This window comes from Eretmochelys imbricata, chromosome 3, assembly GCF_965152235.1.
Source record: "Eretmochelys imbricata isolate rEreImb1 chromosome 3, rEreImb1.hap1, whole genome shotgun sequence".
Lineage (NCBI taxonomy): Eukaryota > Metazoa > Chordata > Testudines > Cheloniidae > Eretmochelys > Eretmochelys imbricata.
The window spans coordinates 162,486,619-162,558,707 of record NC_135574.1 but is presented as its reverse complement, the minus strand read 5'-3'; the positions used below and the strand labels follow the sequence as shown (position 1 = coordinate 162,558,707).

Genomic DNA, 72,089 nt, shown 5'->3' with positions numbered 1-72,089 from the left:
CTTGTGAGAGCAGAAGACAGGACGTTCTTAGGAGCTGGATCTGGAGTATGGAGCTGTACCTGGTCTATACTTAAAACTTATACCCGGATAGCTATGTTGGTCAGGTGTGAAAAAACACCGCACTACCACCAGCAACACAGCTCTGCTTACCAAACCACCAGTTTCAGAGTAACAGCCATGTTAGTCTGTATTCGCAAAAAGAAAAGGAGTACTTGTGGCACCTTAGAGACTAACCAATTTATTTGAGCATAAGCTTTCATGAGCTACAGCTCACTTCATCGGATGCATACTGTGGAAACTGCAGAAGACATTATATACACAGAGACCATGAAACAATACCTCCTCCCACCCCACTCTCCTGCTGGTAATAGCTTATCTAAAGTGATCACTCTCCTTACAATGTGTATGATAATCAAGTTGGGCCATTTCCAGCACAAATCCAGGTTTTCTCTTTCAGAGTAACAGCAATAGCTATGCTGACAAGAGAGTGCATTGGGAAGGTGTCTTTTCCTACACTGGCAGTAGAATTCCTTCTGTTGGCGTATGCTGAGATAGCTCTGCTGACATACAATCTGTAGTGTAGATGTAGGCTCACTCCTACAAAAAAATTAAGAGTAACCATGGAACGAACCACCTTCAGAAGGTAAAATTAAAGGCTGGTCTACACGAGAAAATTAAGTGACCCAGCTACGTTGCTCAGGGGTGTGAAAAATCCATGCCCCAAGTGACCTAGTTAAGCTGCCCTAACTCCATATATAGACAGCACTAGGTCAATGGAAGAATTCTTCTGTTGCTCTGGCTACCGCCTCTCAGGGAGATGGATTTACTACAGACAGGAGACCCCCTCCCGTCACTGTAATAAGTGTCTACAGTGCCACTGTAGCATTTTAAGTGTAGACATAGCCTAATTTCTTTGCTTTAGCTTTCACTCAGTAAGTTCTTCCCACTCTAGTCAAAACATCCAGTCACTCAAAACATAAACAGGCAAACAAACAAAAATATAAACTGGTAACTATTATTCTACAGGCTGGGGTGAAGAGATATACTGCTATTGGTATTTGTTTTTAAATACTTTGTAGGCACACTGATACTATAGCCAGGGACTCAGATAAGAACTTGGATAAATGGACAGAGTTCCAGGAATTGAACCTCTATGGTTTCCTGGCCTCTCTGTGAGTTTTTACTATACAGAGAATGATATATCCTGAAAAGCTCTATTTTATTAGGGCTGGTTGAAATTGCCATAGAAACTGTTTTTGATGGGAAATTGGGGTTCAACTAAATACATTTTCTTGTGAAAAGTGTCCGCTATCCACAGAAAATTTTTACTTTTAGTTGAAAACCCAAACACCAAAAAATGATAGGTTGTTTTTTTTTTTTCTTCCAAAAATTGGGAAAAAATTGATTTGGAAATGCTGCCATGGTGCCTCAAAGGAATTGTAGTACAGGTGTCTCATGCCCCATTCTCCTCTTGGACCAGGTTCCCCTGCTGAACTAAATCTTCCATGATGCATTGCAAGAGGGAAACCATAGGCATCATGGGAGGTTTTACATAGCCACCTTTCTGACACAAACCACACTCTAGAGAGTTATAGGTAATTAAGTTGATCAGTCTCCAATCACAATTGCAGTCTGTCCAGGACTTCTCTTTGGGCAGCACAATTCTTGATTAAATGGTCAGTCAGATTCAAAATGGGTTGTAGAAAATAATGGTGATGGCCACATAGGTATGACTAAGCCATGGTTCCAGTCGGTAACTCAATACCTTTTCAAGAAAACTGCACCTTGCTTTCTCAGTGAATTATTCTGAAAGTTCTTGTGGGTGATGATCATTTCTGTAGGGATCTGAGGAAGAAGAGGGGAAGAATTACCTGAAGATTTAGAAAGTAAAAGTGATTCAGGGTTGGTTAAGTTTTTAGATGAAGGTTTGAATTGGTAATTTTATTGGTTTTTAATAATAATATTTATTGGATTTTAATAATAATAATAATAATATTGTATTTTATTATTTGTCCATTCATCACTCCATCATCATGGTAAATGCATACCTTTAGTGCTCAAAGTTTTTAAGCAAGGAAATGAAAATGAAGACTCTTACTAATGATACTTCTTGGGTAAGCAATAAAAACTTTGGGTGAAATCCTGGCTCCATTGAAGTCAGTGGGAGATTTGTTACTGACTTCAATGGAGCCAGGATTTCACCCATTGCTGTTGGTCTTTGACTTAAAAAAAGAGTCCCCTCAAACTATATGAAAAATACCCATATGGCTTCCTTTGAGGATGCATGTTGCCTGAGTGCAGGACAAAGAAGACTTAATCACCACTGATAACCTTTATTTCTGTTTGCTGTATGGGTAAGCATTAATGTGAGATACAATTCAAATATCTAGCACACTGCATGCTGCTGCGTAGATTTAGTAGTATAATAAAATGAAGACACCTTTGCAGGGAGATAGACTGGATGATTTGATGGGTCATACCTATACCTACCTTAAATGATCCTATGATGCATAAATGTCATTTTCCATCCACATATGTCCAATGATAGAATGTGGCTCTTGAGTCACGTCCTCGTGCTTAAACAAGGTTTTACTACTATTAGTCTCATAGATCCCATTCAGCTAAGGGAGAGTGAGCTGGATTCCATTCTATTTACACATATTCACTATTATGATGATGGTGAAAGAGGCAGCAATGATATAATTTGATTTTCAGAAATAAGGGAAGTTGCTCCAGTATTGCTAAGCACAGAATTAAACGTCATATCTTGAATCGTAGTGGCACTTCTGACATTACTGTTGGCAAACTACATCTTCCTAAAAAAAGTGACACAATTTGGAAGACTGATAGTAGGATGCCAATAGTAACCAGTTCCCATCATGCTTTAGTCATTGGAAGAAAAACTTTATAACTAATTTTTTCTACAAAACACCTTATAATATGGTAGGTATCAGTAATTAAATGCAGGTGCAAAATACCAGGCATAACTAATTATTCACCTATTCAGGCCCCAATTCAGCAAGATACTTGAGCCTGTGCTTAACTTTAATCACACAAGTAGTCCCATAGGCCTCAATAGAACTACTCGTGCTTAAAGTTAATAAGCACTTATTCTACTTTGATGTTTCAGGCTTCAGAAGCCTGACTATGAACCAGTCTGACAGTGAGCTGAAAGAGACCACTCATGCAGTCAGGTTCGACTCAAAGTAAGAATGTCAGAATCTGGCCTTACGTGGGATGTATACATAAGTACAATTGCTAGTATAATTCGCTTTTGTCTCCGGAAGCAAAGTTCAGGTTCAAATCAGAGCTGTCGTATCTCATAGTTGAACAGAATGTGTTATTTTTTAAAAAACATTTTAAGTTATTTTAATGGTTATTTCCGACTTCAAGCAAAATATAAAGTTACCAGCAACCTCTTATCTACTGCCACAAAGGGATATTTTTTTCACCTTCCAATACCAATTCTTGCCCTGTAGCTACGGTAGCATTTTGGCTAAACCTTCTGCATCTGTATTTAATAATGATGTTAATGGTCTGTGCAGAGCAACTGGAGTGAGGCTTTTCCAGGTTTTATGAGGATGGCAGTAATTGCTAACAATGTTGATTCAGGAAGATTTTATAATTTAAGATAATAATTGGGCACATCTAGGAAGGGTTCCCATAACAAATAAATGTGTTAATACAAATGAATATGAATCCTGTTAGACCTGGGACTTTAATTCCCCTGCAGCTGTTCTGAAACACTAAATAACGCATCCTTCATAAAATCATTTTCTGGTGATGATCTTTTTCCTGGACTTTGTTAAGGTTGCTGCGTAACCCCTGAGATGTGCTTATTGTTGGAATGACACAAAGCTGTGCAGACTTTACAGGAATTGTCCTTGCAGCATCTTCCTTGCATACAAACCACACCACTATCCTGCGACTCTTAGTTCCTTGATTGTACACTTCGTTCTGATCTGGGCATTAAGTATTCTGCTGGCCTGGTGCTAAGGAGGTATTTGAGCTGTATTAGTCATATAGTCTCTTTCCAATTTCCGGAGAGCATGACAGGACTTTCTAAATCTATCTAAGCCTCAAAACCTTTCTGTGAGGTCTTATTTGCAACCAGAAGTACATGAAGCTGACAGCGTAGGTTGATATAACTTATGTCACTCAGAGGTGTGAATAAGCCCCCCTCCCAAGCGACGTAAGTTACACCAACCTAAGCGCTGGTGTGGACAGTGCCATGTTGATGGGAGAGCTTCTGCTGCCAACATCGCTACCACTTCTCATTGGGGGTGGGGTAATTGAGACGACAGGAGAGCTTTCTCCGGTCAGCTTAGAGCGTCTCCCATCTGCACTTGCAGTGCTACAGTGCAGCTGTGCCTCTGTAAGCTCTCTCATGTAGCCATAGCCATGGCCGTCTCTTGGGAACACTGATGTAAATCGGACATACTCCACTGACAGTGGTAAACTCGATGTAGTTACTCTAGTTTTACATCAGGGTAAATGAGAACAGAATGTGGCCTGTGCCAACCTTCTATACAGTACTCTTAAGTCACCCTTTGTGATGTCAAATTAGGTCTTAACTTTTTCCCCAAAATTGTCCTAAGAATGTTTGGCTGATTTCAGGTATACAGGTGTAAATCAGAAGTAATTCCAGCCACTGACTATAATTATGCCAGTGGAAGTGAGAGCAGAATCTGACCAGCTGTCTCCTAAAGCAAGTCAGAAATTGGATTATCAGCAGAAGCAGCAGGATTTTCAGAGTCAGGCTATGATGTGGCTTTTTTTAAAGTGGGCCATATGTTCACCGTGTGTTCTGGTATCTTTCTCACATCTGCATACATGTTGCACAATAAGAATGAGTGAATATTACACAAATGAAGTTATACGGATACCTGACAACTGACTTAAGATCATGGGAGTGATTAAACCACTAGACCTGAGCAAGGAATTGGTTGATGTGATGATACAATTTTTTGGTTCAGTTGTTGAACCAAAAAACCAGGAAAAGCATTTGTTTGTTTGAACCAAAATTGAATTTTTTTTCTTTTTCTCACTGAAATGAAAAAGAAAAAAAAACAAAAGACAAAGGTTGAACTAAACATTTTGTTCAACCCAAAACAACTTTTGTTGTTTTTTTTATTTTGTTTGGGGGGAGGAGGTTGTTTTGTTATTGTTTTTTAAAATTAAAAGTCGCTAAATTTCAAAATGAAACGTTTTGAAATGAAAAGTCAAAACATTTAATTTGAAAATGTGGAACTGAAATGCTGCAACTTTTTGAATATTTATTTTCACCAAAACTATTGGCCAAAGACGACCCAAATTTGCAAATAGTTTTAGTTGACCCAAAACTGCATTTGTTGGCAAATAAATTATTAATCAGAAAAATTTCACCCAGCTCTATTCACCACTTTTTGGCATGAGAGTGTGAAATGCCCCCCTCTGCAAGAGTGAGAATTCTTCCATACAGGAGGGCAGTTTTGGTGTTTGGACTGCTAGTTGGTGCTAGACATTGCTCACTGAGGCTGGGACGGTCTTACATCATGTATCCCCTCTCTTGGAGTGAGGTACCTAAACCACTTCTTGTGAGAAACAATTACATGCCTGCCTCAGTCCATGCTAAATGGCCAAAGAAGGAGATGCTGCCACCTCCCTCATAACTTCTACCTGGTTGATGGAGCACTCACTAGGGATGTGGGAATCCCTGGTTCAGTTCTACGCTCTGCCTTGTGGGGGGAGGGGATTTAAATAGGAATCTCCCACCTCTCCAATGAGTGCATTAACCAGTGGGCTATGAGATAGTCTGATATGGGTTTCTCTCAATCTCTCCTGTTGAAGCTGTTCCATCTTGGATAAATTGTTAGTCATCGGAGTGGGGCACTGGACCCTTTGTCTCCCATGGGGGTACCTAAATGACCAGGCTAGAGAGTCGTTTTCTTGCTCTGGCCTAATGACTCTAAGTATTTATACCAAGTGGAACAGCTTCAACAGGAGAGAGAGAGACTCACCCTGTGGAAAAAATAATATATGTTCATGTAATTAACAACTTTATCATAATGCATCCATTATGGATAATGTTCATCCATAATGCACAGGCAATCTGAATTCTGGCATTTCCTAACTTTTGAATGCTTGACTTTACAACCTTAATAATGTTCTTTTAATGTAGTACTTTGGGATGTGATTTCCCAATTTTTAAAAAACACCAAAAACAGACATTTCATTATGTGGGCCCACACTGACGCCCAATTTGGGTCACCAGCAGGTTTGGGATCCACAACGCAGACCTCTACCACTTGAGCTAATGGAGTAGCCAATAGCACTAGAAGGCTGTTGTTATCTATATGGACCAGCCACTAGTGAGCGATGAGAGACATACTTTGTCATTGGGTTTCACAGATATAGGCATGAAAGAGGAATGTGGGGACTCAGGACTCCTTTCCTCCCTCCATTCCAGGTTTGGGATGTGGGGGCGTGTGCTCTAGTGATTATAAACACTTCTGCTCACAACCTGTCTCTGTTCCTCTCTGCTCCCATCCACCCCCTGCCACTTACTTTTCAGTAGCTAAAATGTTTCTAAAGGAATATATAGGCTTTTATTGTTATTTATTAATAAAAGATTGGACAAGTATTGCTAGAACATTGGCTACTGGATGTAGGTGCTATATTGTTTACTGTCTTTCTCACTGCTAGTTCCTCTTTCTTCATTGGTAAATGATCTGAAATGCTTAGGGATAACTTGGGACCAGCTAACCTACAGAAATGAAAATGGAAACAAACATGTTGAAGTCTAGGGCCAAGGGAGAACTTTAGCACACTCATCTTCTATCTGCTGTTATTGATCTTTTGTAGTATGGGAATCAGGCCGTGAATATGACTTATGAAGGTGGCAAACATTTTGAACTTTCTTATATTGGCCTGAGATTCAGCCTTCATTGGAACTGAAAGGGCAATTGTTCTGGGGATATGTGTGATTCAAGGCAATTTGTTCACAAAGTGAAGGAGAGGCGAGTGGTAGAAGCAAAAGAGGAAACTGAGAAGAAGAAGAAACAAACAAACACCTAAGCCAAAACACCGCTGTTTATTTTGGATAACGTTCAAGTCTTCCACATACTTTAAGTGTATTATAATACCATAGAAGCCTATGGGGAATGTCCTCATGTTCATTTCTATCAGTAAGAATTCCTCTAATAGAACAAGAGACTATATATCCCAATATATGTCTTCTTAATTATTTGTAAATTGTGTTAAATCTCTCATCTTATGAAAATTCAGGATAAAGGGTCTGAGCCAACGCCCATAAAGGAGCTGATTTCAATGGGCTTTGGATCAGACACAAAAATATAGGGCTTCATATTTGTGGCCATATTATGCCGCGTAGGAGAGCCTTTGGGACACCATCATTAAACTTGTGTTCTGTTTTGCACTTAAAGAGGAAGTCCATCTTGTTTTTTGACAGGGACAAAAAAGAGTAGATCTGTCCCAATTTTTCAGGACATAATCTCTGAGTATAGCATGGATTTTTCTTGGGAGTTTAAAGAAAATTGTCTCATTCATTTGAGTTCTAAAGTTCACATTCGGAGTCTCATGATTTTTGGGGGGGCCTCTAATGTAAACTACAAACTGTAGAAAGTTTTTTAAAAATGTACATAGTGGGCATTTGATGGGCTTGCTGGGGCTGTGTAATTTTGTTATTTAACAGAAAGAATTTAAAACAATTCCTGTTATTGGCCATAAATGAACCCTTATGCACCACAGCTAGCCAGCAGAGAACAAGGCTTATGATGACTAGGGTCCTCTGAAGGAATGGCTGCTGGTTCAGCAAAGTCTGGGAGCTCTATGAAACTTCAGGAAAGCTCTTGCACTAGCTAAACGGTCTCACAGAACATTAGAAAAGCATCAAAATAGAACAAAAGCAACCAGAGGTGCCAACTTTCGTCGGTGACAGTGGGCGCTTGCGCCCCCCCGACCCCAGCCCTGACTCAACCCCCTCCCTGCCCCGATTGGACCCCTCCCCAAATCCATGCCCTGGCCCCGCCTCTTCCCCCAGTGCGCTGCATTCCTCCTCCTTCTCCCTCCCTCCCAGCGCTTGCGCCGCGAAACAGCTGTTTCGCGGCGCAAGCATTGGGAGGGAGCGGGGAGAAGCAGGACCCAGCGGCCGCTATGGAGAGGAGGTGGAGGTGAGCTGTGGTGGGGAGCTGCTGGTGGGTGCAGACCACCCACCAATATTTCCCCGCGGGTACTCCAGCCCTTGCACCCATGGAGTCGGCGCCTATGAAAGCAACTGTGTCAATGATCCTGTTCTTCATGAAACTGCACAGCAGCTCAGGAGCTCCTACTCTTAGTGAAGAAAATGACTACCAGTGTCAAAGATCCTGTTCTTCATCAAACTGTTAAGCCAGTTTAGGAGCAGAGTGAACTAACAGGGTCTGTGACAAGGCAACTGCTATCTTGATAAATAGTAGGATTTTTGTGAACACACCCAGCTGGTACAGAAGCAGCTCTCATCCTTTGTGAAGGGAACCACTGCTGTGTCCAAGGTCCCTTCTTAATGGGTTAGCATTATGTGTAATACTGCATTCCTCATGTGCAATGATGAGCTAATGAAGAACATGAAAAAGTTTCATTTTCACAAAGGAAAGCAAAAGTGTTGGTTTAGCAAAATGTTGATTACTTTAGGGGAGCAGTACAATATTGCCTCTTCTCATATGCCCTCAGTAAAATGCCCTCCATCCAAATCTGGGGCCTATCCCAGCAGAGGAGAAGTGGGTTTTTCAAGCCCAGCAGCATTAAAGTTGTGTTGTAGAGGAAAAACTTCGATAAAGGAGTGGCTGCTTCCAGAAAGAAAAGAATCTTGATGAAAGTGGACACTTTCAAAACAGGATTTTTCACAACTGGACACTTTCACAACAGGATTTTTGTGAAAAACGCCATTGCTGTGTTAGAGGCTTTCTTAAGCTAGAATAATTAGGGGAAATGAATACACACAAACACTGCTGAAGTTGTGTGCATAAGACACCTAACCCCAAACCACCAAAGGCAGTGAAAAGTTAATTTTGGATTGTGGATTTCGTTTTCATGTATATATTTTGTTCCTGACATAAATTGTGGATTAATCCATGTAAATTACAAGAAATATGGATTTCATACCAGCTGGCATCTGAGCACACAAGGAATCTTATCCTCTGTATTATCTGGAAAAACAATCACAGAAATGTAGGGCTAGAAGGAACCGTCAGAGGTCATCTTGTCCATCCCTCTGTGCTGTAGCAGGATTACACATCTGTGCTTGTGTTGCCAAAAAGTAAAGAAAAACAAAAGCAAAAAACCCAAGGGAATCGCCTCTTTTCTTCTTTAAATATTCTCCTGTCTTCTCTCTGTCTCCTTTCCTACTTCTCTTTACTTTGTTTTCTTTTCCCAGGTCTTCTCTAGCCTTGTGTGGCCTCCTCACTTTATTTTCTGTCATCTCTTCTGGATCTTACCTCTCTTTTCCAGGTCTCCTTCCCTCAACACAATAGCAGGTTGTAAACTCTATGGCAGCGGTTCTCAAACTGTGAGTCAGGACCCCAGTGTGGGTTGCGACCCCATTTTAATGGGGTTGCCAGGGCTGGCGTTAGACTTGCTGGGGCCCAGGGCTGAAGCCTGAGCCCCACTGCCCAGGGCCGAAGCTGAAGCTCAGGTTACTGCCAGCCCTCATCTCCCCGCCCCCCCTCCCCTGCTTGGGGCTCAGGGGTGGCGGGGATCAGGCAGACTCAGGCTTCTGGGGTCATGTAGTAATTTTTGTTGTCAGAAGGGGGTTGTGGTGCAACATAATTTGAGAACCCCTACTCTACAGTTAAGTGACATGACAGAGTCCATATCACACTGCAAAACAGTCCTGCGCAGGGCTGGATTGAGATAGAGGCTTGGGCCCCGGCTCCTGAAGTGATGTCATCACCTCAGACTCTCAGCTTTCATTTGGAAAAAAAAGCTTCTGGCCTCCATGGTTGTAAAGAAAAGCTTGGAAATGGGAATTGAGCGTCACTGATGCAGTAATGTCTGCGTGAGTCTACAGACAGCCTGAAATAATAGCTCTGGGAAGTACGAACTGCCCCTTGCATCTCAATGGGAATGTTTGTCATGCTGTCTGGAGTGCCTACCTCAGGGCAGACTGTCAATGTGAACTACTGGATCACTATGACAGTCTTAGCATGGAGTCACAGACAGTCCCCTTAGACTCTTCAGTCTATCTTGCCATTCAGGCAAACTGGACTTAGTAGGGATAAATGATCACTTACACTGAAAATCACACAATGTTCAGGTTACATCCAGTCCCAAGAGACCAGTCACTTACCCCAGATCATTTGGTACCCTAGATCTTACACCACAGACAACTCTTGTAGCCAATCCTGAAATTAACTATTTAACAGTTTAGTAACTAGGAAAGAGAAATAAGAGAATTATTTAAAGGTTAAAGTAAGTGAACATACGTACAAATTAGTTGCAATCTAAATCCTATGAGTGACAGAGTTGTAATGATCTGTCAATTCAAAGTGTCTTTCAGGGCGGACCCAGGAGATAACCTTTGGGGATCTCTGGCTTCAGTTTAGTGTCTCTTGCCCTGAGAGAGTTCAAACAACAAAGAGATGGAAAATGTTCCTGTGTCTTTGCTTTATTTCCTTCATTCAGCCTTCAAATCCATAGGATGAGCTTCCTTGCATATAGTATTTCCAAGGTGTGATAGGGCCCTTAACCAATCCTTTGTATTGCCATGTTCTTTGATGGTCCATCTGATTTTGATAGTTCTTCTGGACTGGTGGGGAGGGGGAAACACTCTTTCCATTTGGGTTCACAAGTTTGGAGCAAACATTTTAAAAGTTATACAGCAAAACGTACATATTTCCTTATAGCATGGAGTAAAGACATTACAAATAAGATCAATGCATGCAGCAACTTACAAACATTCTATAGAGTCTAAATAATGAATACATTCTAGGAAGACTAACACCTATTTTGAGCAACACTAACACAAAAGTGGAGTGGTTTGGTCCCCAGTCTGAGTTTGTCAGTTCTTAGCTAATGCCTGCAGCCTGCCAGCATCAGTGTTAACTCCAAGACCCACCGCTCTTGGGCAGATGGGGTGGGGTTTGTCAACACTCCACTCCACAGACTCTGTGTGTATGGCAGAAACAAAAGAGTGCAATGGGCCAGCCCATCCACCCAAGCAGATCCACCCCAGTTGCAGAGATAAGTATAGGTGGGGGACCCAGACTGCTTCCACCCCTGCCTCGCTGGGGATGGGAGAGAGGATCCTTTTTACTGGGAGTGCTCCTGAATTCCTCACTGGTGCTAAGATTTCATATAGCAGCATCTGCGAATAATGCTTTTATGACAGAGTGCAGGGCGTGAGTAGGTGAATCTGCACTCTGATCACTTGGGGGCTAATTAGTGCCCCAAGAGAAGCTGATTGGGGTAATGATCTAATCAGGCTACTGGGCTGGGTGGAATAAACATTCAATGGTCCCATCAGCCCAGGGCTGATAAAAGAGGCACAGGAAGGACATGAAAGAAGGAGGGTGGAAGAGGGAGAGAGGAACAGGGCTAGCTGAGCCTACAGAGGCTCAGAGTAGGGAGACCTCTGTTATCCTAAGGTCCTGCCGAGAGGGCTTAAACCTCGGCAAAGATTATAATTAGGAGGGTGGGAGCACGGGGGACTGTGGTGATACTGGTGAAGGGAAACAGAAATAAAATATCACTAAGAGCACACCAGTTGGAGTCTGTGTCGGTTCTGCAGGGAAGAGGATGGGGGAGGAGGGAGGCCCCTGTTACCGCTTTCTATCATGTCTTATTGATTAGGAGACTCCATCCCATCCTGATGTACCGTCACCTGCCTTAATTATTCATACCTTCGTCTCCTGTCACACGGCCTACTGCAATGCGATATACCTGGGCATGAAGCCTTTAGTATGTAGGAAATTCCGGCTTGTACAGAATGCTGCAGTGCATTTCCTCAGCACCTTTGGCTACACGAACACAGACCTGTCCTCAGATCCCTACACTTGCTTCCTACAGAACATTAAGTCACGCTCCTTAGCTTCCAGGCACTTAAAGCCCTGGGCCCAGGGTGTCTAAAATATTGATTAAAGCTCTGGGCTGATGACTGTAGTTGATAACTTTGCTCCTCCAGCACAGGGACCCTCTCTGCAATGACGGTAAAGCTCATCTGTACAGCTGACAGAGCAGTCACTCAATGCACTGCTGGAAGGTGCTCAGATACTACAATGACAAGTGTGGTACAAGAACCTATATAGAAGGGAGGAGGCCCTGTTGCCATTCCTTGAAAGAGAGAAAGGGACTCCATTTTGCTGCTGCTGCTATCCCTGCCTCTTTGGGAGAGAAGCAGGGGAGAGCCCTACCACCACCACTCCAAGTGGGGGCAAGGGCCATGCCATGGTGACAGAGCCATGGTGTGGTATGGCTAGGTCCCCAGGCTGATTTAATTCAGCCCTGGTACAGCTGTGTCATACTTACAGGTTTATAGAACTATTCCTTGGTGTTCTCTGTTCGAGCAAACAGGGCCAATAGTTTACTTTAAGACAAAAAATAACACACACTAAAAATAACAAAAACAGGCCCCCGTCATCCTAACATAAACTACAGTAAGAAAGGGTGAGTTAATGATGGAGATTCAGCTTGAAACGCTGAATTTTTCGGAATTTAAATCAAACCCTCACCATCACTTTTGTGTATTTTATTGTTCACGACCATTACCATGTACGGTACATTGGCCATGGCTGCCCATTTCTTGCAGCTGCCACCTATTCTATTGTCCGTTGCTTTGCAGACAGCATTTGAGAGTTTCCTGGAGATGTCAGGCCCACTGCACACACAGATCAAAGCTGCATTTCTCATCAGTCATGGCCTTGCCTCAGGCCTGTGGACACGGAATGTCCACTTGGGCCTAAGCAGTTGTGCGGCCACTGCTGACACAGTGATAAAAAAGAAAGGCGACCATTGCTCTGTCTGAGATTGCAAGGGTTATGTGGGGTGGCTCCAGCTTTCCTCACACCACAATCTGTACCCAGGAAAAATCATGGCCCGTGTGAGAAGTGACAACAACCGTCCCTTGCCATAAGGTGTGGGATCAGATTGGCTGGCAGTGCTGATACTTCTAGACATTGGGGTGCTCTCAAAGATGTGACATGTTAGTTCAATTGGCAGTGGGGAGGTTCAGCTCTATCAGTCTTTTATAACCCATCAGATGACACAGACTGAAGCTTTTGACGTATTTCCTATAAAAAGTGCACAGACCGCCAACCCAAAGGAAGGGGTAGTCGAGAGTGCATGAACATTGGGTGGCAGAATACATAATACTTGCCATACTAGAGCAGAGTATTTGTCCAGCCAGTGTCCCTCTTCTGGCAGTGGCCTCCTCCCTGATGTTTCAGAGGTGAAGGATGCTAAATAAATGCTAAGCATCTTTATTCTCCCATAACAGACTTCACCAACTGGTCAGTGCTTCTTACTGGCAGATTCATCCCTTTTGAGCCCTGCAGATGATCCCCTTAAGCCCTAACACAAGGGTTGATGTCTCCTGTGAAACTTGGGCCTAGCTTTCTACCTACTGTTGCTGTTTGGTTTATAAAATTCTACGAAAGTATTTGGGCCAAATCTTGTTCCTGCTGAAGCCAATTGCAATGCTCCAGCTTCAGTAGGGCAGGGTTTGTCTCTGCCTGTTAATTCTTGTCACAGTGAATGAGACTGCAAGTCTTCTCACGCAGCTCAGCCAATGGCCTTTTAGTTTCAAGTGCAGCACACTGTAGTGGTTCTGTCTCGGACCCCCGCTGAGCCGCAATGATATTGCCAGTGGTCCATGAGGGCCTAGGTGGGTAAGGACTAGTTGCAGAATTGACCCCCCACATCCCTTATACCACCCCACAATAAGGCTCCAGCTCTGTATAGGGATCAAACCCTGTGAACTCCTATGCCTGAATGGAGTCCCACAGCCACAGAATTCCACACAGGTCTAAGGGTATGGACAAGTTGATCCTTTTTGCAGGATCAGGACCTAATGCTTCATTATTGGTATTTACCTCCTTCCATTATTTATAGCGAATTATTGTAGGTATCATGCAAACAGTTCTGGGTGTAGCACTTACTGTCAGAAGTAGTCCCATTGAATTCATCAGCAGGACCATTGGCAATAGAAGTTGCAAGCCCAGTTAATGTTTGCACTTACTTGGCACTTAACCAAGGGGTACATATTTAGCTCTTTTAATCTTTCCTCATAAATCAATCTCTCCAACCCCATAATCTCATCTGTTGCTCTCTTCTGAACTCCCTCCAATTTATCAATTTCTTTCTGATATTGAGGTGCCCAAACTGAATTTGCTATCTCGGTTGCAACACACATGATGGCGGGGCAGGGGCGGGAGGAATGATAGAACACTGTTTATGCAGAGCAAAGCATAAAACAATAGAAGTAGAAAATTAGCAGAAACTAAAAAGTCTCATTTATAAAATACATAGTGTAATAACTAGTTAAAAACTCAAACTATTAACATCGTTCAAAAGGTAACGTTTGTAGGCCTATCTACTGCTATTTCTAAGGCAACCAACAGCATGATGGATTTTTAAGAACAGGTTAGACAAACACTTGACAGGATGGTCTAGTTGTTGTTTTGTCCTGCCTTGAGTGCAGGGGACTGGACTAGATGACCTACTGAGGTCCCTTCCAGTCCTGTACTTCTATGATTCTATGATATTTGAGCTTTACCATCTTAAAATCAACCTTCCAGTCTGCGATCAGTAACACCCACATGTTGCATCTTGTCTGAAACTAGATCCTGCTGAAAATCTGCTCTGGTGGATCCATAACCCACACTGAGTCCCATTTAGGTCAATGAGGAGCCGCACTGGGGCAGGGGTTCACCCCATGTTCAAGGTGTGGGATTAGGACCATAGCATGTAAGCTTTTCAAGTAGAGACCATATCTTCACAAGTGTTTGCATAGCACATATGGGACTCCAATACCTACAGAGCACTCTTGCTACCACTATCATAGTAACAATTATTAATAATAACAAGCCTTAGTGTGTTTTGTTTAGGGCACATTTTAGGAGAAAGTTACTCGAGAACCTTTTTTAATTTGACATGTTTTAATTGGTATTCTTTATGTCCCTCCTCTTGCAAAGCCAAGTCGCCATAGTTCCTGTATTCTATGGGCTGCATTATGCAGGAGGTCAGCCTAGAGTACATGATCATAACAGTTCCCTCTGGCCTTAACTCTGTGAATTGATATGCTGGTCTTGGAGTGACTAAAAGTACTAATAAACTAATGTGACCCTGTCAAAATGATGTAGGAATAGTGTCAGCTCAATCATGAACCACCAGAATAAAAGCAAATGCCTATTACTATTAAAAGGAAGGGATCCCAATCCTTGTGCCAAACAAAGGCCCCATTTCTAGTCTGCCAGATATTGTATATTAAAACCGTTACTGGTCCAGGACTAAAATTTATCCATCCTAAATCTGAGACCAGTGTAGTTTGGGGATGTGAGGAGGATAGTTCTCATTTGGGAAAAAATTTTTGTGACAGGTTCCTTTTATTAAATAGGGCAGATGTTTGAAAGCCTTTAAGATATTTGAAATGTCATAATATACCATTTAAATATTTAGGGCCAGATCCTCAGTGCATCAGAGCTGTGCTTGCTGCACTGAAAGTGTGTGTGAGAGCATATATGGCTTTCTGCCACTCTTCACACCACCTCCTCAACCCTGTTTCAGTCCCCAGCCCAAGCTGGAGAAGCCTCAGGACTGCTCTAGTTAGTGTCAGTAACACAGCTCCCCAAGGGGCTATTCTGCCAGCCCAGCATAGCCAGAGTACAGTGTGTTCTGGCCACGGTTCCTCCCTGTCCTCTGCAATGTGGGGGAGCAGGCAGGAGAAAGAGGGAAAGACTTGGCTACACCGGTTCTATGGTACCCCTTTATAAAGGGAATCCTCCGCTGGCTGTTTAGGCCAGCTTTCTAGTTCCTTTGCGATGCTGGAGTGGGACAAAGGAACTGGAGTGGAGCTAGAGATCTGCCCAATATCCCCGTATCTGTTCCTTTTCTGATTTACTTTTCTATAACACTGAGCTCTATTTTCTTTTTCCAGGATATTTCTGATGTAGGTTGGAAAAAAACCCTATTCAAAATAGTACATAGACACATCATGACTAAAATGGTACATCTTTATATTTTGAAGAGGATGCAATAAATGTTTTATTCATCTTTTTATAGTTGATTCTCTGAGTGAACAGCAAACAGAATAATAATGTCAATTTCTCATTCTTTCCCATGCAATGGATGTCTTTTAAACTGAAGTGAGCCTAACACAGGGCTAAATTCATCTCTAGTGTAACTCCACAGACTACCATGGATTTACACCAAAGAGGACTTTGGCCCATTATGTTTTTGCATAGTGAATATGGAAATTAGCATGCAGTGCACTATGGCATGTTAGTATTATATTTATTGCATTTGTGGCATAGCAGCCTCTTGAAAATGTAAGTACGCTGTGACCCTGAAGTCACATTTCCCAATAATCTGCTGTATAAGATAAACGGTTTCCTGGCTACATTGGCTTGTTTTGCAATTAAGAAATATAATATTAATTAAAAAAATACCCTACTATTTTAGTAGCTATCTGGAAGGTATAACATGCAGAGGTCATGACACAAAAATAGTCTGATGCAAAACTGCAAATCAGTTTAGAGGGCCAGATCCTCAGCCAGTGTAAATTGCCACAGCTTTATTGATGTCAGTGGAGCTGCACCAACATACATCAGCTCAGGATCTGGCCCAGAAACCTGACTCCTGACAGAAACCTTTACATTCTGTATGGTTTGAATAACTAGAACTATTAATATGCTTTGAAGTATCTCAGCTAACTTCTGTCTTGTTACTGGGGCCTGAAAGAATGTAGGAAACTGTGTTTAAGCCTTCTAGGGTGCATCTACAATGGAAAAATTGGGACCCAGGATTCTCCCTGGGTGCAGCTACACTCCTCATTGCAACAATGGAGGCCATAGTGTAGACAGGGGGCAGGCATTTTCACCAATATAACTTCCACTATAGCTAGCACTGATGGGGGTTGCATAGGTGGTGAATAATGATTTTGAATTTTTGCAGTGTAGATGCACCTATATTGCTTAGATTAAGACATGCTCCTTGTCTCAGTGGCTCTGTCTACATTAGGAAAACTGGGACCCAAAATTTACTACCAGGGCAGCTTCAGCAGTGGTAGCACCAGTGAAGATTGCAATGTACTCAGGGATCAAGTCTTTTTTACTACTGTGTCATAGGATCCTGATGCAGTGGGTAGTGGTTTCTGATATGTTCACAGCATACACACAGAGAAATCAGATTAAAAACAAATACTCTTGCTGGAAGGTTGCAATGTAACACTATATTTTCTTAGAATTCAGAATCACACACAAGAATCCCAAAATGGAGAGAGACAAAACAGGCTACTCCCTAAAACAGAGCCACTGTTCAACCCATCTTACTCTAGGCTGGATGTCTGACTGCTGGTAGGCCCAGATCACACAGTTTACTAAAGATCCCACTAGCCTGCATGCACGGTCACAGAACCCCTCCCACTCTTGAAGCTCTCCTAGCTGGAATTAAAATATAGTCCTTACACCATTGTTTTATTCAGAGAACATGCAGAACCCACAGAACCAGAAGAAGGCCCGGGAAAACCCACACAGAGTCCTTTGACTATGATAGCTTTGCTTAAGCTTCCCTTAGCTGCTGTCTTTGGGATACCCCTCAAGAGGGTTTTTCTAATGCAGAGGGTGTCGTGGCATAGTTATTACATTCTCAGGCTGCAATAACTTTCTGTTGTTGTCAGTACATCGCACTGGTCCTGACTGAGCTCCTTCTGAGAGCGGGGTGGCTCCTTTCCCTTCCTCCCCTCCACACTGGAAATAATGGGAGAATGACTGGGCTCTGTGTTTCTAGATGGAGATGCTAGGCTGCTAGTAAGGGGGCATTTTGATTTAATCAGAATGATGGTGAGTTTCGTGTTCTTAGCATCAACCCCTGCTGCTTAATCAGGAATGGTGCACAATTCAGCTTCCTGGATCAAATTGACATGGGACTTGTATAAAGACAGGGAAAGTCAGATAAATTGGTTGAATTAAGAAAGCAATATTAGATCACCAATGACCACAATATTTTTGACTTTAACCTTTCTAGTAAAAGGCAAACAGCAAATACCATGGTAAAGTCAAATACTATGGCACAGTAAATGTTGATTGTCTTATTCCTTGCAGCGTACAGGGAAACCTAAGGCTTTTGTGACAGTGAAATTTAAACACTGATCCCCAGCTGCCATGTATTTCAGGAATGGACTAGATTATTTCACCATGGACCAGATTGTCTGAACCTGCAAGATCTGAATCTTTCCCCACAGCTAGATGGGAGCTGTATGGGGCTGGAATGCCTGCCTTTAGATGAAGGTACCCCAAAACAAAGAATAAAAAATATTGTCTGATATGGGAACAAGAGAGCAGCAATTCTAAGCTGATCACTCTACTGATCACTATCACAGTGTTGGTATTTCTCAGGAGCCTAAAGTATTGATTTTTTTTTTTGAGCCACTGAACACAACACTTTAAATGTGTCTGTTTTTGTAGCTCAGAACGGATTCCTGAAGAAATTCACAAGGTCTGTGGGGATCGGAGTACTAAGTGGAAGCATATGCTTCCTGCACAGGAGATACTGACTAGGAAAAGTGCCTAAACTGAGAGATTCAGATCTGCAGGACTACGGAAGTTTTAAAACAATGCCTGATCCTAGTATCATCATCACGGCAAAGCCAAAAGGGTCATGACCTCCTTGCTGATGGAGCTCCAGCTGGACCTTTTGGGATACTGAAATGGTCCTTTTGCAAGGTTTCATTGGTCATTTTTGCCTCAGCGGCAGAAAAACTCCTGGCTGTTTTAGCTACCAGACTGTTGCAGCTGGTCAGCTTCAGTATAAACTCCCTCAGGACACAAATATACTGACTCCAGAGATCCTAGATCTTAAATGTCATCAATGTGGAAAAAGATGCCTGGGGATCGACAGTGTAGCTGCCACAAAGGGTGAAATTGCATGGGCTGGAAGAGCCGTTCTCGGTACCATAAAAAGGTATTCTGCTATGACAAGTAACTCCCCATTTTTTTCTCTCTCTTGCCTGGTCCTTCAAAACATCTTGGCAAATCTTGTCAACCTTGATGAATTCTGTGTGAGAGGCTGTAACTCCCATGGTAAGGTGAGGATGCTTAATGGAAAGGTTTTATGCAAGGTGGAATATATCTCCTTGATGCATGACAGTAGCCATCTCACTAATGTAGGCTTTGAGCCTGGGAGTCCAAGTATAATTTGTTCAAATCAAATAAAATGTATTAGTCTTGCCAACATTCACATTGCTCAATATCAACCAGATCATGTAATCTAGCCCTCTCTCGTTTACTAGAACGTTTCTTGTTTCAAGGCGGCCATGGAAATTAGATGCTACTTTTAACACAAAGAACACAGGACAGAAATAATATGATTACCAATATCGCACAGCTTATGGCAGAGTAGCCTGTGAGCAAGGTCTGCAGGTTTTTAGGAGGAAAAGGAAAGTTGCCGCCTGGAATGTAATTCAAAAGAATTTTATTAAGGAATCAAACTCTAGCTCCATACAAACCTGTATTAGTCCTATAAAGGATCTCAAATACTTGTAGGGTGGGAGTAGCTTTTGCTATGTCTTTTACGGAGGAATATTTCCTTTAGAGAAAGACATACTGTAGTGAATCTGACCTGGAGGCCTTATTAAAACGAGGGCTGTCCAGCGATTACAAAAATTAATTGTGATTAATTGTGCGATTAAGCGTGCTGTTACACAACAACAGAATAGCATTTATTTTAATATTTTTGGATGTTTTGTACATTTTCAAATATATTGATTTCAATTACAACGCAGAATACAATATGTACAGTGCTAACTATATTTATTTTTGATTACAAATATTTGCACTGTAAAAAACAAAAGAAATAATATTTTGCAATTCCCCCATTACAAGTACTGTAGTGCAATCTCTTTATCATGAAAGTTGAACTTACAAATGTAGAATTATGTACAAAAAAACTGCATTAAAAAATAAAACAATGTAAAAGTTTAGTACCTACAAGTCCACTCAGTTCTACTTCTTGTTCAGCCAATCGCTCAGACAAACAAGTTTGTTTACATTTGCAGGAGATAATGCTGCCCGCTTCTTGTTTACAGTGTCACCTGAAAGTGTGAATAAGTGTTCGCATGGCATTATCGTATCCAGTGTTGCAAGATATTTATGTGCCAGATGTGCTAAAGATTCATGTGTCCATGCTTCAACCACCATTCCAGAGGACATGGGTCCATGCTGATGATGGGTTCTGCTCGATAACGATCCAAAACAGTGCAGACCAAGGCATGTTCATTTTTATCATATAAATCAGATGCCACCAGCAGAAGATTGATTTTCTTTTTTGGTGATTCAGGTTCTGTATTTTCCGCATCGGAGTGATGCTCTTTTAAGACATCTGAAAGCATGCTCCCCACCTCGTCCCTCTCAGATTTTGGGAGGCACTTCAGATTCTTAAACCTTGGGTCCAGTGCTGTAGCTATCTTTAGAAATCTCTTTTCATTTTGTCAGATCTGCTGTGAAAGTGTTCGTAAAATGAACAACATGTGCTGGGTCATCATCTGAGACTGCTAGAACATTAAATATATAGCAGAATGCGGGTAAAACACAGCAGGAGGCATACAATTCTCCCCCAAGGAGTTCAGTCACAAATTTAATTAACGCATTATTTTTTTAATGAGCATCATCAGCATGGAAGCATGTCCTCTGAAATGGTGGCCAAAGCATGAAGGGGCATATGAATGTTTAGCATATTTGGCATGTAAATACCTTGCAGTGCCAGCTACAGAAGTGCCATCCGAGCATCTGTGCTCACTTTCAGGTGACATTGTAAATAAGAAGAGGACAGCATTATCTCCTGTAAATGTAAACAAACTTGTTTGTCTTAGCAGTGGCTGAACAAAAAGTAGGACTGAGTGGACTTGTAGGCTCTGAAGTTTTACACTGTTTTGTTTTTGAATGCAGTTATGTAACAAAAATTATCTACATTTGTAAGTTGTGCTTTCACAATAAAGAGATTGCACTACAGTATTTGTAAGAGAGCAATTGAAAAATACTATTTCTTTTTATCATTTTTACAGTACAAATATTTGTAATAAAAATAATAATATAAAATGAGCACTTGTACACTTTGTATTCTGTGTTGTAATTGAAGTCAATATATTTGAAAATGTAGGACACCTAAAAATATTTAATAAATTTCAATTGGGATTCTATTGTTTAACAGTGCAATTAAAACTGCGATATTTTTTAATTGTGATTAATTTTTTTGAGTTAATCGTGTGAGTTAACTGTGATTAATCAACAGCCCTAATTAAAACATATTTTAGATATTTAAAGCTGGATGAGCTATTTGAATGCACCAGTTTATTCAACAAATCTATCACTTTTCTTTGTTTCTGGATTGTTCAGTAACAGCTCACTGTTTTGGCAGATTTGTTCCCTCTTTGTAATTTTTCAAAAAACATTCAATTAAATGGGTGTGCTTGGTAACATTTTGAGACTGTACAACGTGTTTATATTATATATATATATTTATTGTGTATACGTATATACCACCTTTTCTCCTAAAGGATCCAAGATCCCTTTATATCTCAGACCCATAAAGCAGCACAGAACACATTAAGCTCTAAGGCGGAGGGCAGCAGCCAGTATGATGACAAGTGCGCCATAGAAGACTGCAGATGAAGGTCAGCTTTGGACAAGATACCAGAGAAAAGCTCCGACTCTTACAAAATGGACCTAGAGCACTTTCATATTCAAACAAGAGGACTTACAGAGCTACTTTGTTTCAGTCTGTAGTCTGTAGCCCCCAAAAGAACAAGAGGACTTGTAGCACCTTAGAGACTAACAAATTTATTTGAGCATAAGCTTTCGTGAGCGACAGCTCACTTCGTGGGATGCATTCAGTGGAAAATGCATTCAGTGGGGAGATTTATATGCACAGAGGACATGAGACAATGGGTGTTACCAGACACACTGTAAGGAGAGAGATCAGATAAAGTGAGCTCTTACCAGCAAGAGAGCGGGGGAACCTTTTGTAGCGATAATCAATGGCCCACCTTGATTATCACCACAAAAGGTCCCCCCCCCACGTGTCCCTGCCTCCCCCCCAGCTCCCCTCCTGTCCCTAGTCCCGTCCCACTCCTGCCCCACCCCCTTTGAAACGCTGACGCTGCGCCCCACCCGAAAAGGGCCCAGCTCCGCCGTGGGGGAAGCGGGTGTGCCCCTGTTTACGGTCCCAGGGGAAGGCGGCGGCTCTCACGCCGTGCGTCTGAAGCCCGGCTTCTCCCCGCGAAGGCAGCTTCCGGAAGTGGGGCCGCGGAACCCGTGTTCACAGCGCCAGCGGGGCCGCCCGGGCGGGATTAGTGGGACACGCTGCGGTCAAGATGGCGGCCGCCATGGAGGGTCCACGTGGGGTCGGTACAGCCGCCGTTGCCGACTCGGCGGAGGAGAGCGGTAAAGGGCTGATGGCACCGGATGGAGCCCTGGGCTTGGGGCGGGGGATGTAGTTAAAATAAACTGCGGCTTCGCTCCGGCCGGGGGCTCTGTGCGGTGGGGGCAGGGCATCTGCAGCCCAGGGGCTCCGCGGGGGCATGTGCAAATCCGCCGGTGTCTTCTCCCCAAAACAGCTTTCGTTCCCGTCCATCCCCCCCAATACCTTTCGCTTCTCGCCGCTGCAGGCTCCTAATGTTCCCACTTCCATTCTCCAGGCTCTGCTCCCCCCACAGGTTTTTCATAACCGCTCTTTGTTTCTCCCCACCCCCTGACGCTCTTCTGTTTGTGCTCCTCAACCCTCCTGTGCTCTGACCCTCCCAGAGCCTCCGCACCAGCCTGCCGTGTTCCCGTTCTCCTCGCCGCTCCGCCCTGTCCCCAGTCCCTGCTGCTGCCCTTAGAGCGATCTCCGTTTTCGGCTCTCTGCTGCCCAGCAGAGCCGCACGAAAAGACAACGATAGGATGCCCGGGGAGGCAGGCAGGCAGTAACTGATCTACTGGGGTAGGCGAGTTGTGCATCTCCCTGTGGAATAACAGTCACTTATCTTTCCTACATGACCCCCACAAGGGGTGTGAATAAGCTTTGCCTGAGGTGGAGAAGGCCTGTGATAGCCTGTATGTACTCAAGGCTCAGAGAAGGCCACATATGGGAGCTTAGTTACTTCTTTTCATGTGAGAAATATCCCTTGGTGCCTTGGTGTTTGATATGGAATATGGTGTGGGATGGGGAGTACAACATTTTTTATTTTTATTTTTTGGCGGAGTCCACACTAGGTGTAGTGCTGTAGTGTAGACACTATCTACGTTGACAGGAGCGGTTCTCCACTACCTTGAGAAGCGGTAGGTAGGAAGAATTCTTCTGTTGACCTAATGCTGTCTACACTAGAAAGTTAAGTTGGCTTAACTACATTGCTTAGGGGTGTGATATAGTGATAGCCGACTTAATTTGAGCTGTAGCTCACGAAAGCTTGTGCTCAAATAAATTTGTTAGTCTCTAAGGTGCCACAAGTACTCCTTTTCTTTTTGCAAATACAGACTAACAAGGCTGCTACTCTGAAACCTTAATTGTCTAGTGTAGATCAGGCTTAGATAGAGCGCAAATAACATTTGAGACCTTGTCTACACTAGAACTTAACTTCAGTGTAACGTCATACCGAGAGTGATGTAAGTTATACTGACCTAAGCACTGGAGTAGATGGTGCTACGTTGGCAGGAGAACTTCTTGCATCGACATAGCTTCCGCACCTATGGGAGGCGGAGTAATAAAGCCGATAGGCGCGCTCTCTCTGGTAGGCTTGGAGCGTCTTCACCAGAAACACTACAGTTGCGCTGCTTGTAGCGCTTCTAGTGTAGATGCAGCCTGAGATCCTCCATTTAGGCTTTGTGGTTGCCTTCTGCTGCTCTTGTATGGGCTTTTGTGTGGTCCCTTCCTCATCACTCCCCACCCCATTTTCCTGGCACTACAGTAGCTCTAGTCTTTGCAGATTCCTGGATGTGTAAACCCCTTTGAGAGAACACTTTCATGCTCTGAGAACTGCAGTACTTGATAGCGTATGTATCCTGTGTACTGCTGTTTCTTTCCAGGAAGAAAAGAAAGTTTTATTTTTATTTATTATTGTCAATAAAAATACATGAAACATCTCCATCTGCTGCAGGATCTACAGAAATCCACTTGAGGCAGCACAGAATACAAATACGCACAGAAGCAACCAATATAGATTAACTCAACACCAATTTACTAATATGCCTTAGTGATGTACGTTTCTTCCTCTAGTGATTATCTTCATCCTCTAACATGTTGTTGGCAGCATTCAAATACTAATTTACCTGATTAATCATCTCTTAAAAATAAGGGCAAGGAAAAAAAGTTTTCTTCCGAAGAAAAATTGTCCTCTTTTCAGCCTGGGAAGAGGTATTATGTCACAAGATAAAGTGTCCTGAAAATGTCAAAGTAGCCCATGTCAGAGCCCTGCTTTAGGGTGGTCTTGTTTGTTTCAGAAAGAGAGAGGTATTTTAAGAGAGGCAAAACTAGATCCTGAGAGTTTGATTCCTGTTTAAAGTCTGTGCATATGTGGTTACGGTATTACTACCATGGTTTGGAAATTATGCGTGGATAGAATTCTTGTAGTTCAAGATAGAGCCCCAAATACCTCTCTCGATAGAATTGAATTGCTAAAACTAAACACTCCACTTTAATTTAGTCTGACCTACCTATGCTTTATCCTGCGTTTTTAAGAGATACTTCAAGATGCACAAAAATAATAATCATATGTTTGGTTGAAAAAATTTGTTTAGTATACAAAACTTGTCTGGTAAGTAGGGCTAGCCTCTCTAGTTACTACTGTGGGCTATGGGAATGTCTCTAAATTATCTAAAGAAGAAACATCACTTGGACTTTCATGATACCACATGTGATTTTTAGCTATAACATTCCCTTTGGCAATTTTCAATTTCTGTAGTAAAGTCTTTGATTATGCCTATACTGTGGAGCCTGTGTTGGCATAGCCTGCTCCTGTAGATGCTGAAGGAGTTGTTCTGTCAGTGTAGGAACACCACCTCCCTGAAAGACATTAGCTATGTTGACAGAAGCACTCATCCACTGGCATTGCTACATCTACGCTGGGGGTTTTGTTGGAATAGCTGTGTTGGTGGTGGTGTTTTTTCACATCCCTGAATGATATAGCTATGCCTGTAAAACTGTTAAGTATAGACCAAGGGCTTGTCTACACTACCGGCCGGATTGACGGGCAGCGATCGATCCAGCGGGGGTCAATTTATCGTGTCTAGTATAGACTGCCAATCAATAAATCGACTGCCAATCTCTCTAGCATTGACTCCGGTACTCCACCTCAACGAAAAGCGCAAGGGGAATTGATGGCTCCCGTCAACACACCACAGTAAGTAGATCTAAGTACGTCTACTTCAGCTACGTTATTCATGTAGCTGCAGTTGCGTAACTGAGATCAATTCCCCCTCGTATTGTAGACCAGCCCCAAGACTGTAACTTCAAGATTTGGAGCATAACTATAACAGGGTTTAAAAGAGAACTGGATAAATTCATGGAGGTTAAGTCCATTAATGGCTATTAGCCGGGATGGGTAAGGAATGGTGTCCCTAGCCTCTGTTTGTCAGAGGGTGGAGATGGATGGCAGGAGCAAAGGGAAATGTCACTAAATCAGCAGTTTCCAAACTTTATTGGTTTGTGTACAACCACCTTCAAAAATTGTTTTGAAGTGAATGATGGAACATTAAGCTCATCTACACAGAGCACAGTTTGGGAAATGCACTAGGTCATAGCTCTTTGCCCATTTCAAATGCTGAGTCAGACCTTAGTTCAGCGGTGCTTTGTATGTGTCTCTTGAAGTGGAACTGGTGTTTGTCTGAGGATAAAACTTTGTTCTCACACTAATCTAAGCAATGTGTAGTGTGTTTGGAGTTGACTCCAGTTCGCTGTAAATTAAATTACAGAATTGGAAGCTGCAAGGGTAGATCCATTGTTGGTTTTAATTTTTCCTGACTTCACAATCAGCTTGGTTCTGCTTTGATTTGGCTCTTCTAAATCTAGTGCTTTTTAAAGTCTGAGCCGTGAGGGTACACTTGTGTGATGTTTTCAAGCTTTTCTTCATAACTAGGAGGGCTAGAAGATTTTTTTAATGAAAGCTGAGATTCTTACATAATCGTGTGAATCCAGGAGCTGGAACTTTACATCAGATCTCACCAGATTTGTGATCAGGTTGCAAGAGTTGGCAACATGAAGGCTGTGTCTAGGATTCCTGAGTTTTTCTCATGACAGTGCCACTGACTCACTCTGACCTGCAGTAAGTACGTTTACATCTGTGGTCTGTTTCCCCATCTGTAAACTAGGAATAATACAAGCCTAGTTTAGCTAATGCTGGTAAAGAGATTCTCAGACTAAAGTTCCTGTAGAAGGGCAAAGTCAGAGCTGTGCTATTGCTTGAAGGTCTTATTTACATGAGAAATTAAAGGTGTGATTTTAAAACTGATTTAGTTGAACCAGTTCAAAAGGCTGTGTGGGCTCTCTTAAACCAAAATAAATCTCAACACTGGGGTTTTCACTGATTGAACCACATTGGTTTAAAAACCCATATAAATTAAACTGGTCCAACTTTGAGGTATAGATGAGGTCTAGAGTAGAATGCTGAATAATTGGCAAATTCTTTGTGTTAGGGAATAGACAAAAGCTATGTGATTCTCCACTCTCACATGTCCAAAAACCTGCTGGTGACTCAAGATAGCAGCGTGAAGATGTCTTGGTAGCATAAGGACAGTGTGTCTTTTAGAAATTACTAAATAAGATGGGATGATGGCATAATAAGCATCTAAATGAGAGTCTTCCATTTTATCATTGCACTTACTCCAGGATCAGCACTCATGAAGTTCTTTCCTCCTCTCATGACATGGACACAGAACACTAATGGAATTTGTATTCTGTGGCTTAAATATACTTCTCAGAACACAGCAGTTTTATTCGATCTAAATGCTGACTGTTCACAATACTGTTCATATAAGCATAACAGGGCCAGATCATGATACCTTTACTTGTGTTTTATAGTACCTTGCACCGTGAGAAATTCCATTGAAGACAATGAGACTACACATGGAGTAAGGTATCCAGTGAGTGCAATGGTACTGCAGTTTGGTCTGGGTTACTGAGGGGCAGCATGTTTTGTGCTTAAATTATGAGCCTGGGCTCAAGTCTCTTACGTTCTATTCATGGCTTCATCTTGCTTTGCCGGTGATCTTGGACAACTAACTTAACATACCCATTTGCTGGGCTTGTAAAATTCACTAACCACTTGGCCCTGTACAAATAAGAAAATACCCCTCAGAAGCAGGGTGGGCTGATTCTGACTCTGGAATGAAATAGTTCAGTTCTTCAAAGTCTTTTTTTCCCTTCCTTCAGCTAGGTATTCTGTACAGTTAACTAAACATGTGTTAAGGATTTGCTTTCATTAAAAGTGCATGTACAAAAATTCCAGTTGTAAGCTTTGTGAGCCTCGGTTCTGACTGTGTGTTCTCCCTTAGGCCTGACTCTTTTTATTGCTGTCCAAATGGAGCATTTTGAGAACCGTATAGTTGGGGACATGGTGTGGTGATGGGGATTGTAGGTTAGGGAAATGGAGGGTGAAAGATGAGATTAGAGAAGGGAGGAGGAAGGTGAAGGGAAAATGCATGCTGGGCACTGTTTTATGAATAGGCTCTTCTGTGGTTCTGCTTGCTGTAGAATCTGTCTGTAATGTGAGGAAGAAAAATTGTCGTGTTGAGGGTGGGGTGTGTCTTCGTCTGGAATACATCTGCTGGAGGTTTCATGAAGCCAGCAGTAAAATATCATTAGAGTATCTTAATATTATAGACAAAAGGTATTGCACCCAACATGAAGTAACTCTACTTTGGATCTCACTGTGGGGAATAAATCACTGGACTGGAAGCTGGTTGTTGCTTAGGAGCCAGTGATCATGTCCTGATTATATTCAATAAAGGCAAACAGAAGACCATCTTAACCAACAATAAATATATTTGCTGCTTCAAAAAGTGTAGTTTTCCAAAGCTGAGGAAATTTATGAGTGAAATTGACTGGGAGGCAAAATTTAGACAGAAAAATGTGAATGAAAATTGGGCGTTCTTTAAGAAGCATTTTTATGTATTAAGAAAGAGGACAACTTTGGCTAAAAACTCATCTTGTGAAGGCTGCAGTCAGAAATAAAAAAGCAGTATATTTACAAATGGAATAAAAGGGAAAATTGATAGCAGTCAATATTAATGAGAAGTTATGAAATGAAGAAACTTGTCAGGGAAGCTAAAGACAGCAGGGGAAGATCCATGGCTGTCAGGGCTAAAGACAATAAGTTTTAAAATATACTAGGAACAAAACAAATCTTAGTAATAGTAATGGCCCATTAGTAGCTGGAGATGATAAAATTGTTAATGATGGAGAGAAGGCAGAAGTGTTCAATAAACATTTCATTTTTTTATTTAGATAGAAGCAGGATGAAATATGCATATCCTAAGGACTTTCCATTTCATTAGTAACTGCTAACCAAGGATGACGTTAAGTACAATAAACATTTTTTTTAAATCAGCAAACTTGGAGAACTTGTACCCAAGAATCCTGAAAGAGCCGGCTTGGGGAATCTCTGGCCTGTTAGCATTAATATTTCGTAAATCTTGGAATACCAGGGAAATTCCAGAAGACTGGAAGAGTGCTAATGTTATGCCTATATTCAAAAAGGGCAAGCAGGAAGACCCAGGTAATTATAGGCTAGTTAGCCTGACATCAGTCCCAGGCAAAATAATGGAAGCGCTGATATGAGAGTCAGCTGATAAGAATTATAGTATAGGAATATAACTAATGCCAGTCAACATGATTTTATGGAAAATAGATCTTGTCAAACACACCTGATTTCATTCTTTGAGGAGATGACAAGTTTGGTTGATAAAGGTAATTGTCAAATAAATTCGTTAGTATCTAAGCTGCCATAAGTACTCCTGTTCTGTTTGTGTAGATGTAATATACTCAGATTTTGTAAGGTGTTTGATTTAGTACTGCATCATATTCAAAGCAGCAAATTGGTTTCTAGTAAAAATAAAACAAGTTTATTAAACAAAAAGTCATGGGTTTAAATGATAACAAGTATAAGAAGTAAGGAGAGAAAAGATTAAAAACAAATGAAAACACACTTTTAAAACTAAAGCTTAATTTCAGCAAATAACAATCTTTGCCTAAGCAGGTGTTTCACTTATCAGTTCCCAGAGTCTTCAGCCTATTGGTTGAAGGATACAAAATTCTGTGATTTCAAGAGCTCTGGACTCTTTAGTCCCTCAAAAAATGGATGCAAAAATGGCGTTTTCTTCCTCCATAGCTTAGATCTTCCCAGAGTTCACTGACCCTGCTTCAAGAGGCACAAATGCTTCATCGGAGCGCAGTCTCCATTCCCCGCAAGATTGTTTATTAGTCATCTCTCCCTACTTGCTCTCTTGATGCCTCTGTTTACCTTGCATAAAGGTGGGGTTTTTTTTTGGTCTTTGGTCACAGCTTGCTTAATTTACATGAGACACACATTCCTTTGTCTGGAACGGGTGTGACTTAGGCACTGCTTACCAAGTACATTTTAAGAACATATTTGCAGCACATCTCTCTAAAGTCCGTTATGGGTTTTACTGTACGTACATCATGCAAGAATATTAATGATCAGTGAGTTATTGGTTTTCCAGTGATATACCGAAAAGGTGGCATGTAATAAATAACGTAACAGGGTGCCAGCTAATACTGGGGTGCTATAAAGGTCCTAGATGTTTCTAGTGGGGTTCTGAAGGGGCTAATATTAGGCTTGATGCCATTCAACAATTTCGTCAATGATCTGGAAGTAAATATAAAATCACTGCTTATAAAATTTGTGGATGACACAAAGATTGGTAGATAGCGATCAGGACAGGGCAGCCATACAGAGTGATCTGGATTGCTTGTAAGCTGGGTCCATTGAAGTCGTACAGCCAGTTGAGGGTCATTGATATAGCAACAGTGTTTGCAGGCCATATGTACAGAGTGAGGGACAGTATGCTATAAAGCAGTGACTGAGTAGGCGATGTAGGGGTAGTAGTGGACAAGCCACTGAACATGAGCTCCTAGTGCAATATTGTGGGGGAAGAAGGGTCAATGTGATCCTTAGGTGCGTAGATGTGAGAAGGAGTGGGGAGATTGTTTACCTCTGCATATGGCATTGGTGAGACCAATGCTGGATAGTGTGTCCAGGTCTGGTGTCTACATTTTATAAAGGATGTTGTAAAATTGGAGAGGCTGCAGAAAAGGGCCACAAAAATGACTCTAGGGCTGGAGAAAACACCTTACAGTGAGAGACTTAAAGAGCACAGTCTGTTTAGTTTTTCAGAAGGAGTTTTGAGAAGTGTCTTAATTAGTGTGTAAGTAGGATCTGGTATTTCCCCGTGAGGGTAAAGAGTTCTTTAATCTAGCAGGGAAAGGCATAACAAGAACCAAGGACTGGCAGCTGAAGCCAGACAAATTTGAATTTTAACCTTGAGGATGATTAACTACTGGAACAAGCTCCCAGGGAAGTGGCTTATTTTCAGTAGCTTGATATCTTTTAATCAAAACTGGATGACTATCTGCAAGTTGTGCTTTAGCCAAACACAAGTTATCGGGCTAAGTACAGGGCTAAGTGGATGAAATTCAATTGCCTGTGGTATACAGGAGGTCAGACTAGATGATCTAATTGTTCCTTCTGGCCTTAAACTCTATAAATCTATGAAACAATGCCCCTGTACAATAGTGAAGTATTGTCTCAGTTGTGCAGATGGAGAACTGAGGCACAGAGAGAGACCTTTACTCTTACTAGGTAGTACCTTATTCCTCAAATAGTCCCATTAACTTTATTGAGTTACTTGTTACCCTTACTCATGTTGGGTAGCATCTGGCCCTTAGTGACTTGCCCAGGGTCACACAGAAAGTTTATGTTAGAGAGGAATTAGTTCAAGCCTTCCTGAGTGGCAGACCAGTTCATTAACCGCAAGGCAGTCCTTTTTCTGAGGGTTCAAGCATGGTATGAGAATTAGAGCACCTGAAGCAGCTGTTACCAAAGTCAGTGCAAAAAGTGAAGGGGTTGCCTAGATGTGCTGGGAAAGATCTCTCCTTGTTCCCAGGTCAGACTTCAAATCTGCTTGCAAACTGGGGAGAACTGAAACTCATTAAGGGCAACCCAAGAGGTAGCTAACAGAACTGCTGTCCCACATGTTGCCCTCCAAAGGAGGCTTCATCAGTCTGCTTTGGTGGTTGCGGGATGTATATCGGGGTGGGGGAGGGGGACTGGTGGCCCTTTCTCTCTCCCCTCTTCTCACATGCTGCTGCTGTTTGTTTTCAAAATCCAGTATTACTCTGGGCAAAAGAAAGAAGTAGGTATTACCCATATTCTCAGGGGAGATGTGAGCATCTCTTTGTGACATAGGAGCTCAATGTTCTGGGAAAGTTTGAGCATTCTGGATCCTAGAGCCACAAAACAGCCCTCCGGATACTTTCTATCTGCCTAAGAAATTGTGCTTTGAGGGTCTTTTACTTTAATGTGGCTTGTGCGCTAATCTGAATGAGCTTTGTGTATCTGTGGGTAAATGTCATGCAACCATTAGGCTAATCTGCCTGGTTCTATTTATTTAAACACTAGGTGTCAGTGTTGCGGTTTTAATATTTTACCAGAAAAGCTTTTTCTCAGAAATCTGCCGCTTTTAATCATCAAAATGTTCATTAATCCCATAATAAATTGTCACTGCTCTCTTCTCTTTCCTCCCACCCCAACTTCTTAAATCATCACTCAGAGGAGCAAATGCTTACACAATGTACTTTGTAATAAATTCATTATAGTGATGTATGCCCCACTGGACGTCGTCTTGAGGAATTAGTTGTAACAGGAAATGGTGCGTGGTCCTGAACTCTTGTAACATTTCAGCTTGAGAGGAATTCTCTTAGTGGTAGGATATTCAGAAGCAGGGATTCTGACATCTTCCCTCTTTCTTCAGGTTCTGAGCGGAGTTCAGAGCTCCCAGAAGACGACTTCTCTTCAGAGGGCGAAGCATTAGACGGTGACGATGAGGATGAGGCGATGGCCCACGGCAAAATGGATGAAAATGAAGCAGAATCCAAGGCTGGCCCAAGTGCGGGTTGGGCGGAGGCCATGGCGAAAGTGCTTAACAAAAAGATTCCCAAAAGTAAATCCACCATATTGGTTAAAAGTAAAGAGCTGGAGAAGGAAAGAGAGAGAGAAAAACAAGAGAAGCTAGAGAAAAAGAGGCAGGTGAGAAAGAGACCGTCTATGATATCCCTGTGCAGTACTGCCACTCCAGCACTTAATGGGGGCTCCTGAGCTGGAGCACCCTGGTAGAGATGGGGAAGCTGCTGGTAGACGACCTCCATGAGGACTCCTAATTTCAGAGCAATAACAAGGGCATATTTGCACCCAGGGTGAGCAAGCATATTTGCATCCCCTACTGTTTCTTTTTCCCCTTCATTTCTTCGCCCCATTTTTCCGCCCCTGTGGCTATGTGCCCTGGGTGGCTGCCCCCACTTACCCTGCCCTGGTTATGGCCCTGCCTCACCTTTGGGATCCGTTCACTCATTTGAACTGAAATAGCCTGAATATGCTGATCTTCAGGGCATGCTGAAGACCTGTGTCTTTACCCACACAGGCTTTTGGGTTGCAATAAGGTCTGGTGTTTGGCAATGGGAGTATTGTGTTTGGATTTTGCTCTCATTTTGGATTAAGTATGTGTTGTTGTGGGGGGTGAAAAGCATCTACTGGTTCACTTTTCTTAAGACTATTTTTAATATGTGGTATAGGTGTGTTCTGGAGTGTTACAAACCGAAATAAATGTGAAGTTCCAATGTCTTAGTATCACAGAAGCTAGAGACAAAAAAGTTGCCTTGGGCTAAATTCTGCTGTGACTTATGCCACCATTTGACTTCTGTGTGTAAATCAGAGTGGAGCTTGATTACCTGGTCTAGTGGATCACGCTGCCAGTTCAGTTTCTTTCCCAATGAGTATTTTTTCTCATGTTCTGTCTATGGTTGTTTTAAGCATCCCAGGTTGTATGCAGTTTTGAAATTGTTAGGTGACTAAAACAAAATTGTGTAGCTGATTAAGTAGGTTAGCTGCTTTTCCTATGAAGAATTGTGATTAAAAATAGAAAATTGATTTACCTTGCTATTAAAAGTACAGAATAGAAACACTTAAAACAGTATTGTTAGGCCAAGGCATTTAAATGGGATGACCCAGTCAGTGGTTTGGTTAGCTGGGACATACCGTGGTGGTTACAGCCCACCTTTTAAATGCAAAGCATTGCAGTAAGCAATCTAATCAGTTACTGTTCACGCTGAATACCTCGTGTTATCCAATAAATATGTGGGGTATTGCAAATTAGTGGTGGGCTGTGAGGCTGTAAACTGATTTGTTCACCCCTGGATAAACTTGAAAACAGTCTGCCTTTTATTAATTCCATGCTGATGGAAGCTAGAATAGGGTAATTCTTTTGATCAAAGGCCAGAGCATGGTCATAAACTCATGAATTCATAGTAGTCTGCCTGGAATGATAAAGATAAGGACTCTAATTCCATGAACGAGTTTTTGTATGATGCAGACTTAATGTAAGATCCCTATGACTAGAATACTGTTAAATTGCTTTTAAAAAAATGATGCAAACTTGTTCCTGAAACAGGGGTGGGGAATACAACTTTCCACTATCATAGTGGAAATAAAAACACTATTTACCGCGGCTGATGATGATGGCAGAAAATATGGTTAGGCTGGATTTTAAAACAGCGAGCTTCAAAAGAAAACTGAAATGTTTTATATCTCAGCTCTTTTTCCAGTGGACACAATGTTCTCCCTCTTTGGTCCAAATTCTTTTCTTTATAGCTTTCTTCTTGCTATGTTGTTGCCCATCACAAAATACAGTGCATTGTATGATAGTCTGTTCGATGGAGAACATCAAGTAGTGTAGGCCCAAAATGTGACACATCTTTATTGGCTGAATATTTAACTTAAACTTTTTGTCTACTATGCTGTTCCTACACTGTGTGATGAAGAATATGATTTTTGGGGTAGGGGTGAGGAAGGATTCCTTTTTGAATAATTTTCTCCTGGTTCGCCACTCTCTTGCTGAAAAGGGATGAGCTGAGTTTCCTCCCAGACTCCATTAATCCTTCTAGGTCACCCAGAAGATTTTCTGCAGGGGGACTCTCAAGGGCTTTTTATCTCCTTGTGGGGACAAGAGGCTGTTTGAGAATCTGATTGGCATCCTTGTGTGAGTGTGGCAAACTTATCCCAGGACTTGTTGTCCAGCCCCATAAAAGTACTATTTAGAAGTTTCCCTAACCCTCATCCAAACTGAGTCCAAATGATTTATCATCTTTGTCGTCTTACAGAATATCCTATCAAAGTATGTTACATTTTAAAATGCCTAATGTTTTTTCACATAACAATATTTATAACCTAGCTTGATAAAAAGCGGGAGTGGGAAATGATGTGCAGAGTGAAGCCAGATGTTGCCAAAGACAGAGAAAGGGAGAGAAATTTTCAGAGAATTGCCACACGGTAAGAAAGTGTTTTTGTCTTCTTTTTTTTTTTTTTTAAAGCAGATATAAAAGCATGTGTGGGTAATCTGTTTCCAATCAGATAGAACTCTTAAGAAGTGACTCGTGGGAGCCAAGTGATTTATACCCAGGTTTGCCTTGTACAGTATTGAGTTCAACAAACTAGTTCAGAAGTCTTATAAGAACATAAGAATTTAGGCAAGAATTTAATGTGTTAAGTGTTTGCCCAGCATGAATGCGGTGCCTGAGCTCGTTGTTTTGTTAATTCTGTACTTAAAAATATGTAGATCAATCACATCTACCACGTTCTTTTTTTTTTCCTCTACAGAGAGTTCACCAAATTCATTTTTCTCGTGGTCAGATTACTGTCTCACATTACCCCAGTGCGGTATCACGTGTCTTTGGCAGAACACATTGCTGGTGTTCGCTCTATATTTATTTTTATTTTGCTGAGGTCACTCTGATACTCCTTCCCCTTTCTGTCTTGATAGGTGGGAGTGGCAGGTGATAGATTTGGGGGGCGGGGTAGAGCATTGGCCTGTGGTTGACTCCAGCACTTTGTACCATCCTTCAGCAACTTGATGTGACTGCTCAATAACCTGTTAAGAACTCTGGCTCTAGTTCAGTTATGCATGTGAGTAGCCCCAATGACTTCATTGGGACTATCCATGTGCTTAAGTACCTTGCTGAATTGGGTCCTATAGCAGTAGATGTCTGTCTGGTTCATAGCAGCAGGTGTGAAGAATGAGGTGCATTATGATTACTTGCTCTTTAGCTGTGTGAGAGCCTTAAGTCACTGTTTCTGAGAACAGTAGTTGATGGTCTTTTTAGCATTTGCACCAGCACAATGTTGTTGTTGTTGTGGTGTGTGTGTGTGTGTGTGTATATCTATAATGACAACCTGATGCAAAATGCAATATCATCTTTCTTTTCAACCCTAGGGGTGTTGTGCAGTTATTTAATGCTGTCCGGAAACACCAAAAGAATGTTGATGAGAAAGTGAAAGAAGCAGGGAATTCCAATAGGAAACGTGCTAAACTGATGTCATCTGTTTCAAAGAAAGACTTCATCAATATGCTCAGAGGGAATGAAGATGCTAAAAGAGAACAAAGTATTTCTGGGAAGACCCTGAAAAGCAAACAGGTAGGCATGGTCTTGCTGAATTGACACGAGGGGTTCTCTTACTGTAGTTGTTTATCCTGTTTTTATTTGATGGTGCATAAATGCTTCTGCCCTTTAGCACAGTGGTTCTCCAAGTATGATTTTTGTGTGTGGGCTGCTTAGACAGAGAGTGAGCGTCTCTAGACCCATCTCCCCTCACATCGTAATCTTTAGTCAATTCTGTGAAGCTCAAGGTAGACTTTGATGATCCATTGATCACAGTGAGTACATTTTGCTTTAGTGATACGTAAAAGTTGGACTCATGCTTGGTACATAATCAGAGACAGTAATAGAAACTATTGGATTTTAATGGCTTGTGACTTGATTTGAAGTCTCATACAGTAGTAAATGGCTGGGACTTTCCTGTGGTAACATGTGGCACAGTGATCTGTTCAACTTACGCATTCACACAGGTAGTCTCTTTGTACTCTCTTGCTCTGAAATGATTATCAAACTTGAAAATGAAGGGCTTTGCACAGGTGTGAGGGTGATTATTGTTATGGAAAGATATACTATATTGGCAGGCAATAATAAGGGTATTTAGAGACTTTTTTAGATCAGATGTGGGGGTTTTGTTCACTTAATTGTATGCACATTAGCCAGGTTTCAGAGTTGGTTAGGACATTATGCATTTTTCTTTCCCAGAGTTATCAAACAAAATCACATGGTCATTACAAACAGATACTGGAGTGACACAGATGTTTTGGATTTGCCAACCCTTGGACCAATCCTGTGAACCCCTCAAGTATCTAGGGTTTAATAACAAGTTGCTCAGACTTTTCTCTTGCTTTCTGAACTTTCAGAAGCTGCCCCATTTTTAAGCATATTTGTGCTTGTGTTTGAACTTTATGCTTGGTAGTGGGTGGAATACTTCTCTTGGCCCAGATCCACACAAGCTAACTAAGTGCTTTTGTGTGCCAGGAAGAAATACTTTAATCGGTTGGGAGACAACAGTTTGTCATATGTTTTTTGTTTATGTGCATTTAGGGAGCGTGTTGAAACACTCCATGGCATGAAGAGCACTTAGAAATTTCACTCAAGTGTGGTATTAAAGTATTTTTAAAACTCTTTGGGTAATTAGAGCAAGTTAACTTGGTGCTGACGCTTTATTTTTCTTAAAATCTCTGTAGCTTGCGTGATTTCAAATAGCAAAAAAAATATAGCTGGTATAACAGCAATGCCCATTAGTGCTGCTGTGGTTAAGAGTCTGACAGTATTATAACTCCATGGGCAGGGGAGATTGTACATCACCCTGCAAAAATATGGCAGGCTGAGATTGGGCCAATAGTTAAGGAATTATTGAGGTTTTTTTTATTCCTATCCAATTGTCGAGTGGCAGTTTTCTTCTAGTGACAAGGTCACAAAATGTAGGTTTCAAGTGCCTCTTTGTGACCTTATATACACTAGAATGACTGACTTTGAAGAAGTCAGCATGGGCATGTTCCTTTTCTGATGCTTTGGAAAATCAAATATAACTCTCTGGATGCTGAATGGTGGTTTGTCTTTTTTCTAGCTTTATAGCTGATGTCATCTTTTCCCCCATCTGAACAAATTTACAAAGTCCAGGACTTCCTGAGTTGGGGCATGAAATTTGGGGGTTTTGCAGCTTGGATTTGGGGCCAAATTTGCCCTTTTATAACAGCCATATCTTCTCTGTAGATACCCCAGCTCTTCTCCTCCTGTCATTTCCTTTTGTCACCATGGTCCTCCAGCCAGGACTGAACCAAGTAAGAAACTTTGTTCAAGCTGCTCTTAATCAAGTCTTGTTTTCTCTTGGTAAAGTAGCTCACCAGTTATGGAAACTCCCAGCTCGTACCTTGATGAGAGAGACTGAGGCAGGTATCTAAACCTAGGTTTTCTCATTATTAGAATACAAATGTTCTGCCACTGAACAGGACTTGTATCTTTTCTCACATCATACCTTGCTGTTTGGAGTTTGTGGATCTTTTGGGGGATTTTGAGTTGTATATTGGAAAGAGCAGGAGATTTTTAGCTTGTGTGTAAGATCTGAAGGCAGGTTTTGATAGCAAGTTGCTGTGCGTTTCAGCGTTGGAGTGTATGGTCTTTACTGTTTAAAAAACATGAATATGTTTATTTCAACATAAAGAAAAGGAGGACTTGTGGCACCTTAGAGACTAACCAATTTATTTGAGCGTGAGCTTTCGTGAGCTACAGCTCACTTCATCGGATGCATACCGTGGAAATTGCAGAAGACATTATATACACACAGAGACCATGAAACAATACCTCCTCCCGCCCCACTGTCCTGCTGGTAATAGCTTATCTAAAGTGATCATCAAGTTGGGCCATTTCCAGCACAAATCCAGGTTTTCTCACCCTCTGCCCCCCCCCCCCACCCCCCCCCCACACACACAAACTCACTCTCCTGCTGGTAATAGCCCATCCAAAGTGACCACTCTCTTCACAATGTGTATGATAATCAAGGTGGGCCATTTCCTGCACATATCATATATAATGTATATAATGTCTTCTGCAGTTTCCATGGTACGCATCCGATGAAGTGAGCTGTAGCTCACGGAAGCTCATGCTCAAATAAATTGGTTAGTCTCTAAGGTGCCACAAGTACTTCTTTTCTTTTTGCGAATACAGACTAACACGGCTGTTACTCTGAAATATTTCAACATAAACAATCTAAAAGATGCCAATCCCACACTATGGGCACCCTGCCATCAAGTAGAATACAGTCCATAACAATTAACCACCACTACCACCCCACCCACGTAAGCAAGAAGTCAGCAAGAAGAACATAGCAGAACAAACTCTCCCCGTGAAAGCGAACCTTTCTTAAACCAATCCTTTTGGTATGCAGATAGGCAGGCTACACTCAGGAGTGTATCTGCTGTAAGTTGCAAATGCAGCGAACTGTGCACTCAGGAACTGCCATGCCCTGAGGGAATGCTAATTTTTCTCCTCCCCTCCAATATCCTGGTAGCTGATCTTTGGAGAGGCACTGATGGGAACTTTCAGGGATCATTAGTATCTACTTTTTGCTGTGATTTGCTTATTAACGCATCTGTGTACAGATCTGTGCGTGTGAACATTTTGGAGACACAGAAGTCCACCTGTGGAATTGGGATTTATTTCAGTAGCATAACCACCCTTCTAATAGGGTTTGCGGTGTTCCTTCTTTACCCTTACAGCTTGGTATCTTAGTTAGATGAGGGATTACTTGTACCTTTCCTAGAACTTTATTTGTTGTATATGGTCTTGTATACTTGCTTTATATCCATGAGCCTAAAATCTTTTCAGTGTTTCCTTTTTTCCCTAATACAGCTACAAAAGGAGGATCCATGGGCTTCTGTTAAATATTTGCTCATACAATTTAAAACTGTAGCCCTTTTGCAGGTTGTGTGTGCCCAGATGGGAGTAATTACTTTTCTGACTTGAAGCCAAGGGGCTTTGCCTTTCATATCATTAACTGTTTATCAAGATATTTCTTAATCCTGGCTGAGCCAGCTAGCTTGTGGAATATTTTTCCCTGTTTTTTTTTTTTTTTTTTTTTCCCAAGGTACTGTGCACAATACTTGTTTCTGGGCAAGATCCCCCACCTTATCTGAAAGCCTTTCTACGTGGGAGAAGAATGTAGTCGTTGAAAAGTACTCCAGTTTTTTGAGCATTTCTTTTACAGTGAGATGTGTTTTGTTTTGAAGTCCTTCTAGAACAGCCTTTCAGTACAGTGCATTGTTTGTCTTTCTCTTCCGCCCCCCGTTCTTTCCCTCCTGACCCCACTAAAACAATAATATAATCTGCAGTATCTACAATCTTTTAAAAAAAAAAAAGGAAAAAAGTGCCTGTGAAAGGTGCTATATTGCCAGCTCTGGGGACAGAAATCCTCTGTGAATCCACAGAACAGGTACAACATGGATAGTGGCAGTGCTGGGAAGTGTGCCCTGCTCTCCAGATAAGCCTCAACTGTAAATTGGAAGGACAGCCTCTAGGGTGGGAAAAGTAACTTGTCTTTCATGCCCATTCAGTCCTTGACCTCTGAGATAGACCTCAAGGGAGTCGATTTAGGTAATGAACAAGTGTCTGTCGTAAAATTACCCACAGGTGCTCTGAGGCTACAGATGCATTTCCCAGAGGCCCCCAGACCACAAATGTGATAACTTTGATTAGTAGGAGCCTGGCCCGGATTAGAAGTGATGATCTGGAGGTGAATGGTAATGGGGTACAGAATCCGCATAGTTCTCTCTTAGGAAACTTTGTCTTGCTTTCCAAGGCCCTTTAGGTAAAATGTAAGAAACCTGTTTTGTCTACCAAAGACTTCTTGGTGCTTACTTTTTAAGGATACATTTCAGAATGTGGTTACTGAGACACTAACACAGACCATCGTGCCTAATTTGATGCAGGTTGAATTAAAAGAGAGTCCAATCCATCTTTTGTGAAAGTTCAGTGCAAAAACTTCAATGAGATTTAGATCAGATTCTTGCTAAGTAAGCTACATGCCAGGTGTTCTTAACACATTGTTATGAACTGCTGATATAAGGGACTTAGGTTTATTTCTGTTTCCAGGACTAGTTGAGGGTTCCAGTACTATTTTAGACTGGCAGAGATGTGTAGTCAGTAAGGTACATTAGTCAACCTTAAGGCACGAAAGCAAGGAAATTCAGAGTTAATATTCCCAGGGCAATCCCAACTCTGTCCCTTTACCAGTTACAAAAGAGTCTTTCATTATATGATTGCAGCAGAAGCATTGGGGTCTCTAGAACAAATGATTAAACAATCAGTTTGTAAGCATCTAGAAGATAATATGGTTCTAAGGAATAGCCAGCACGGATTTGTCAAGAACAAATCATGCCAAACTAACCTAATTTCATTCTTTGACAGGGTTACTGTCCTAGTGGATATGGAGGAAGCAGTAGACGTGATATATCTTGATTTTAGTAAGGCTTTTGACAGTCCCACATGATATTCTCATAAGCAAATTAGAGAAATGAAATTATGGTGAGTGCACAACTGCTTTAAACACTGTACTCAGACTTGTTATCGACGGGCTCGCTGTTGTGCCCTCCCAGTTTATCTGGTGGGACTTTGCAGGGGTCAGTCCTGGGTCCAGTGCTATTCAATATTTTCATTAGTCACTTGGATAATGAGGTGGAGAGTATGCTTATAAAATTTTCAGATGACACCAGGCTGGGAGGAGTTGCAAGCACTTTGGAGGACAATATTAGAATTCAAAATGACCTTGACAAATTAGAGAATTGGTCTGAAATCAAGAGGGGAATTCAGTAAAGATAAGTGCAAAGTACTGCACTTAGGAAGGAAAAATCAAATGCACAACTGCAAAATGGGGAATAATTGGCCAGGTGATAGTACTGCTGAAAAGGGTTTGGGAATTATAGTGGATCACAAATTGAATGAGTCAGTGGTGTGGTGCAGTTGCAAAAAGGTTAATGTTCTCGGGTCTGTTAACAGGAGTGTTATATGTAAGACAAAGGAGATAAATGTCCAGCTCTACTCTGCACTGGTGAGGCCTCATCTGGAATACTACGTCCAGTTCTGGGCACCACACTTTAGGAAAGATGTGCACAAATTAGAGAGAGTCCAGAGGAGAGCAACAAAAATGACAAAGGTTTAGGGCTTGTCTACCCTGGCAAGTTTCTGCACAGTAAAGCAGCTTTTTGCTCTCAAACTGCAGATTTGTACACACTGCCAAGCCACTTTGTGCGCAGAAACTCCTCAGTTGCAGCGCTGCAAAAAAACCACCTCGACGAGAGTCCTAAGGCTATTTGCACAGAGCCTCCAGCACTCTATTGCCAGTGTAGACACTTGATTGCTCTCTCCGCTGTAATTGACCTCTGGAGCATTCCCATAATACCTCAAGTGACCACTCTGCTCGTTGTTTTGAACTTGGCTGCCCTGGAGACATATGGCCCTCCCCTTTCAAAGCACCATTTCTGACAGCCTTTATGTGCTGTGCTGAGCTGATCTGCTCTGGGACACAAAACAAACCATTAATGCGGAATGCTCATGTTGTTGAACACAGAGAGGGGTGTGTGTGTGTGTGTGATTGATTGCTGTGCAGAGACCTCAGGGAAGGAGGCAGGGGGCTGATGTTGGGATTTTCCCCTCCCCTTGCCTCAGGACTGGTTGCTTCCTGCTACTGTCTGAACTTACAAGACAGCATGCTGACACTCTCTCTGTCCCCCAAAACACACGGTCTTAAAATATGATTGGGGTGTTCTGAAGAGAATGGCGATCAGTTGTTCTCTGTGTCCACTGAAGATAGAACAAGAAGTAATGGGCTCAATCTGCAGCAAGGGAGATTTAGTTTAGATTTAGGTTAGTTAAAACATAAATGTTAACAAGTAAACATTGTATAAGTACATTAAAAGCAAGAGGAAGATCAAGGACCGGGTAGGCCTGTTACTCAATGAGGGCGGAAAACAATAACAGAAAATGTGTAAGTGGCAGAAGTGCTAAATAACTTTTTTGTTCCTGTTTTCACTAAAACAGGTTTAATAGCAATTGGACATATAACTTAATGAATGTTGGTGAAAATGAGGTAGGTTCAGAGGCTAAAATAGGGAAAGAACAAGTTAAAAATTACTTATACAAGTTAGATGTCTTCAGGTTACTAGGACCTGATCCTAGAATACTCAAGGAGCTGATTGGGGAAGTATCTGAGCCATTCGTGATTACTTTCGAAAAGTCATGGAAAACTGGAGAGATTCCAGAGGACTGGAAAAGGGCAAATATAGCGCCAATCTATAAAAAGGGTAATAAGGACAACCCGGGGAATTACAGACCAGTCAGTTTAACTTCAGTACCTGGAAAATAATGGAGCAAATAATTTAATCAATTTGCAAACCCCTACGAGATAATAAAGTGATAAGTAACAGTCGGAATGGATTTGTCATCAATCATGTCAAACCAACCTAAAAGCTTTCTTTGACAGGATAGCCTTGTGGATGGGGGGGAAGTGGTAGATGTGGTGCATCTTGACGTTAGTAAGGCTTTTGATACATCTCACATGACCTTATATACAAACTAGGGAAATACAGCCTGGCTAGAACTACAATATGGTGGGTGAGTAACTGGTTGGAAAAGCATTCCCAGGGGGTAGTTATCTGTTGTTCACAGTCAAGCTGGAAGGGCATAACGAGTGAGGTCCTGCAGGGATCAGTCCTGGGGCCAGTTCTGTTCAATATTTTCATCAATTATTTAGATAGTGGCATAGAGAGTACTCTTACAAAATTTGCGGATGATGCCAAGCCCTGAGGGGTTGCAAGTCCTTTGGAGGACAAACTGGAGAAATGGTCTAAAGTAAATAGGATGAAATTCAATAAGGACACAAATGCAAAGTAGTCCACTTAGGAAGGAACAATCAGTTGCGCACACACACACACACAAACACACACACAATGAGAAGTGACTGTCTAGGAAGGAGTACTGCGGAAAGGAATATGGGGGTCATAGTGGACCACAAGCTAAATATGAGTCAATAGTGTAACACTGCAAAAAAGCAAATGTCATTCTGGGATGTAGTATTGTAAGCAAGACACAAGAAGTAATTCTTCTGCTCTACTACGCACTGATTAGGCCTCAGTTGGTGTATTGTGTCCAGTTCTGGGCACCACATTTCAGGAAAGATTTGAATAGAAGTCCAGAGAAGAGCAACAAAAATGATTAAAGGTCTAGGAAACATGACCTATGAGGACAGATTGGAAAAAAAAAAAGGATTTGTTCTCTCTGGAGAAGAGAAGGTTGGGAGGGGGGACATAATAATTTTCAAGTACATAAAAGGTTGTTTCAAGGAGGAGGGTGAAAAATTGTTGTCCTTAACCTCTGAGGATAGGACAAGAAGCAATGGGCTTAAATTGTAGTAAGGCGGTTTAGGCTGGACATTAGGAAAGAAATCCTAAATGTCTGGGTAGTTAAGCTCTGGAATAGGCTTCCAAGGGATGTTGTTGTAGAATCCCCATCATTGGAGACTTTAATAAAAGGTTGGACAAACCTTTGGTTTAAGGTTTACTTGATCCTACCTCAGCACAGGGGCTGGACTTGATGGCCTCTCATTTCTTTGCATTTGTACTACTCACAGTAAGATTGTCTTAAGTGATAAGAGGTATCCCAGTGGTATGTAATTTACATGGGAGTTGTTTAGAAATATACTTTGTAACAAGCTTCCTCTGTATTGGTCAGCCTTATTTTGAGTTAGTGGTCTCCTGAGTGTGATCTTCTGAGTCTCCTCCGCTTGCTTTAACCAACAAAACTATTCGTTTTCTGTAGTTTTTATTGCAGAGCTGTTGCAATGGTGATGTGTGAGCAGGACTCTCTTCTGCCCTGTTTACAGTGAACTACACTGTTAAATTTTTATTCTAGAAGCTTCATTGGTGACTATACAAATCAGTAAAAAGCATAATTTGATTCTTAGACCTAATTGACTGTCCTATGGTGACAGCTAGAAAAATCCCTTTGGCGTCTAAACAGGGTAAATTTGCAATGACATACAAAAAAGTGAAAAACCAAGGTGCTATTTTCAGCCATCTTTTGGCCCTAAGTGTAATTCTAAGTCCTCAGTCTGGAGTTGTATCATGGGCCTCAGGAGATGGAACAGCTTTGCTACCAAGATTTCTTCTTCCCTCTTACTTTTTTGGAACTGAGGTACATTTTATGAATGCTCCTGGTATTTAGTAAGCAAATCACAAGTGCAGATGATTGCAGGAGCAGATTGGCTGGGGAGTCTAAAAAGCACAAGCTTTGTTTTTGTTTCTTTGCCGTGTCCTGGTTTTTGAAAAGTTTTAATCCATAAACATGGAAGTTCTGAGTAATAGCTTGCCATTAGTATTTTCTTTTGCTTCTGAGAATGTTAGTTTGACACTCTTACCATGACTGCATCAGATGCCGGATCACAAATAGATGCAAGTTTTTGGGTTGTTTGTTTTTCTAATCAGGTTTGAGGAAAACAAAATCACATGATAATAGAAAAACATTTTTCAGGTGAAAAGTCAAATATTTTTTAAATAGGTGCAAATTTTTATGTTTCCGTTTGGTCTGGGGATATTTTGTGGTTGTTTTTGTTCAATTACATAGCTTTATGGGCTTTGTCAAGTCACGTTGCTTTATTCAGGGTCCTGAGAGTACAGATATGAAAATAAGCTCCACATCCAGACAACTTGTTGAAGTGGCAAGAATCTCTAGGGCTTTTTGGGTCAAGTAAGGTCAGGAGGCTCACAACAGTGTTCAAAAAGAACGAGATAAATTCATGGAGGATAGGTCCATCAGTGACTATTATCCAGGATGGGCAGGGATGGAGGTGTTTGGCAGAAGCTGGGAATGGGTGACAGGGGATGGATCACTTGAAGATTGCCTGTTCTGTTCATTCCTTCTGGGGCACCTGTCGTTGGCTACTGTCGGAAGACAGAATACTGGGCTAGTTGGACCTTTGCTCTTACCCAGTATGGCCATTCTTACGAGTGTTGATGAAGGCCTAGAACTCTGCTAGCAATCTGGGGTCGCTTGAAACCTGTTTTGACCTTTTAAAAAGCAGTTGGTTATGCAACAAGAAGGCACAAATATTGCAGAGTAGAGTCTGGTGCCAGATCACTGCTGCAGATGTTCGTACTGGCATTTGTTTTCAATGCTACAGCCACTGGCAGTTCTCTGCCGAGTGTGGTGCAAGCATACCGTAACTGTCCGCATGTAGTGCGCTGGGCTTACAGAAAGCATTTTAAATACAAATCCAGAGTGATAGGAATTTGTTGGGAACAAATAATTTGGCTGGATTTTCTGCAACATAATGTCAAGAGTGACAGCAGCAAGAACTTATTGCAAAAGACTAGTATTTTGAGAGGAAATAACAGTGTATAGTGGATGCCACTTAAAAAAATAGCAGGAGTTAACACATTGAGTGTTTGACTTTATTGTGTATTGACACTACTGTGGTATTTCCTACCTGAAGTATCAGAAATGCCACAGTAAAGTCCAATACTGTAACATAGTAACCCATTGCTTTTTTGGAGGAGCGCACCTACATTTTAGAGTGTTTAATAGTCAAGTAAAGTTACAGAGTATGCAACTTGTCCAGGCACTGAACTGTCCCCTTTAGCCCAGTTGACCATGTTGACAGCTGCAGCAAACTCCTGCAGTAAAGTGAAAATCTCTCACCATCCTAGTCCATAGTGATGGTCCTAGCATTAATACGTGAGGATTTTTCCATATGAATTTTAGTTTAGGTTATTGTATAAATCCTTTTATTTGTATCAATTTCTCTAGCTGTACATATCTTTGATTATTGCTAGTCCACCTGCTGGATCATTTTTGAAGCTCACTTATATTTTTAGTCTAGGTTTTTGTTGCAATGGAATGTGATCATATAATTAAATACTGTATTATAATGCACAGGTACAATGATGCTGAATCAAGGTTGCCTGTGCAACCTTAATTCTGGCATTTCCTAACTTCTGTGTGCTTGACTTTGCAACTTTAATGATCTTTTAACGTAGGTTTTCTTTGTGTGTAATTTCATAATTTTTTTTAAGTAAACTGGAAAAAAACGAAATCCTATCATGTAGGACCATGAACTCCACCTTGGGTTATCAGCAAGATTGGGATATTTACATCCACAGTACAGTCATCTGGTGCTTGAGCAAATGGAGTAGTTGGTAGCAGTAGAAGGCTGTATTCTTCTGTGTGAACCAGACAGGGGGAGAGACAAACTTTGCCAGTGGGTTTTATAACTATTTGCTAGACAACAAAGCAATGTTGAGACTCAGCATCCTGAGTTCAGTTCCAGATTCTGGAAGGACATGTGTTCTAGTCGATACAAACAGTTCTGCCACCGTCCCCACCCCCTTTCAGCTATCTTTTCCCCCTTCCTGGCTCCTGCTCCTCCCTCCCCTCTGCATTCCAGTCAAGCTATTTCTTCCTCTCTATGCTGCCTAGGCACCAACAGGGGGAGCATTGAGAGTAGGAGAGAGAGTCTCCTTGCTTTCAGTTCTGATTCCTAACACCAAAATGACCCCAGCTGCTGGGAGAAGGAATTGGAGGGAAAGTCCTGCAGCTGTGGGATTGAGCATGCTTAATTAGTTTCCTTGTGGGGATGGTGCATGTGCAGTCTGATCTCATGTGAGAGCTGTGGGGGATTGGAGCAATGTCAGCGAGGACCGACTATTTGGAATTTTTATCTGCCAAACTTTAACAAGTCTCTGCTTACCATGTGCAAACTGAGATTTTTTTTCAGAGGCTTATAACTTGGCCAAATTTGAATGAATCTTCATGAGAACATCAGAAGGCACATCTCTGGCATCAGGGTGATCCCCTAGCAAATTACAAGTCCATGCTCCAAAGCATGGGGGAGTCTGAGCTTCTTAACAATGTGGTTGTAAGAATTTTTTTTTATCATGGGAAAAACAACATTTTTCTCTAATCTCATTCTCGATAATAGCAGAACTGTTTTAACTGAAACTTTGCTTCAAGTTGGACTTTTTGGGGAGGCACCTGGCATGGAAAATTTCAGCCCAAAGGGTTAATTTGACAATATTATAAGCAACTGAAAACAGGGTCTTATAATGGGTAATGTTGGGCAACTTTAACTATAGGCAGTGCTATCGGCTCCACCTATAATATAAAAATAAAGTATTTGAGAATTCCATGCCTTGATACACATTCATTAGTAATACAAAGGGAGCTGCTTTTCCCAGATGTTGCTGCCAAGCTGGATTTCAATGAAATTGTGTCTAAAACAGCCACAGGGAGGGGTGCATTTGAACAATTTGCGGTATACATCTTCTTTTGATCTTCTGTAAATGCACAATGCATAGACATCCAAAGTGTCTAATCCTATTAAGACTGCTTTATTGAACTCTCAAACTATGATCTCCAAAGCTATTTTAATGGGAAATATGTCTTGAAGAACTCAAATTGGATGTCTAGTTGTTTTGGCTGAGGCTTTAATAGCTCATGGTGTCGTGTTTGGCTTAGTTGAAGCTTGTCCTTTTAATTTGGACCCTTTTTTCCCCAACATTCCTTATTTGTCGTATGGGTAGCAGAAATTTGTTCCTTTGTGGATAAATAACTGAGATCCTTTTTAGGACGTTTATCTCTTTCTAAATTCCAATTCTTTCAGTTATGTTTGTTGACAGACTTTCTAAACTGTCAAATAGCTCCTTCTCTTTGATTGCATCAAATGATCTTCTGACCATTGGCTAAACTCTAATTGGTAATTACGTTTTTCTGGTCACTGCTTATATGCGCTTAGCACTGAGTCAGTTTAAAGCCAAGGAAGTTCAACATATTGGCCCAAACTCCAGTGGTAATCAAATCTCAAAAGGTTTGGAGTATGGATTTGATTTCGGTTAAATCTCCCAAAAGCAGACTTTCCTTGAGAGTTTTCTGTCTTTGTTCATAGCAGTTATTGGCAGGACAATGTATGTAGAGAAAAATATACATAAACACTTCCGAACTTTATATAAAGATTTTTGTTCGGGGAAAAAACTGAAGATTCGGTGTAGTTCTTTTATCTGAACTAGTTTGGTTCACCCCATCTGAGTGCTGTCTTTCACAGATTACCTTGCGGAGCAATCAGCTCTATATTACTTGGGTTTTTTTGGTGTGATGTGTTCTGATTTCTATTTACCATAAAAGAGCATATATGTATTATAAGTATGACTTCTGTGTGCACCTGCTCTCTCTTTATTTATGTGGGTAAATTGAAGAGCTCTCGAGTGTAACAGATGGTGGGTTAAACTGGAAGAGCAGTTGAAAGACTGAGCTAAACGTTTACTATCATCAAAGAATTTGACCAGTTTTTAATGATGGTTTCTCAAAGGACACTGGTGATTAAAAGAGAAATCACATAATTGAGGTCTTTTTTTAAAACAACTGTTATGGAAAACACCAAAGATAATTTTAACTGAAAGATTAGAGAGCAGTTAACCCTTTTCCAGTTTGTTTGAGCATGTGACACTATTCTGTGTATAGTCAGTTTAGTTTCCCCCTTAATAGCCAGTTGGCTTTTCCCTCTGTCAAGGTTCCTCCCCCACTCTGAACTCTAGGGTACAGATGTGGGGACCTGCATGAAAAACCTCCTAAGCTTATCTTTACCAGCTTAGGTCAAAACTTCCCCAAGGTACAAAATATTCCACCCGTTGTCCTTGGACTGGCCGCTACCACCACCAAACTAATACTGGTTACTGGGGAAGAGCTGTTTGGACGCGTCTTTCCCCCCAAAATACTTCCCAAAACCCTGCACCCCCCTTCCTGGACAAGGTTTGGTAAAAAGCCTCACCAATTTGCCTAGGTGACTACAGACCCAGACCCTTGGATCTTAAGAACAATGAATAATCCTCCCAACACTTGCACCCCCCCTTTCCTGGGAAATGTTGGATAAAAAGCCTCACCAATTTGCATAGGTGACCACAGACCCAAACCCTTGGATCTGAGAACAATGAAAAAGCATTCAGTTTTTTACAAGAAGACTTTTATTAAAAAATAGAAGTAAATAGAAATAAAGAAATCCCCCCTGTAAAATCAGGATGGTAGATATCTTACAGGGTAATTAGATTCAAAAACATAGAGAACCCCTCTAGGCAAAACCTTAAGTTACAAAAAAGATACACAGACAGAAATAGTTATTCTATTCAGCACAATTCTTTTCTCAGCCATTTAAAGAAATCATAATCTAACACATACCTAGCTAGATTACTTACTAAAAGTTCTAAGACTCCATTCCTGGTCTAACCCCGGCCAAGACGACTACAGACAGACACAGACCCTTTGTTTCTCTCCCTCCTCCCAGCTTTTGAAAGTATCTTGTCTCCTCATTGGTCATTTTGGTCAGGTGCCAGCGAGGTTACCTTTAGCTTCTTAACCCTTTACAGGTGAGAGGAGCTTTCCCCTGGCCAGGAGGGATTTCAAAGGGGTTTACCCTTCCCTTTATATTTATGACACCCTCTTTGCAGGGTAAAAGACCCACACAAAAAAGAAACTTCCCCGCTCCCCCTCCAAAAAAAAGAAAAATTGTAACCCATGAGAATGGGGTGGAAGAGTGGAACAATTGGAGACAACAAAAGAGAGGGAGGATGATGCACGACCTGGGGTGGTAGCCTGGAACTCAGAAAGCCAGGATTAAATTCCTTGTTCTGCTCCAGACTTCCTGTGTGACCTTGAGTAAATCACATCGTCTCACTGTGCCTCAGTTCCTTCTTTGTAAAATGGGGATAATAGTGGGTAATTCCTACTTCACAGGGGTGTTCTGAGGATAAATATACTAAAGATATGTGTGGTAGTCACCTCCTGTGTTAATGGGTAGAATAAGTAGGGGGCATATTCTCAGATAAATAAGTGGGGGATTTGGGGACAAAGTGTAGTGCCATAAATTACTTAACTTGTTTTTAAAAACAAGTTAATTTCAAATTAATGGCATTCCTTTTAAACAAATCAAAGTCCTGCACTAGCCAGACACTTTTCTTTAAAGGAGACTTGTCTTTATTAGCTATGTGCCCAGGATTAAAAATTACACTGGTCGAAGGTTTGCTATGTTATATGCTGGACCATTGCAAAAATAGCACTTCTGCTCAATGCCGGTTTTAAGGACCATTTTCTCACAAAACACCCGGGCTAGATGTACTCAATTATTTAGAAATTTGGTTGTCTTTGAATTGTGAACCTTGAAAAATTCATGATGTTGATACTCTTGCGTTTTTTTCTACACTTCAGTTCCAAACTGAGTTTAATGGTTGCCATCTTGAGGATTGTAAGAGCTGAAATGAGTACTGTGCATCATCTGAAAAAATTCTTTGTTTTCCACTTAACTTAGTATTTGTAACTCCTGAAGGTGGAGGCACTGTGACTGCTTTTATGATGATAGCAGCAGCATAGGACTGAAACAGACGGACAAGCTTTATTGGGAGAGGGAACTACAGTGATAGTCCAAAAAGACCTTGATCTGCAGACCTTCAAGATGTCCTGCCAAAGCTATGTGTAGGAGGAGGGACCAGATGGGGTTTTGGGTGGAAAAGATTTGCACAGCTGTCAAGAAGTTTCCAAGTTACTCACTTACAAAGATTTTGAAGCAATAAATTGGGTGATTTTCACTCTTGAAATTCTAATATTTTATACCTTTTGGTAGACCAGTAATCTCATTTCAGGATCCATAAACGTAAGCATTTGCCCTGGACTAGTGATCGGAAAGGAGGACCTTTTCCAAGCCTGGACCCATTTGATTGCTTTGTCAGGTCACTTCGTTACCTGAAATGCCAAAGGAACTGTCATTACTTTAGTCTTCACTGAATGATTAAGGTCCGTCTATTTAGCAAGTCTGTCTGGGATTGACTCTTCTGTGTTTATTGGTCAGCCTTGTTAAGAATGGCGGTTGGTATTTGATTATCATTTGCAGAGAGGTTTTAGTGTTTCTTTAGCGTTTAGTGTTTCGTTCATTTCCACTGGTTAAATTCATCACCCTCAAATTGTCTGAAACTCTGCAGCTTGTGTGTTTACTCTCAGTTGGATCCAGATAATGCTCTTCTTCACTGTGTTCCTGGCTGACTCCCGTTTTCATACAAAGCCTGTACCTTATAGTTTCCAGAAATTTCTTGGCACCCAAACCAATCTGATGATGCTTGAATTGCACAACGTTTGACAAAACACATGAAAAAATTCTAATCTGACTCTAGAATGTTTATCTAGATAAGATTTAATTTTAAAAGCAATAATACATATTTTTTGTATACGGTAGCAACTGGAAGCCCCAGTCATGGACCAGGTCCCCTTTTTACTCGGCAGTTATTTATTTATTTATATTTATTTTTCAGATCTATCTTTATGAAGCAATCTGTGCATTGAGAGGTCACATGGGGGATGCTATATAAAGTTTGGGTTCACTGTTGATCCTTGAACTCTAATTCTGGCCTAATTTTAACTGCCACTGTAATCCTTTATCATTTGATCCCATGACACTTAGAGTAACATACTCATGAAATTACTGTGTACCCATCTTGCAGAGCATTTGTTTCAAATATTAACAGAAATAGGAACTGTGATACATCTTCTACCTCTAATGTATCTTATATACCTATAATATATCACATTGCATTTCACTAAATCAGACTTGTTTTCAGGTATTTCTGCATTGGGTACATGAGATTAATATAAAAAGAGCCTGATTACATTTTACTAGATAACTTTCAAATGTCTTGTGGGCTATTTTGTTTGTAAGTAAAATGGTTTGTCATGGAAGAAAAGAGAATTACAAGAATATTCAACCTAAAAATACAATTTAAAGGGGTATCAGCTTAAAAAACACTTCTTAATTCTTTTTATCCAGTATTGTTACATGTAACACCTAAAATGACTATAATTGAAAGAGACTGAGAACAGCATCTGTCCAATTGTTTACAATATATTTTACTAACGTTGTATATAGTCCGTTTCACGATATCTGCTCCTCTTTCCTCTTTTCATAGTACCTTCCCTTCCTCATTGCAGCAAGTTTGTGTGGGGGTTTTAAACAGCAACACAAGGGAGAAAACCATGTTTAAAATCAGAAAAGTGACTGTAAAATCACGAATTTGCAGAAGATCTATTACCTGAAACTGCTTTAAATGCTTTTTTTAAACTGATTTAGATTTCATGTTGATTATGTTCCTTTTAAAAGTCATATGCTTTCCAAAACACACGTACATTGTGCATAGTATAATCTGGAACCCAAATTTATGTTTTTTCCTGGGCAGCTCCTAGTGATGATACTCCCATATCTTTCTCCACTACACTCAACAGGTATATGTGAATCTCTTTGCCAACATGTCTGTCTGTTGTCTTGCAGCAGCATGTGGTAAAATTCTTCTTGCAGTGGAAAGAATTCCCAGATGGCTGCTATCAGAAATGGAATGCCCCAAACTCTGCAAAGCACCAAAACTTCCAGGCAAAAACCAGGCCCCTCCTAATTCTCTATTTTTTCTTTTAATGTCTTTTACATCTTGTGGTACAAATGCTCTTGAAACTCATTGGGTTTCTTTTACCAGGACTAAATAAAGCTGCTTTTTTTTTTCCCCACGTAAATAGCTCAAAATATAAATGACTTCTGTTACATCTCTTTACAGTCAAGTATTAAGTAATGGTATTAGAGAATGAGGTTGCTATTAATTTCTTTTTTTCACTAAAGCCAAGGTGAATGTTTATTTTCAGAATTTCTGTAATTCAGTTCTGGGCTTTATTAGGTTAGTGTGTATTCAAACCTCTGTGCGTGCCAACCCAAGCATTCCTTCTCATTCACACATCCACCATGGCAATAAACCCAAGAGAAGGATGTAGGGATAGCGGGATTACTCACTCAGATTGCTAAACTGTGGGGTGCTCTTCCAGTTGTGCCGAAAATGCAAATCAATGTTTGTTGAGCCCAAGTTGCCCCTCTGTGCAGTAACTCCAATGTTTTACCTAATGTAGAAGTTGAATATTAACGGCTGGAATCCAAATGCTGTAAACAATTGATTGTAATGGTTGTTTACTGGAACTGGCCTTATAGATTCTAGCCTATGCAAGACTCCTGGGTAGAGCTGTGACTAAATGAGATTGTGTATTGCTCCTAAAGTCAACAGCATAGATATATCTCAAATATTCAGTTGCATTTCAATTTAGTCACTCTAACTTGAAGTCCAGGGGAAGTGTGAATGTGTGTTGAATGACATGCTTATCATTAGGAGTAAGTGTTTGTGAAATTACCCTGGAGCAGAACAGGCACCTGTTGTACAATCGGCATGTTCTACAAGCTTTCACTTTAAAATACTTTCCTAAACCAAATTAATATGAAGTGTGTTGTTCAGAGAATGTAATTTACCCTGTTACGACAATTTTTATGTGACGGGAGTGTTTGTGAAAGTTGCCAGATTGAGAGTCCAAGATGCTAACAGGACAGAATAACATAAAACATAGTTTATAAAGTTTTCAGAACAGGGATGTTACTTCTGTGTCTGTTCAGGGCCATGCATATTTAGTGCTTTGTTATAGATGAAGTTGGTATCAACACCAATATTTTTCCATTATAAGCCTCTGTTTTCAATTGCTGCTTATATTGCCAATTTTTAACTGCTTGGGCTGCAATTTTCCTTACATGTTCTCTGCCTCAGGAGAATTTTTTTTAAAGCTTCAGGAAAAAGCTTAGATATTCCTGAGAATAAGGTTAGAAAGAGTAGATAGTTTTGGTAATATTAAAAAAAAAAAAAAAATGTTTCCAACTGTTTCTTTGAAGAGCTTTAGCACTTTAGATGTTGGGAGCAGGAACTTGAAATTTAGCAGGGAAATTGTTGTCAGAGTCAGAAGTGCCTTTTATTATTTCCTTGGAAAACCATCCAGATTTATCCCAAGTTAAACGCATCTGAAAATCACCATTTGCACTTGTTCAATAGAGCTTATTCGAAGTTGGCTGCTAAAATCACTGAACGTTCTAGCCACATGGGGCATACACACCTGCCCCAGAGTTGGACTTCTGCGCAGGAACGGCAGCATCAGCTAGCCCTTTTTGCTTATGGGAAGGAGTGCTGGGCCAAGAGTCAAGAAGAGACAATGAATTTCTCGGGCTTGTCTACACTTAAAATGCTACAGCAGCACCACTTCGGTATAGACACTACCTATGCCGACGGGAGAGATTCTGTTGTCGGCAGAGGTAATCCACCTCTCTGAGAGGTGGTAGCTAAGTGGACGGAAGAATTCTTCCATCCATCTAGTGCTGTCTATTCGGGGATGCAGGTCGACTTAGGTATGCCATTCAGGGGTGTGGATTTTTCACACCCCAAGCGATGTTGTTATGCTGTCCTAATTTTCTAGTGTAGACCAGGCCGTAGTCTCGGATCTTCTACTTATTGGTGGTCATAATTCCGTGTACTTACATCTCTTCGTATTGAGCAAAGTCTCAGATCCCTATCTTGAAAGTCAGGTAGTTCTAATTCCTCCCATTTTACAGATGGGATGCCACACAAGGTCACTTTGAACAGAGCTTATAATAGTATATGATCTCCACTATAGCTACCCAAGCCTTATCCACTCAGCCGTACATGGCTTTTCAAAACAGGTGGCCTGAATTTATATGCTTAGGTGTGCTGTCATTAATTGCTAGACCCATTCTCTGGAGCCAGGAGTGGATCCCAGTATTTGATTTCCAGCATTCTACTGCTATCTAGCAAAATGTGTCATGTTCCCCTCAAGTGACTGGTCCATACAGAGGTTAACACCCTACTGCTGCTTCAGACACTCCTTTTACCTGAAGTGGAAGGGGTTTTTTACTGTAATGTAAAGGTCCTGGGTTCCAACTCTAATACTGAAAGACCCAGAAAGGGGTTCAGTGTGGTTCCATATAAGGGTATTTCCTCAGTTTTCTGGTTTTGGTTTGGGTTTTTTTTGTTAAACCTTAAAATAACCAAAACCAAATCTGTATTTAAAGGAATATTGCAACTGCAAAGTCGAGCACTCAGAAATAAGGAAACATGAGTATTAAGGTTGCCTCTGAAACCTCAATTTTACCAGCTTGTGCATAAGCATTATGATAGTCTTGAATTACATGATCTTTACTTGTTCCAGTGGGATGCCTGCCTCATTCAATGCACAATCTGGACAGTGAATGAGGCAGAGGGTTGTAAGAAAAGAACAGTGTTTTTCTGTGGTAAAGGCAATGTGATTTCTGATTCTACCACATACTTTCTATGTGATGTTGCACAAGACTGTCGTGCATTGGTACAAGTTAAGATTGCATAGACAACCATAGTACTGATGTTGCCTAACTTTAGCGTGCTTGACTTTGCAACCTTCATTTTCTTAAAACATAGGCCCTTCTTTGTATGTATTAAGCAACATGGCACAGGTAGTGTCCGTGCAGACTTTCCCACACTGCACTGTTGATGTCCCTCCTTCCTATCCAGGAGCAGTTCCTCTGAGGGGATAAAAGAGAAATTCCAGTCTCCTTCGCCATTCAAAATTTTGCCTGTCTTAGACTGCCAGCAGGGTGCCAGTCATGATGGTGGTTACTGTGGAGTGTGTATGTAAATACCAATTAACCAGGAAAGCTTTGCCACAGTGAAATACTATTTAAATAATAAATGCTAGTTATTGGTTGTGTTTCTAGTTTTATTGCCAAGTAGAAAATAATTTGCAAGCTTCTCTCCAGCACTCCTATTCTACCAGGACCCCAGACAACACAAGACTGTGGTCAAGACGGTTAATTCAAGTAGTGGATGCAGAAAGGTCAAACGTATCAAATGACTTTTGTCAATTACATTTCACAGTTCTTTCATGGCAATCAGTGCCTCCTATGTTTCAAGCTTTCAGACTGCTGTCTTGAGCTTAATGGGTGCAATTGGAGATGTAGTTTGAATTAATTATGCTTTAAGAAAAAAATGTAAAAAAAAAAAAAAAATTACTCTAGACATAAAGCTGTTGCTTAAAAATATTTACATTAGAAATTCCTTCCTTGCGGTACAAGTAAACACTTATTATAGGTGAAAGGTAATGCAAGAGTGAGGTCAGTGCAGTGTCTGGTAGTTCATCTATGAGTATAAAGTGAAGGCAAGGGAAACCCAGTATGTTGGTTATAATTGCCAGGCTTGCAAAATCCCTGCAAACTTCTGCTAATGTTCTACACTTCCAGACAAGGGTGTCAATGTACTTTACACCAGGGTTGGGGAAATATTGCTCAGGCATGCAGGAGTGAAATCAGGAAGGCCAAATCACGCTTGGAGTTGCAGCTAGAAAGAGAAGTTAAGAGTAACAAGAAGGGTTTCTTCAGGTACGTTAGCAACAAGAAAAAAGTCAAGGAAAGTGTGGGGCCCTTACTGAATGAAGGAGGCAACCTAGTGACAGAGGATGTGGAAAAAGCTAATGTACTCAATGCTTTTTTTGCCTCTGTCTTCACGAACAAGGTCAGCTCCCAGGCTACTGCACTGGGCAGCACAGCATGGGGAGGAGGTGACCAGCCCTCCGTGGAGAAAGAAGTGGTTTGGGACTGTTTAGAAAAGCTGGACGAGCACAAGTCCCTGGGCCGGATACGCTGCATCCGAGAGTGCTAAACGAGTTGGCGGATGTGGACGTGGTATTCCTTGATTTTAGCAAAGCTTTTGACATGGTCTCCCACAGTATTCTTGCCAGCAAGTTAAAGAAGTATGGGCTGGATGAATGGACTGTAAGGTGGATAGAAAGGTGGCTAGATTGTCGGGCTCAACGGGTAGTGATCCATGGCTCCATGTCTAGTTGGCAGCCGGTATCAAGTGGAGTGCCCCAGGGGTTGGTCCTCAGGCCAGTTTTGTTCAATATCTTCATTAAAGATCTGGAGGATGGTGTGGATTGCACCCTCAGCAAGTTTGCAGATGACACTAAACTGGGAGGAGAGGTAGATACGCTGGAGGGTAGGAATAGGATACAGAGGGACCTAGACAAATTAGAGGATTGGTCCAAAAGAAATCTGATGAGGTTCAACAAGGACAAGTGCAGAGTCCTGCACTTAGGACGGAAGAATCCCAAGCATCGCTACAGACTAGGGACCGAATGGCTAGGCAGCAGTTCTGCAGAAAAGGACCTGGGGTTACAGTGGACGAGAAGCTGGATATGAGTCAACAGTGTGCAGTTGTTGCCAAGAAGGCCAATGGCATTTTGGGATGTATAGGTAGGGGCATTGCCAGCAGATAGAGGGACGTGATTGTTCCCATCTATTCGACATTGGTGAGGCCTCATCTGGAGTATTGTGTCCAGTTTTGGGCCCCACACGACAAGAAGGATGTGAAAAAATTGGAAAACATCCAGCGGAGGGCAACAAAAATGATTAGGGGACTGGAACACATGATTTATGAGGAGAGGCTGAGGGAACTGGGATTATTTAGTCTGCGGAAGAGAAGAATGAGGGGGGATTTGATAGCTGCTTTCAACTACCTGAAAGGGGGTTCCAAAGAGGATGGCTCTAGACTGTTCTCAGTGGTAGCAGATGACAGAATGAGGAGTAATGGTCTCAAGTTGCAGTGGGGGAGGATTAGGTTGGATATTAGGAAAAGCTTTTTCACTAGGGGGGTGGTGAGTGCATTACCTAGGGAGGTGGTGGAATCTCCTTCTTTAGAAGTTTTTAAGGTCAGGCTTGACAAAGCCCTGGCTGGGATGATTTAGTTGAGGATTGGTTCTGCTTTGAGCAGGGGGTTGGACTAGATGACCTCCTGAGCTGCCTTCCAACCCTGATATTCTATGATTCTATGAACCCTTTTTGTGTCACGGGCCATTGACGCACAGAAAAAATCAATGGTAGGCCGCGCACGTTCAGCTCACCTGCCGGGGGGGTGCAGAGGCTCGGGGCTTCTGGCGAGCTGGCACTCATGGCTCCAACCCTGCGGGTGGGAAGCCCCAAGCCTCTGCGCACACACACCCCCTCCCCCATGGGGCTGGAGCCATGAGCACCAGCTCGCCCCACCGCCGGGGGGAAGCCTCAAGCCTCTGCACCCCCCCACGGGCTGTAGGTTGCCCACCCCTGCTTTACACACACAGCCTCACAACTTCCCTGTGAGATAGGTTATTGTTTTCGCAGATGGGGACACTGAGGCAGATAGAAGTTAAGTGACTTATCAAAAGTTTCAATATGAGTTAGTGGAAGAGCAGGGAGTAGAACCAATGTTCTTACTCTGTCATGGGTTCTCACTACAGGAGTTCACTCCCACCAAGAACTATACTTTTGCTGATGTTGTCTCATCCTACAAGGTTTAGAATCTTTCCTTTCTTTCTCCTTTAAAAATACTGTCAGTTGAATGGCCGTGTTTTCCTCATTCACTTAAACTTTGTTTCTGGCACACTAGTTATTCTAATCGTGTTTTCCAAGAGAGAGTTACATAACACGAATTGGTACAAGCAATAAAAATAATGGCTAAAAACAGAGAGGGACGCTCAGTTCTAAATTCCAAAATTACTTCATCACAAATATACAGATTCCAGCTGTGGTGGCATGGGGGCTTCACAGAGCTGGTTACTGCACTGGCCCCAAGACACCCACAAAAATTAAAAGGAGTACTTGTGGCACCTTAGAGACTAACCAATTTATTTGAGCATGAGCTTTCGTGAGCTACAGCTCACTTCATCAGATGCATACCGTGGAAACTGCAGCAGACTTTATATATACACAGAGAATATGAAACAATACCTCCTCCCACCCCACTGTCCTGCTGGTAATAGCTGATGATAGGAACACTATCCCCGATAATGTCACGGCTAACCTGGTGGCTGAACTTTGTGACTTTGTCCTTACCCATAACTATTTCACATTTGGGGACAATGTATACCTTCAGATCAGCGGCACTGCTATGGGTACCCGCATGGCCCCACAGTATGCCAACATTTTTATGGCTGATTTAGAACAACGCTTCCTCAGCTCTCGTCCCCTAAAGCCCCTACTCTACTTGCGCTATATTGATGACATCTTCATCATCTGGACCCATGGAAAAGAAGCCCTTGAGGAATTCCACCATGATTTCAACAATTTCCATCCCACCACCAACCTCAGCCTGGTCCAGTCCACACAAGAGATCCACTTCCTGGACACTACAGTGCTAATAAACAATGGTCACATAAACACCACCCTATACCGGAAACCTACTGACCGCTATTCCTACCTGCATGCCTCCAGCTTTCACCCTGACCACACCACACGATCCATCATCTACAGCCAAGCTCTGCGATACAACCGCATTTGCTCCAACCCCTCAGACAGAGACAAACACCTACAAGATCTCTGTCAAGCTTTCTTACAACTACAATACCCACCTGCGGAAGTAAAGAAACAGATTGATAGAGCCAGAAGAGTTCCCAGAAGTTACCTACTACAGGACAGGCCTAACAAAGAAAATAACAGAACGCCACTAGCCGTCACCTTCAGCCCCCAACTAAAACCCCTCCAACGCATTATTAAGGATCTACAACCTATCCTAAAGGATGACCCAACACTCTCACAAATCTTGGGAGACAGGCCAGTCCTTGCCTACAGACAGCCCCGCAACCTGAAGCAAATACTCACCAACAACCACATACCACACAACAGAACCACTAACCCAGGAACTTATCCTTGCAACAAAGCCCGTTGCCAATTGTGCCCACATATCTATTCAGGGGACACCATCACAGGGCCTAATAACATCAGCCACACTATCAGAGGCTCGTTCACCTGCACATCCACCAATGTGATTTATGCCATCATGTGCCAGCAATGCCCCTCTGCCATGTACATTGGTCAAACTGGACAGTCTCTACGTAAAAGAATAAATGGACACAAATCAGATGTCAAGAATTATAACATTCATAAACCAGTTGGAGAACACTTCAATCTCTCTGGTCACGCAATCACAGACATGAAGGTCGCTATCTTAAAACAAAAAAACTTCAAATCCAGACTCCAGCGAGAAACTGCTGAATTGGAATTCATTTGCAAATTGGATACTATTAATTTAGGCTTAAATAGAGACTGGGAGTGGCTAAGTCATTATGCAAGGTAGCCTATTTCCTCTTGTTTTTTCCTACCCCCCCCCCCCCCCCCAGATGTTCTGGTTTAACTTGGATTTAAACTTGGAGAATGGTCAGTTTGGATGAGCTATTACCAGCAGGAGAGTGAGTTTGTGTGTGTATGGGGGTGGGTTTTTGGAGGGGGGGTGAGGGAGTGAGAGAACCTGGATTTGTGCAGGAAATGGCCTAACTTCATTATCATGCACATTGTGTAAAGAGTTGTCACTTTGGATGGGCTATCACCAGCAGGAGAGTGAATTTGTGTGGGGGGGTGGAGGTGAGAAAACCTGGATTTGTGCTGGAAATGGCCTAACCTGAAGATTACTTTAGATAAGCTATTACCAGCAGGACAGTGGGGTGGGAGGAGGTATTGTTTCATATTCTCTGTGTATATATAAAGTCTGCTGCAGTTTCCACGGTATGCATCTGATGAAGTGAGCTGTAGCTCACGAAAGCTCATGCTCAAATAAATTGGTTAGTCTCTAAGGTGCCACAAGTACTCCTTTTCTTTTTGCGAATACAGACTAACACGGCTGTTACTCTGAAACCACAAAAATTAGATGCCAAGGCCATATTGCTGTGTTGTACTGTACAGAGTGACATCCATTAATGATTATGTCCTCCTATTGGACCGTTTTACTCATTTTTCAAGACTTGGCTGGCAAGATTCAGCTCACTGTGTGTGAGTCTTAGCTCAGGTGATTGGCACTCATGGCTGGTTCACGCTGGGAACTTGCGTCCACATGGCTGCGTCCCTCGGGGGGGCGGGGGGGTACCACACCCCCTGAGAGATGTGTATATGGTGCCCTAACTCCAGATGTTAACAGTGCTGGGTCGACAGAAGAATTCTTCCATCAACCTAGCTATTGCCTTTTGGGGCGGTGGTTTAACTACGCTGGTGGGAGAACCCTTCCTGTTGGCCTAGGTAGCGTCTACACCAGGGATCGGCAACCTTTGGCGTGTAGCCCACCAGGGTAAGCCCGCTGGCGGGCCGGGCTGGTTTGTTTACGTGCCACATCCTCAGGTTCGGCCGATCGCCGCTCCCACTGGCCGCGGTTCACCACTCCAGGCCAATGGGGGCTGCGGGAAGTGGCGCAGGCCAAGGGGTGTGCTGGGCGTTGCTTCCCGCAGCCCCCATTGGCCTGGAGCGGCGAACCATGGCCAGTGGGAGCCGCGATCAGCCAAACCTGCAGATGCGGCAGGTAAACAAACCGGCCCGCCAGGGGGCTTACCTATTGCCCCCTTACCAAAGGTTGCCAATCCCTGGTCTACGCTGAAGCGCAACAGTGACCCAGCTGCTGCATTGCAGCTGTGCTGTTGTAGCAGTTTGTGTGGGCATTCCCTCAGAGTTAGCCTAGCCCAGGTGGAGCATCCTCTCTGCAAAGCAGACCCGTGTGGTTGTATCCACACAAATAGTGTGCTTATGCATGAGAGGCTCTTGGAAAGATGTGGAGGGGGTTGGCTGTCTTTTAGTGTTTTGCAAGTGACCGTAAGCACAGCTGCTGTCTTGGTACAAAAACATATCTGGTTTTGGGAACAGAATAGGGTTAGTCTGGGTGCTCTGGTGAGATAGAGGTCATCCCAGAGCAGTAAGAACGGCTGACTTAGCATGTGTCCAGTCTGGTGTTGGCTGCCCAGATGTATTGTTCTCAATGCTTCAAGCCAGTGTGAACATTTATTTTTTTTGCATGTCCGATATCTTTTATAATGTGCCCGTGTTGTGCAAGCAACCAAGTTTCCAAGAGATGCTGTGGATTAGATTGCTGTTATCAATTAACCCATGCAATACTTCTGAATATTATCGGTGAAAATATAAGAAGCCATCTATGAAATGTTCTCCAGCCTCTTCCATCTTTTAAAGTGATAGATGGAATTAGCCATCAGGCCCCTGTTGAAACTGTGGAATAAAACAAAATAACTTGAACATCACTAGGAAACAGCGAGTCTTCAAACATTATATATACACGTTGTTCTAGTCTCCTGAATGTCATAACCTGTTTGAAGAACAGTTTGCTCTACACATGTGAAGCCCATGGCACTTTACTCTTGCCTTCCCAAAACAGTCCTTTTGTGTAGCACTACACGCTAATGTTTACACACGTTTTTGTTTTCATTTGGGGATGTTCAGAAGGGACTTCAATACTGTAATAAAATCTGGAAGATGTGGACAAACAGCTGAGTGAAAGCTCAAAGCAATCATGTGGAATGAAAGCTGGTTTACTTGGCAAGTGCCAAGAATCAGTTTGTTTTTACTTAGATGAAACTAGATTATGGTATTTAAAACCCTAGGACATGAACATTCTTACATAGATAAAGCACGTGGTGAAATTAAACATGAACTAACTGCTAATTAGATGCACAGATTTACTGCACATTTTCCTAGGACTTCATTTTGTTTGTGTGATATTACAACACCAAATAGGTCAGTTTTGTATTTTCTTCCGTCCTAATTCATTGACCCCTTTGCTTTTTCCGTTCTGCAGTAGAAGTGCCGCACTGTTAAGTGGGATGAACATGGGTTTTCTCCTTGTGGTAATATATTTAAAACTGATAAACCACCTGAAAGTAAATGCTCATCTTCCAGATTGAGACCTGATGCTGCTTTCTAATGCTTTAGTTAATGCTTGCACAGGTCTCTAATCCAACTTTACATGTAATTCATTTACACAAGAGATGGTCGCTTTACTGAAGTTCAACATCTGGTTTTTGCTGAAGTCCTGTTTTCCAGGTGTTGCTGTTCAGTTGGCTGAGCCAAAAGGAGGCCCACTGGCTTACTGAAGGTCAGATGATACTGGCTTTGAATCCGTGGCTGCTTTCCTGGTTCCTAGCCCTTTGCTCTAATCCCCTAGAACTCACTGCTGCTGCCTCTTGTCCTTTATCTTTTTAAACGCACCATGTGGATTAAAATGTAGTGATCTTTTTCTGTTGCATTTTTCTTTAGCAAAAGCAGCTTATTGGAAAAACAAGCTGGATTTTTTCAATTGAGTATTTAGAGTTTTACTTCAGTGTTATATCCAGACTGTGGTGATTATTGGGTTTAGCAAAGAAGGGTTTGTGAGTGTTTTCTTTCATCATTTTAGCCTCTCTTCCCTGACAGGGTAGATGATGAGATATAAAACAGCTGGGGCCCAGTCAAGTCCCATTATCTCAGCAACAATTTTCTTTTTAAACTGTTCTTGTGCATTCTGGCTATCCGCCAAAGGGAACGCCACTCTGTCTTCTGGGCAGAGCTCTTCTCCAAGCAGCCGTAGAGGAGCCCACCCTGCATGCAGACCAAAGAGACTCCTGGTTTGGCTACTAGAGACTTTTATTACCCAGAGTTCATTGATGTTTGTAGCCTTGAAAAAACATTTGCGAAATATCCACATTAGCCTTTACCAACATGTTAACTGTTTTTGAGTTAATTGGAAATCATTAAGGCAAGGTGAAAAAGTCTAATGTAGACAAACGCTGCAGTAGGTGGACGTCAGGCTTCGTGTGCACACAGTTTTTGTACTAGTTTAATTGTTAAGAGGATGATTCTTTTACTGATCTAGTTATACCAGTAAAATCCTTAGTTGTGCTGGGATAAAGGGGCCTATTCCCCTTCCCATATGGGAAAAATATATACCGATAACTGAGCCCATGCTGTGGGGGAAGCAGGTGTTACCGGTTCCATACTGCAGTGCAACTTCTGCGTGGAGCCAAGCCCCCTGTGGAGTTAATCAAGTTCTCTGGAGGCCATTTGGTGGAATCTGAGACACTGCTGTTGGAGAAGAGGGTGTTGCTGATTCCGTGGTGGCTGGAGATGGGAGAACTACTCCTTGGAACAGGAAGTGGCGGAAGTAGCTGTAAAGGCCAGGCAACCGGTAAGAAGTCTAAGCAGCAGCTGCAGAGAGTACTTTTTTCAGGATTGGGCTTTTGGGAACTCTTTTGAGAAGGATGTAAAAGAATAAAATAACCAACCCTATGAGAGGCATCATTTTAACACAAGTGCAGGACAAGTTGTAATTCTAGATGAAAAAAGAAAAGGAGTACTTGTGGCACCTTAGAGACTAACCAATTTATCTGAGCATAAGCTTTCGTGAGCGACAGCTCACTTCATCCGATAAAGTTTATCGGATGAAGTGAAGTGAACTGTAGCTTACGAAAGCTTATGCTCAAATAAATTGGTTAGTCTCTAAGGTGCCACAAGTACTCCTTTTCTTTTTGCGAATACAGACTAACACGACTGCTACTCTGAATTCTAGATGAATGCTTCTGTTTTTTGACAGCCATTAGCTTAAAGATCTCGCTCTTTATGGAAACACAGGTCTGGCCCAGAACTTGTATTCATTATGCAGATTTCTTGCTAGTCTTTTTATATGTTTGCTCTTTACTAATTGACCTGAGTTTTCCAGTCTCTTTTTTTCCCAGGGCACTAAATCCTTATAATCTCTCCCTGAGATCACATGAAAGTAGGCTTACACATATTGCGTTCTGTACTCTTTAATGTATAGCATCTAGAAATGCACTAGAACAAGGAAAGGCATGCGTAAATGTGAAGAGACTGACTATGTGCAGTAGGCAGAGCAACAACCGTCAAGGTGTTTATCTCATAGTATTCTCATTTCAATTAATTCCTTGTGACAAGATTCATTTAATAAGATAGCATTAATCCTGACATATCCCAAAGCACGTTACACCAAAGTTATGTGTGCGCGCTGTACACATCATATAGCATCACGAAAGTGTAAGTGCTTCTGGGGTGACAGTTTACGAGTCAGTGATAGCAATGCAGGGGGAGAGGATACTTTTGGCCAGGAACAGCAGGGAAAACCCCTACTTTTTCTGTTTGTCTATACAGTTTCATCTCAAAAACCCTTCAGTGGTAAACTGCATGTTACTTCATTCATCTGCCTTCCAAAGGTGAAGCAGATATTGAGCCATGTTGTTCCTTGGAATATTTCACACCGGAGGCTTAGATCACTAAACTACCACTCTAGGACATGGAACAGTTTTGAGTGTTTATCTTCAATAATATAATATAGGTAAAATTCGTATAAACTGTATTGCTTAAATTATTTCCACAGGGTGGTGCTGTTGCACTGTCTGTGTTTTACCACGTAATCTTTGGAGATCTGCTGCCTCGCAATACATTAAATGATAAGCTAACCAAAGCTCTTTGTCACCCTTCTTTTTATTAACCCCCTGAGCCTTTAAATATTGCCTTAGTTAAACCATTTTCATGCAGAAGCAAATTTGGAATCAAGGTACTGTTGGCTTGCTGACCATAGATCAAATTTCCATTTCTTTTGGAAGCATCTTTGTACCATATGTAGGCCCAGGTAGTGAGGCAATAATAACCCACATAAAGGGGATTTGGTTCACAAATCACAAAATATGTTAAATGTTAAATTTGTTTTTTACAAAGCCTTTATTAAATCCATATTTGTATTGCAGAAATGTGCCAAAAATGTTCTAATGAAGCAGCACCTGGGGGTTAATAAATGATATCATGAGTCCATTTTGATTGCCAAAAATGATTTTACTAAAGGAAGCCATGCCCAGGGTTGACTGTGTTTAGTCCATGAAAAATAATTGTTTTGTTTCCATATTTCTTTTATTGCTTTGTCAAGTTTTTTATAATTCGCTTGCATGCTTGTTTGCACTGAAAGCAAATGAAGTCAGCCCTCAGTTTGTCTGTGTTTTTTCATGCATTGTAAAAGTGGGTTTTGGGAGGAGGAGGGGGTATTGTGGAGGCTCAGAATCCTCCACACTGCCTGATTTCCACATTCACTTTTCTGTTTTTGTTTTATCCTATTCAGGGTGAAGTGAAATCTGATGAAGAGCCAGCATGGAACATACTCCGTGACGATTTCATGATGGGAGCGTCTATGAAAGACTGGGATAAAGAGAGTGACAGGGAAAGCAACATTGGACAAGATGATGGACTAAGGCAGGATAGTGAAAGTGACTGATGGATGAAATAAAAGAATATTCAAGATAAAATGTTAGTTTACTTGAATAAAAAGCGCTACATTCTGTGAATGCACAGCTTTTGGGGACTGTAGAGATGCCTATTTTAAGGAAAGCAAAGACTTTCTTAGATTTGGGTGTGGCTTCTTTCCTCATTAGCTTCAAACTTTTATTTACCAAAACTTCACTCCCTATACTGAAATCCTGAAATATTTTCCAAAACATGTATAATTTTCAACATCTTTCCAAAACATTTTGTACAGTCAAAATAGTGGCACCTGCCCAATGAAAGATATGTTTTGCCAAGGTCATTAAAAGTGAATACATTGGTCATGGCTATTGACGTATTATTGTGCCTGCATTTCCAAAGCTAGGTTGCACCTTGAAAAGGTGTTAGCAATTTGCAGTAGAAATGGCTTACAATAAACACAGAAATTCCATCACCTTGTAAAGTTATTGGTCTCTTGTAGAGTCTGCAGTCCTTTGGCCAAGAAAGATTTTGTAGATAATAAAGAAAAGTTATGTTATGTTATATGACTAATGTCATAGTACTGGTCTCTGAGCATTAATTTGGTGGGAGACAATGGACACTTAATTTAAAAAAAGAAACTGTGCCTTATGACTGATGTCATCTCTTTATATTTTCTTTTTTTTTTTTTCTTTGCAGGTCTTAAGTTAATTGCAGTACAAGACTGGTAGGAGATGAAAGGTGCTCTTGCGGGTTTTTTATTTATTGTTTAAAAAAAAAACAAAAAAAAAACAACAAAACTTCAGGGGTGATGTTGAGATTCAGATATTCCACATTCAGAAAGGAACTTCACCTGTGAGGTCCATGGCATAATTGCTATGACAACTGTACAGCTTGATTGATTAATGGTTTTATAAAGCGCTGTCTGTACATGATGTTGAATTGTGTCAAGGAAGGGTCACTGCTCTGAATTGCTTTTAGTATGAAGGTCAGATTCTCAGTTGGAGTGGATGTGTCGCTCTGTTACTAATTTACCCCAGTTGGTAATCCGTTCCTTAAAGTACAATGGGTACAATACATATACATGTAAAGAAGGGATAGTTGTGTGGATAAGGAAGAAAAGTAATTCAGGCGACTGAATTCTGTCGCCCCACCCCACCCATCCATAGGCTTGCTGTGAGAGCTTGTGTAGGTCAGTCCCTCAGTTCCCCAATTGTAAAATGAGGATAATATTTCATGGGTTTTAAGGCATAATTCATTGATATTTTTAAACCACTTTGAGATGATCTGGAAGCTTTTACAAAACTGCCAAGTATTCTTGAGTCTGCTGATTTCTCATGCACCGAACTATCTTTGCATCTTATTATATGCAGGGCACTAAGGAGTGCCTTCACTAATTTAAAAAAAATACTCTTAAGTATTCCCTTATTCGGCATCTAAGTGAAAATATAAAGGACATCATTGATGTAGTAGAGACAAACTATAAATGTTAAATTGGATTTAAATTTCTTAAATAATATGAGTGGAGGGATTTGTATATATTATACCATGTAAATATAATATACATATATAATTCATAAAACCAGCCCCTAACAACTGGCAATAGTTCTGTTATACTGTAGCCTGTTAACGCATCTGTTATATATTGTAGCATAACTCTTTGAGGAGAACTCGAAGCTAACAGCAGAAATGTTTACGTTTTCAAACTGGTTTGAGTGTTAAGTGTATTAGATATCTAAGGCGACATTAGCTTGTGGCCTCATGATTATTATCACAAATGAAGGTATGTACCCAAAATATAAAGTGGCAAAACCACAAAAGTTTGATGTACATTTATCCCAACTTCTGAGGATTTGACATCTGTATAGTTATTAAATTAGTAGAATTGGCATCTCATTTATGCATTAATGTAAACAAATATTTTTTAAATAAGATAATATAGTTCAAATCTTATAAAGTACCATTATAGTTTCATATCACATTTCTTGGTTTCTGCAGAGTTTAATTACTTTGAGTAAAACCTCCATGGGCAGCCTTAAATCTATAACTTTACTGAACAAAGAGTTGATGATGCTGATTTAAATTTTCTCTGTGGTTTGTTCTTAAGGCCAGGTACTGACTTACATCCAACATCTAAGTCCTGTTTGAGATCAGCAGTATTTGGCTCTGACCAGTGGCTTACTGAGAACAACTACTTTAAAAAAGATGATTTTTTCCTACCAGAAAGTTGCTTGAGAAACTATAGTATATTTTGAAATGACTACATTTTATAAAATTATTTTTAGCAAACATTTCCATAATCTTTGTTTTCAGAACTTGTTTGTATGCACTTAGGTTTTTGCAGTAAAGTTATAAGTGACCAAAGCATTGAGTTGCCATTTATAAGTGTTTTTAAGAAAAACAGGGAGAGATTATACATCAAAGATAACGTCTTAAAAGCTATAATTTTAGATGGCACATTAGCAGCTGAGCGTTGTGTGTATAGGCCACATGTATTGCCTTTCAAAACCCTTAACGTACATAACTCTGAACTTTTTTATGTACTACTTCACAGACTGCCTAACCAACCCTCTCACCCTATAAAGCCTCCTTGCTTTTTCCTTTGGGTTGCATACAATATGCTGATGAATAATTAAAATCTAAATCTGAGCCATGGTTTTTTTAAATTAATCTTAAATAGGTGCTTTACTTGAACTGAAATCTGCAAAGCATCAGCACATCCATACGCTGTTTGAATTGCTACATTATTGACAGCATTATTGTCTAGCTTTCAGTGAAGTACGTATATGTGAACTTCAATCCTGCAACTTCGCTGGCCAATACATATTTTTGGGAAAAAAGTGTTTGGGGGACATGCAAATATTGTAATATTTCATCAAAAACAAATTTCCTTCTACCACTTCTTTCTCCATCCAAAGTAATTCTGAAACATATTTCAAGGCACAGAAATGGTCCACTTAGCTTAACCCAACTGCCTTCTACCTTCTCTGTACCCGAAACATTTCTGTGAACACAAATCCTGCCTTATAATTTGGTATTGTGGTTAAAGCCCAGCTGGAGATTTAAATGTGTAGTAAAAGTAGATTCCTATTGTATAGGAGCAACTCTGAGACTGATTTCCTTTCTCAAGAGGGCAAGGATGATCAGACCCGTGGGCTCAATAGATGCTCAACACCTCTGGAATAGTGTGGAAGAGACAGAGCTAGAACCCACGTCTGCTGACTCCCTGCCCTCCCTAGCAGTGCCCTCTTCCTCTACTATCGCAGAGAGAGCAGAACTTGGTTCTCCAGCTCAGTCTCCTGCTCCCATGAGTATCCAGGCTTCAGAAGAGCTGTGCTACTGCCTGACAGGAGAAGTTCATGATCCTACTTATCTTTATATGGTGTCTTTTTACATCCGCAGAAATAAAGACACCTAGGGCTGGTTCCAGATGTGCAAGGCACCAGGTAGGCTCCATAATATGCACATTGGAAAAGGATTCTTGGCTGCATGGATTGCAGAAAATAAATTTTCATTGCGGGGAGGAGCAGTTCACCTTAATTTGTTGGTTAATTTGGCCTTCATCTTCCGATCACCTTTCAGCTTCTCTTTCTGTGAGGAAAGGACCATCTTCCCCTAGCAGTGCTTCGGGTCTGCCCCGGTGGGAGAACTTTTGGTGGGCTGTTCTTGGGGTTTATAGAATATTCTGTACTAATTCTACTGGGGCGCGCACAGGCTCTGGGAACTTCCCTGCCATGGCTGCTTGAGTGGGGAGAGCTGCCTGCCTGCGGTGCCTCTCTCTGGCTGGTGATCTCTTGGTTCAGGCTGAGGAGCGTCTCCCTTCTGAAGTTGTATGCTCTGACCAAGATGAGCAGAGTGAACCAAGCATTCCCTTAGTAGGAAGCTGCTGATTGTGGGCCCTACTTGTTTTCTAGTGAAAAGGGGAGATTTTTTTTTTTTGAAAGAATGAAACTGTTCTGGGCAGGGTGATGCTCCTAGAACAGGCTGACCTGTGTAGCTGAATGACCTGCATGTCCCTTGAGCTATCTCTGCAGTCACCACCAGGGAGGAAGGCAGTAGCCATCTCACCTCTAGCTCTTTGCACAATAGTTAGAAGAAGGACAAACCCTTAACTCTTATTAAATTGGTCCTGGCATCCTTAACAACCAGACTGAGCAGTCATCAATTTTGCTTTCTTCCAGCCCGTGCAAACCGATCAATGACTTATCCAGGACTTGCTGCAAGGTGGAGGCAGGGGAAGGCTTGAAATGTCAGGGAGCCTTGAGATCTTGTTAAATTTTGATCATACTTGGAGCTAAAGCCAAATGAGGTTCACATTAAACACATAGACAATGAACAGATGCTTACAACCTTAGCCAGGGGTTTTGCATTCTGCAGTAGTTGGAAGGATTGTGAGGAATCCAAAAAGGCAGTTGAAAACCTGGTGACTTCACTCCCCTGCTTTCTGATGTACAGGGGAGATGCTTGAAGCAGAATGTTCTGAATAAGATAATAATACCACAGGGCAAATACTGTAATTAAAGATTACAGTTGGGGAATGAGGGGATATGGGCTAGCTTCCTTAGCTGTCTTACAACAGGCATTTGCTTTCCAAGGCAGTTGTTTCTTATCGCTCTTATCTTTGGGTACACATTGACTGAATAGAGCTTGACTCAAAATGCGTAGCTTCAACACTGAATAAAATACTTGCTTTTAGCCTCATGCAACATTTCAATCTTTAGAGTGAGTTCAGTCACCCTAACATGTATATAACTTGTGTGCTGCCAAATGCTTTAATAAGTTTAAAGGGGACCTTTTCAAAAGCTCCTAAGGGATTTAGCATCACACAACTTTCAATGGGATTCTAAATCTTTTAGGTGCTTTTGGAAATCTTCAGATAAATAAACAGTATTTCGTTATAGTATCATAGTTCATCCGTTCTAGTGAGCTGACCAATAGCCTCTTCCCTCACTCCAATGAATGGCGGAGATTCTCATGCACCCGCATGCAGATTTTCAGTAATAATCTCAAAGTTCTATTTTCAGCATTTCTATTGGTTGTAAGATTGCTAAATAGGTCTGCATCCTGCAAAAACTTACACCCGAGGGGTCTCATTCTGTAAATTGCATATATAAATCTTTGCAGGCTTACAGTCCTAATAACTTTAAAGGATATTAAGATTCCATTTATAAATGGTTAGTTAATACATGATGAATAGATGTTATAAGCATGTTACAAACAGGAGTAGTGTGTGTCATAGATGGTTACAAGCAAATCAGTAGAAGGTGTTGTCGATGGTTGTATACCATGGTTGTAAACAACATCTTGACTATCCGAATCCATAAAATGCATTAAAACATCTGTTAACCCATTATAAGCTCTCTTATAAATGTCATTTTAATATGACGTGTGGCTGATGTGGTTAGTTTGGTGAGTGAGTTTATCTCTTTGTCAACTGCAATTCTGTTATCCCCATCTGGAGAGAGACAGTGCAGTTCCTAATTCGAATGTTTCTGAAGTATTTCCTTTGCCATAATCTTGCCTGGGATGGGCAGGAGATATAGTGTCATTAATTAAATGAATGTTCCTGATTATTGCTTGGCATATCCGTGCGTCTAACCACATAATGAATTTTAGTTAGCATATGTCTTATGAAGTCATTTCTTTACATGAGAGAAGTAATTCATTTTTTTTGTATGCGATGTAGATGTTAAATACATGTAAAACATGTGTATGTTACATAATCTATTAGAAAAGTGCAGACCAGGGTTTAAAACAAGACACAAGGATCCAGGAATTCTAG

At 41.5% G+C, this 72,089-nt stretch overlaps 1 protein-coding gene across 1 annotated transcript; it reads left to right on the top strand.

Moving 5' to 3' along the window:
- The first annotated feature begins 22,540 nt into the window (after positions 1–22,540).
- RRP15 (ribosomal RNA processing 15 homolog) lies at positions 22,541–66,670 on the top strand. Its single transcript, XM_077813755.1, has 5 exons — positions 22,541–22,625; positions 32,205–32,479; positions 34,677–34,774; positions 35,715–35,916; positions 66,189–66,670. Exons 1-5 carry the CDS (start codon positions 22,556–22,558, stop codon positions 66,339–66,341), a joined length of 798 nt encoding a protein of 265 aa, XP_077669881.1. The 5' UTR covers positions 22,541–22,555; the 3' UTR covers positions 66,342–66,670.
- The last annotated feature ends 5,419 nt before the right edge of the window (positions 66,671–72,089 follow it).

What these genes read in the sequence shown, in the direction of transcription:
- RRP15 (XM_077813755.1), top strand. Translation starts at nt 22,556, where the DNA reads ATGGCGGCCGCCATGGAGGGTCCACGTGGGGTCGGTACAGCCGCCGTT. An exon ending in TTTCAGAGAATTGCCACACG is followed by an intron (nt 34,775 to 35,714) that starts GTAAGAAAGTGT and finishes TTTCAACCCTAG; the next exon opens with GGGTGTTGTGCAGTTATTTA. An exon ending in AGACCCTGAAAAGCAAACAG is followed by an intron (nt 35,917 to 66,188) that starts GTAGGCATGGTC and finishes TATCCTATTCAG; the next exon opens with GGTGAAGTGAAATCTGATGA.